The sequence below is a fragment of the Lactuca sativa genome, chromosome 1 (genome assembly GCF_002870075.4).
Source record: "Lactuca sativa cultivar Salinas chromosome 1, Lsat_Salinas_v11, whole genome shotgun sequence".
NCBI classification, from domain to species: domain Eukaryota; kingdom Viridiplantae; phylum Streptophyta; class Magnoliopsida; order Asterales; family Asteraceae; genus Lactuca; species Lactuca sativa.
Window position 1 is genome coordinate 95,768,879 of NC_056623.2, and position 72,089 is coordinate 95,840,967.

The following is a 72,089-nucleotide window of genomic DNA, read 5'->3' on the forward strand; positions in this document are numbered from 1 at the left end:
ACTTAGGATTAGTTTGCTCATGTATTTTATGGAGAAGTACTTGAATGTACACTAGCAAAGTTACATTCATACTTATTAGAACTTTGGGTTATAGTTGTCAAAAACTCGAAAATAGGGGGTGGAAAGTGTAAATTTGGAAATAAGAGGCTCACACTCTTCATTCCAGTAGGTGGAATCTATTTAGGGTTTAAAGGTTGTGGAGAAATGGCGATTTAAGCATAGAAGGCCATATACAATTCGATCCCAAGCTTTTCTAGTTCATTTAGAGCACACTATGAAGCAATCTAGTGGTCTAAGGTATAACTTCTTTCCACATTGGTGTGAAAGTCTGAAATTCAATTGTTTTTTGGGGTTGAATTCGATTTTCGTCTCATTTGAGGACTAGGGTTTGTGTTCTAATCAAACTAAAGTGATTATGTTAGCTTCTAGCTCAAATATACTTTCTTATGGTTGAATTTGGGTGAAATTGCTAAATATTTACAAATCCTAGATTTTCCAATGATAATTGTGATGTGACAGTCTAACCCTTATATGATTAAATGACTATTGAGAAATGATTTATTGCAAATCTCCATATAATAGCACAATTCAAGCAATGGTATAATCATTTACTTGTAATATGAAGTTTGGGGACAATTTTGGAATATGAACTTTAATGTTGATTGTAGGTGATATAAGGAGGATGTATTGTTCATAATCATAGTTCTATATTATGGATTAGGGATTAAAGGTCAACACGAAGAATCATCACATCCTAGTGTGGTTCTAGTGATTGATGGGACAAAAAGAGAAATATAGGAAACTATAGAATGAATTTTGGTACTTCCATAGTTGTACTAAGTGCCTTTAATCCTTAGAATGTGTTTTAGCATGATGTTATGTGCTTGGAACATTCATTTAGACATTGGATATTTTAAAATGATTCAATTGATGATTAGATCTAGCATTAATGGAATCCCAAATTCCATTCCAGTGATTTCAATGTTGAAGCTAGATATCTTAATGGTATGTTATTTGATGAATTTATATTTGGTTAATGAGTTAAATAAATATTTGGTGATTATATGATTATTTGAGGTCATTATGAAATTTAAATAAGTTATGATGCTCATATAAGTAATCTCAAAACTCATATGACATTTAGAATGTCTTAATGATTAAGTTATCATGATGATATGGCTTAATTGAGTATTTGAGAAGTTGATAACCTTTATTTAGTCCTCAATAACCACTTGGTAAAGTTTGGTGGCCATTGGAAGTCTAAGGAACAAGTTACAAAGCTTTTAGCAAAATTCTACACAAAATAATGACCTGTAGTCATGACACGGGGTGTGTTAAACGTTCTTTAAGTGTACTATTTTTCGTGGAAAAACCTAGTAAATGACCCTCCGATTGCCCTCAAATTTTATATATAAGCTAACAAGAAGTAAATAAGCTTATGGGGAAGATCTAAATGATAAAAATATTAGAGGTGTAATTTGGTCATTTTTAGTAATTTAGTATGATTTTATAGGTAATGGTTGAAAGAAGTTTACCATTGAAGAAGAAGTGATTGTAGGAAGCTAGAAGCTAAGGTGAGTTATCGGGAACATACATTCCCCTACTTACTCATTTTTATTTGATAAGTTTTACTTGATTTTCATCGCATGGTAATCTATGTACCCATTGATTGGTATGTGACCTAATTGTGCATTAATGAAATGTGATTTTTGAAATGTTTTGATAAGCCAAAGAGTTGAAATTTGAAAAAAAAAATGTTTTCATCATCCTATGTGTGCATATTCATACTAGGATGGGTGTGAGTTTGTGATTCCCTGATACCGAAATGGACATTTGTTATTTTTGTTGTTGTGAGTAGATTTCTAGATAATGCTCAGATGTAGAGGCTCGCTACTCTCATGTACGTTGGATGGCCCATAGTGCCTTGATTGTGGATGTAAGGGCAAATTTGACAATTTTGTCTGTTATATGTTCTTCACATCCGACCATCAACTTGTGAGTTGGACTTTGAGATTGACATCGGGTTGGGAATAGATGCATGTATAACATTGCATTTAGCATGAAAATATTATCCATCTTTTGTCATTGTTGGAATATAATAATTAGGCCCTTTTCAACTAAAATGTTAATTATAAATTTTTGGGAGGATTTATTTGAGTGTTGGGATTGTTATTCCTTACTCAAAATGAATTGATCCTCGGGTAACTTACTAAACATTTCATTGTCTTACTTATTTTGGATTTATGTTCAGATTGAAAGGCTTGGTGCTTAGAAGATATCATGGATTTTAGAAGACATTTGTTATGATACCTAATGAACAACCTCGCTTATTAAACTTTTATTTAAGTTTTGGGGGCCGTTGAACTTTTCTGCATCAATTTGAAACTTTTGAACTTAAAAGAGTTTACATTTTGTTTGAAAATGATTTTACAACTGGGCCTTAGCCATTTCCATTTGATGTTCCTCTAGATAAGGTTTAAGGTTTGTTGCTACCCTGGTTACCTGATAGCTTGATTTTTTATATATATTTTAGCATTCGTTTTCTTTTACTTTTAGCATTTTTAATATTCTTTTTGCATTAAATTGTTAGATTTATTATTTTGGATATTTTTATTTGTTTAAGCTCATTTTGTGTAGATTTGTACGAGCAAGATGATATTTTGGAGCATCGTTAAAGCGACATCGAATACCTTGCAACCGCAATTGAAGTCCCATAGCAAAATCCGTGAGCGAAGAAAAACAAAGCGATATAAATTAATATTTGGATTTTGACAGCATTACGCGACCTTTTTCAAGAGATCATACGGAGGGGCAAACGTTATCCGAATACGCTGAAATTATGCGGACATCTTCCTAACTCGTTAATCTTCGATTTCACCGAAAATGAATGGATTCCTACTAGTTTTGATGCAGACGTTTGGCCTGGTGAACAGCAATGCAGAATGCTGCCAGCTTGAATTTTGGCAGCCCATTTTTGGGATTTTTTTAATAGCCCATTTCATGTGATATGTTGCAGCCCAAAACGAAATGAATATCAAGCCCATCAGGTCGTATGTGGGCTGAGGAAAAACGCAACAAACGAGGGCACAAAAAAAAAGAAAAAGAAAGTAGCGATCGCATTTCATTTTTACGCCGGCTGAAGAGTGTGAGACCAATGTTCTTATATAAATAACTGCATTGAGCTTTGATGATGGAATACCAAGAAACAAAGAGAAGAAGTATGGATTTCACGAGAACTATTGTCACAATCTGCATGATGATACTAGTGGTGGTGGGACCTACTACAATGGCATCAAGGCCATTTCCACTTGATGTTCATCCAGATAAGGTTTGCTGCCCCCCCCCCGGTTCCCCCTGTTGTAATGTATCCTTTCCTCATGGACCTGAGGAAGATGATTTCAATGTGAACACTGTCGCACCTTCACCTTCACCTTCTATGGATCATGCTAAAATGGCACACCCTTGATATCTTGATGGAAGAGAAGGTGTTGAATAGTGGCTTGGTTTATGCAAGCAAACGTAATAAATATGGGTGTAATTTATATAAGTAAGATGAATCTTTGTGTCTATGCTTATAAAAAGTCTGAAATGTAATGCCAGTTGTTGGATTAAAAGTTAAAACAGGTTATTTAAGGTTGATTTTGACATGGGTTTGTTGCCAAATATGATAAATGTTTCACCCTTTCGGAGATATTATAGACAACTTTAAGGCATGCAACTTTTGTTTGATTATTAGTTCTTTGCATAGTGTCATTGATGAAGTGAGTTAAATTTCGTTTTTGTTGAGAAATGTAGAAAGTTTTCACTTAAATGTCTAAGAATCTAATTACAGCATGAGCAGCTTAAGGGTCATTTAAGAAAACTTCTATCCTTACGCCACACGGTGTGCTGGGGAAAGGAGTGAGGGAAATTAAGCTTCACCCACCTAGAACACCATAGCATGGGAGACGAAAAAGAGGTGGGGAAAAAATGAGGAGAGTCTATCCTTCACTGTATCTCCTCGTGTGATTGGTCAATGTTTTTTTTTCAGTTTTTTTAATATTTATTAAATTATATAGCACTTAAGAATTTATAAAAAATATATCAATATTCATGGTTTTAAATTCCCTACAAAAAGAATATAATATTTGTATAAAATACATTTAAAAAAATTAAAAAAAAATAAGTGAAAGATTCTTCCCACATACACTTTGACTTTTAGTGAGGGAAAGAAAATGGAAAAAAAAAGTGACGAGACAAAAAGTGATGGAAGCTTTCCACATACACCCTCGAGTCCAATGAGGAGTTTATTTAATCACTTATCTTTAAAATAATCCTCATAATAATTTTTTGAATGAAATGATTTCGATTAACTCTATTTTTCCAATGAAATGAGTTTTTTTTCAATCTTTTTAATATTTGATCTATTAAAAAAAATTAAAATACAAAAAATTTTGAAGAAAAATAATGCTAAATGATAATTTTATTAATTTTCAATAATTAAAAAAGTATATTTTTTATTTAATAAATCTGATCTATAATTTTCATAACATCTCGATGATGAGGTCTTTGGTCCAAACGCCAAGCGTTTGGCATAGAATGCTAGGCGTTGAAATGCCAGACATTCTATAATGGACACCATGCGTTTGCATGTAGAGACCAAACCCTAATTTTGAGAGTTTGCACCCTATTTAAGAATAGTATGGCCTTAAAACCCTTCACCACTCAAGCCTCCATCCTCATTTCAAAAACCCTAAGTGTGTATGAGAGTTTGAAGCCATGGTTCATCTTTTTGGTATCATCTAGTGTTCTTGATAAGAGAAGGAAGATCTTTGGAGTATTGTGGTTGCTCTCTAGCTTGTGGATCTGGACGCTTGACATTTTGGAGCATCATTTTGAGGTATAAAGTTCAGATCTTGATGTCTTATTTTGTTAGATCTTGATTTAGGGCTAGTTTATGTTCTTTTTGGTCCCAAAGACTTGATCTTTGTGAGTATGGAATGCTCCAGAGGTTTGGATTGTCCTTTCAAGTATAATAATGAGTCTAAAATCATAAAAATGCAATCTTGGGTCTTCATAATCTTCTATGCAAGAGTTTTAGAGCCTTATAGTTGATTTTGAGTTAGGATCTTGGTGTTGGGCTCATTGTAGCCATGCATGGTCATAAAGTTTGCAACTTTATCGCTTTACACGTTCCATTATGACTAGATCTGAAGTTTGGACATGAAATCTTAAGCCATTAAGACATTGGTTTGAAATTTGGTAATCAGCGAGCAAACACTGGGCGTTTGCATAGGAATGCCCAACATTCGGACGCCAGGCGTCATAGGGTGGAACGCCAAGCGTTCTCAGCAGAAGCCCAATGGATCGATTTTGGGCCTTGGTCCATTAAGGGTTTTGGTCTTAGTTTAGTTGGGCTTGTATATAAAGTGCAAAATGGTCTTTTGCCCTCATCATGATGGGGAATGGACAAGGCCATGGGTTTGGGTTAAACCCTAATTATTTATTGGGTTTGTTTCTGATTTTGGTTTTGCGTGAGGAGCAGTGTTTACTACGAATCGAGTGTTGTTTCAGTTATCATCAGTAGAGGTGAGTTTTCCACATTGTACTTACGGATCTAAGGTGATGGGTTTGAGCATAACAAACAAAAAACTATGTGTGTATGCAACCCTAATTTTCCGATCTATGTTTTCTCTAATTGAACATACAACATTTGAACATCAATTAAGAAACCCTAATACTAGTAGTATAATTTCAAAATCACTAATAGGGTTAAGAAAAACATACCATAATTTTTATATAGCAATAACAATGAAATCCTAGTTTTCTTGAACTTTGAGAGCAAGCGTCACAAGTATCACGCCTCTAATGGTTCACACCCAAACTAAGCAAGAGGACGAGAGAGGAGAGAGTAGTATTATGAATTTTGGCTATTCCCTTAGGGTTTCATCTGACCGTAATTGTGAAGGGCTAAGGCTCCTTATATAGGTAAGGTAGCTTAGAGCCAAAGCTAGGGTTTTATGAGGAAACCCTAATTCCTTAGCTTAAGGACCAAGCAGCCCATGAACTCCCATCCAAAAGGCCCTTGGACAAAATTCTAGGGAATTCCTAGAAATTTTCGTCCAACCCTTTCTGGGGAGGTTCTAGAGCCTCTTTCCTCAACTATCAATAAGTTGCCAAACAGCCCCTGCACTTTAAATTAATTCAATTAATCCCAAAATTAATTCCAACTAATTTCTGATTAACTATTAATTAAATAATACGATTTCTAATGAATATATTACTTTCATAATAAATTAATAAATCATTTATTTTAATTTATTAATCAAATAATAAATTCAACCTCTCTTTGCAAAAGTCATCTTGTCTAGTTGCTAGTTATGAGGACAACCGAAAAAGACTGTGTTACTATCAATTCAAGTATATACTAATTATAGTTATGGGCTTAGACACCTAATCCAAGAGTCTCCCACTTGGATAAGTCTAATAACTATAGTTGCCAATATAAATTCAAAAACTGATTAGCAAATTGTAGCTCTCAAAGCCGCAGTCGAACTCTGACCCAGTAAGTTACGTGTCCTAAGATAAGTGATCAAATATTTGTCCATTCTACAAGATATTGTACAGACACGAGACATGGATCATAATCAATCTCATTGTCCAATTTTTGTTTCCCGATTTCTGATATATGACGACTAAAAACAGACTACTAATTGAACACGTCAATTCAACCTAGGTTTGGCCAAGCACTTTAGATGTCAACATCAAATCATCGAGGGGCCCACATATATCGCTTTTCCTGTTAGGGCAAAAGGAACATATAAAGCTCGACTTATATGCTTGTACTATTCACTCATCAAATCACGCACAACAATACATTTTATAACATCAAGTTACTGATGCGTTTACGTATTATCAATGCACAACTAACTTGTAAATAACAACTCATATATCTCTATTTTAAGAATATAAGATATCATCGTCTCAAAATTATTCATGATAAAATCCAAGTAATTCTCTAAGCGTGAGTTTATCCAATACTTAAAATCCCCATTTCCATGTACTCATGAACATTACAGCAAAACTATTGCAATGTTTAAACCCTTAATTCAATCCATGACAGTCTTAATTCGCTACTTACTTCCAAAAGTACGAGCGACTGTGGATGTTTGAAACACAATAATTACCTAACTAACTATAGTCTCAAAACTATTAAATATAAATAAAAATCTTATTATCTAATCACCATATTAATTAGCCTTTATTCATTGTATAATGTTTTGAGTAATAAACTAAGCACTTGAATTAAACATCAGCCATGCCATATTATAAACATGCATACTATGTCTCTCTATGGTCCTTCCATTGTGAACGGATCGATTGGACACTATTCCAATGATACTTATTTCACAATACCAGATTCTTGTCACTACTAGAATGTGTTAGAGTTCAACCTTTAATGTAATGATATTTTATAATGTCGAGGCTTCAAAGTCACAGAGACTTTGCCAACAATATTACAAAATTTTCCATTGAAACTTTGTTACTTACAACAATATCATGGTAAGGAAGTCTCAAATTCAAGATACGCTCATTGAACAACTTCCTTGCATTAAAGTTCCTAACTCACATGTAGATTCTAATCATCAACTCCCATTATGGAAAGATTTCCATATTCCCATATGACTATTAATTCCTAACAAGAGTCACCTCCATTCAAAATTATGTCAATATTTTCTATCCAAATTAATACTATACTTCCAAATGTCCACAAGCAACCAATATTCAGTAAACCTCAAAGTGTTCTTGACAGTTTTTTCACAGCTTTAGTCATACCAAGTTCTAGTCCTTTTTCCTCTCAATGCACAAGGCATTTGGAAAAATCAGAACAAGTGAATATTATAGCACATGTAATTGATCATATATACAAAGCATATAGGACTCGATCCATTATGTCTAACATAAAGACCTGATATCTGCTTAGTCTCTTGCTATAATGTTTCCATATATTGAATTTCCTATGTTGAACCAATTCAACACGATATTCATATATGACTAAGACTAAGTTCCATTAAAATCTTTCAATCTAAAGTTATAGATTTGAAATGAAGTATGAATGTCCTCTCCCCTAAATCTTTCTGTAACGAAACAATTCCCAAACTTTGCAATTTGCAAATTTTGAAATATTTGTTCCCTAAAACTAATATTGCCACATTGTGACACTTAGCATAACACCTATGCTCCCACTAGCATAACAATTATGCTCCTAATAGCACAAAAATTATGCTCCCACTAGCTTTTACATGTATTCAGAAATCAACTAGACTTCTAGAAATCAATACTTTTGACTTTCTTACTAAAGTGCAGATTTCTGATACATGATGTGTCTTCATCTAGACTTCTCAAGCTTATACACCTTCGTTAGATAGCATATGTGTGTGTTTAAACCCTTCAGAACTTATAGCTATAAGTCCTGGGCTTTCAAACTATTTCTTGCCATTTCTCACAATTCAAACTATAAAAAGGGATGGCGTAATCATATTGCGAATTTGAGAACACAATTAACACAACCACTAACCAAAATGATATTTATCAATTCTTTAAAATCTACTAGAAAAAGTATTTCCTCGTAATCATTTCCATGAATTAGAGTGAAACCTTTTGTCACCTAGATTTTATGGTGTATGTGTTCCTATCCATATGAATCTATCATTACCAACCTACAATCATAAGATTGTTGGATTAGTGTCTAAGTCCATAACTATTTTGGTATGTACTTGACCCGATGGTGCATGGTCCTTTTGGGTTGCCTTCACCAAAGCAACTTGATAGGATGAATTATGGAGAGAAAGGATTAAATATGATTTATTAATATATTATGAGAATAATATATTAAAGGAGAAATCATATTGTTTAATTAATATTAGTCAATAATTAATTGGTAATTAGTTTTGTGACTAAAAGAGATTAATTAAACTTAAGGGACTGGAAATGTAATTATAAGATAATTGCAATTAGGGCCATGGATTGCCTTTTATTATAAGGTGGACGAATTGTATGGGGGAAGCCCATATGAAATCGTCCAAGGCTTTAAGAAAAGGGCTCCATGGGTTGCTTAGGGCTTAAGCAACCAAATTAGGGTTTCCTTGTTAAGATAACCCTAATAGCCTCACTATATAAAGACCCCTTATGCCTAAAAAACGTGGACAAGCAACCTTCTAGGGTTTTCACACGTTTTGGGCAGCCTCCATCCTCTCTCCTCTTCATCCTCTTGCTTATGGTGTTTGTGAACCATTAGAGGAGTGACACTTGTGACTCTAAGCCTTCCAAAGTCAATTCAAAGGAGGAATTGGGATTGTTATTGCTACATAACAATCAAGGTAATATCTTAAACCTAATTATATGTTAATATTGATTTCCATATGCTAAAATTAGGGTTTATAGTCTTGGATTCAAAGCATGTACAATAGAGAAACCTAGATCCAAGCATTAGGGTTTGTATGAGCACATAGGATGTCTTATGACCAAAACCCATCAAAGATAAGTTTGAGGACAAAACCAAAATCAAATTTAGTTTTCCTTATATGGACTAAAATTTGCTTATTCTTTATTTCTTGCCTTCTGGTAGCATAAGGGCCTACACGTGCTTCCAAGTTGTTAAGCAGTTCACCTATATTGATCAATGTACTTTTGCTGACCAACTTGCTCTGCCTTTTGCAGTCAAATGAGAACCAAAGAACTCATAAGCATTGTAAACTCAACTGGATGATGCACAGAAACACGAATGTGTTAACTTAACACGATATGTTATCAACCTCAGGTCGTGTGCCAGTGATAACTAAAAGGTTTATTCTTGATTGACTCCTGAAACTCTTCAAGATCAATAAAACTCCCACTAACTTCTTGACATATAAGTTTCTCTATCAAGGAACATTCCTTGATGAGCAAAAACAAATATTTAAAACTTAGTGTGGATTCTCGACAAGAAACACTTCATGGAATTGGCCTAAGTTCATCCTCTATTTTAACCAAAACATCACAACTTCCAATTCCAATGTGCTAGAGTAAGAAAATATTATTACTCCACATTTCATGAGGTGTTATAACCTTAATTAGTATGAAACAAGCTTCAAGATATGGTTTGTAATTACTAGAGTATGACTCTAAAATTTTATTGGAATATGAAATGTGACTCATCTCTTGATTGAACCATTTTAACAATTCCAATTCCTATACTTAGTCAAAAAATTGCACTAATATGCTCTTTGACGGTCAATTGTGATTTAGTTCCACAATCATTAAGATGATCACAAAACACAATATTAAAGTACTCTCCTTTCCTTTCAACTTGGAGAAACTTTTATCTTTCTGCCTAACATATTTTTCTTATTCATTCTACTACTCTTTGAGAACTTTTCAAAGTGTTAGAATTATGCTTAATCTTACAAACACAACCATATTTACCGAAACATCAATGAATCATGAAGAATAGAGTTATTGTACTTTTGTGGTGGATCTTAAAGAGTCCATAACTCTATGTTCAATATCCAATAGTCATTCACTTTGACTCACATAAACATGTGATCAATGAATTAATCATAATTCCAACGATCAAGATTCTCATACATCATGCAATTTAAATTGCATGACTCCAAGTTTCTATCCAATTGGAACTTGGGTGATGAGAATTCCTTTTCACTTGGTTATTTATGAAAATACTACAAGTGATATAACAAGAATCAAATCCATAATTAATATTGTTGATAATAGAAATGTAACCAACACTTTCATAAATGCCACTGCAAGGAAATATAAAGTAAACTAGATAAATCAAAATCACTTTTATTAATAATAAACAAAATTTTGGAACTTGTCCTTATAATGCAAAATTAAAACTATGTTTCTAAACATTTCCTAAGCAAACTATTATTATAACTCCTAAGTAGTAGTTTCAAAATCTTATCATCGAACCATGCAATCGAAATCTATATCTCACAATCAGATTCAACTCACTCTTCTTAAGCTTCCTTCTTTCTCTTAGGTCCTGCAAAACATCAAAATGTGATTATCACATCATGTATTAAGAATCTACGAATATTAACTTATTAAAATAATGGAGTTAGATAATGGATGTACCTAAAATGGAGTCATACGACTTCACTTTACCATCTCTAAGATCTTGCAGGTAGTCAGGGCAGCTTCGTAACCAGTTCCCCTCCAATTGGCAATAGAAACATATGGACCTTTTAGGATTTGGCACATGGAACTATCTCAGAACTAGCCTTTCTCTTTACCATATGGTCAAACGGTTTGACCTTGGCCATTCCCTTTCCAATGGGAAGAGAAACCTTTTCTAGACTCCCATTGTTTCCATTGTCAATGTCCATGGAAATTTTGGATATAGATCCTTCAAACACTTTTGCTTCTCTTGTGCTCTTAAGCATTTCTACTTCAGCAACGATCAACATATGTGTTAGATCAATTAGGGTCATGTTGTGGTCAGTCATATAGTAGTCTTTAATGAAATGACTATATGATTCGGGAAGCAAAAGTTGAACCAAGTAAATGGCTAGCTCCCTTGGGAAAACGACACCCAACATTCACAATCTGTCAATGTACGATTTCATATTCATAACATGTCTACACACAGACTTTCCATCTTGATGTTTGCATGCCAATAGATCTTGAGTGACTTCTTATTTTTCATCTTGAAGGAAACATGACGTAAGGAGAGTCACTTGAGGAGGAGACACTACAAGAAAAATAGCCTTTTACGACGTGCAAACCACGACACTCGGTGATTTATGTTACGCAAAGGAGAGTGACACTAAAAGAGTGTCGTCTATTCAAAAAATTTAAGGATTTAGGTCACGCATTATTGCGTGCCCTTAAATAGTGTCTCATGTAAAAAAATTAAAAACACGGAGGGCACTCGTGCGTCCTCTGTGAATGTCGTTTTATATTTTTTTAAGAAACGCGCGTCTCTAAGAGGGAAAATGAAATCCCCAAATTTTTTAAACACCTGCCTTCTTCTCCTACATTCATTTCCATATGACTCTCATATCTACCCTACATCGTCTCCACCTCTCACCCACATCCACTGCCTCACAAAATTTTCACAAGCTAACGATTCCATAGCCTACTAGCGATTGAGGGTTATTTTCACATCTGCTCTACTTCCCATCGTCCATCTACTTCTGCCCTAGTTCCGACGATTGAAGATTACAAATATGTGTAGGGTTTTATTTTATTTTAAGCTTCCAATTCTCCTGTTTCCGTGGTGATCGACCGGTGGTGAAACGATTCAGCGCCAAAAAAAGAAGCGGCTCTCCATTCTCTTCTCGAATGAGATTTCTAAGGATTTACATCGGTATCTCAAACGACTTCAACTCTTTTCACAGATTTCTTCCCATCTGATTTTATGATTTCAGATTTCTTATTGGCGACTCATTTCCTCTCCCATCGAGTTCGAAATTTTCACTCAAGGAAGTAATGGCAGCGGAAGATGATGAAGGGCCTTCAATGGTGCTTTGTTTATTACACTATGGTATCGGAGATGACGGTGTTGTTGATAGCCCTAAACAATAGTCATCTTAAAAGAAATTATCAAAGAGAAAGGTACGTATCAGTTCTAGAGTTCTTATATAAAATTAGGTCAGCTGTACCCTTCTTATATAAAATTAATGAAATTGATTTTAAAAGCAAGCCATAATATTGATTTAGAAATCGAGCCCCAGATTTCAGAATATAGCCCTGCCTGTTACCATTAAAATTTACCCCTGCTTCTGATTTTTTAGCTTCCTGGTCAGGCCGACTCATAGAACTATTCCCCACAAACCCTTTGACTTCCGAAACATCACCCCCATCCTTGTTCTTTCCCATAACCTTGTTACTTTTCCAACTTTGCCCCTGTTCAATCTTTGAATCATTAGACTTTCCTTTCATTGGCTGAATATTCCCATAATACCCCTGCCCATTTTTACCTCCTGTCTTCCCACCTCTATCAAAACTAAATTCCAAATTTTCCTGATTATTCCCATTATACCCTTGATAGCGAATTCCAACAGAAGCCCCAGAATTTCCAATTTTCGGATAATTCCCTTTTTGCCCCTGCTTGCGGTTTCCAGCAAAAACCCCTGAACCTTCATTTTTTGAGAAATTCCCTAGATGCCCCTGACTCGAAAACTGTTTTTCCCCCTCTGTAGCTTCTTTTGAAAAAAAATTTCCATTATTTCCTTTGGTTTTCTTCACCACATCAACAAACCCATCATTTTGTTCCTTAACTTCTTTAGTGCTGGCAATAAGCACTTGCATAAGATCCATAGTAGCTCCTTCTTTTCCTTTCTCTATTTTACTTCTCTCCTCTTCTTCTTTCATCTGAATAGCAGTAACATCAATCGAGATTAGTGGAAATTGGTTTTTATTTTTTATAGTTGATACTTGAGAAAACCTTATATGTTTTTTTTTTTATTTTGTGAAAATTAATTCCAGGTGAAAACAGAAAATGGTATGTTGTGTTAGAAAATGACAATCATACCCTTGGTCACAGTAGTCTCATATCATTATTTCCATTCTCACCTTCACTCCAATGCCCATTATTAGAAGAAATCAATGAGCTCCTTGCCAGCTGCTGCTGCTGGAAGTCGGTCTGATAATGAGATGAAAGATGATTGTTGCCAACCATCCTTGAAGGATTTGCAGCATAAAGTTTCTCTTGGTCATGCCATACACTGTTATATAGTTCATGGTTCTACATAAAGTGAAAACTTTTGCTTCTAGGTCATCTAAATGTACAATGTGATTTTTCTTAACATCAGGTACAAATGTAGATTTTTCATAACAGCAGTGAAAATCTTAATCAGTTGAATGTGTGTTTCATAACATCAGGTACAAATTTACAATGTGATTTTTTTATTCAATTACAGGGTAATCTTATTCCGGAAGGCCATAAAGTTCTTATCTTTTCCCAGAGTTGCATAATGCTTGATATTATTCAGGTTTGTTTCAATGCCTAACTAAATTGGCTATGTTTCTTGTTCTTTTTCTTAACCAAAGTTTATCAACTTTGTGAATATTATTCTGACTTGTTTTGATATTTATTTTTGATATTTTGTTCTTAATGTTGGTTCTAACTTCTTGTTTTTTCTTTTTTTTAAACAGTTACAAGGGACCTGAATAGGGGTTTTCTGAATTTGTAGTGATGGCTGCAGACACTGAAGATTTTGAAATGATTTCCCATATTCAATTCCTTACTAAATATAAGGTATATTTCCCATATCCCATATTCCATTCCTTACTAAATATAAGGTATGACACCTGAAATTGTACAAGGGAGGGGCCATGATAAGGCCGCTGATTGGTGGAGTGTTGGAATTTTACTTTTAATAAATCACTATTAAATTCCCATTACTTTTAGCGTGAGGGTAATAATGTAATTTTGTTCGACCTTGTATCTGTATTAGTTCTTAGTAGAACTTTTTTTTAACAATGGAGAAGGATGGATAAGCCAAAAAGGAATCACGGGTGGCTATGATTCTGTTTTCCATCAGATCTATAGTCATATTGTAAAAATCATACCTTGAGCTATAGAACTCAAACGGACCCCAAAACAGTTCCCAAAGTTCACAAATTGAGTTGGCTAACTTTCTTAAGCAGCCCAACTTCACTGGTAAGGATTTTATCTATGTGCAAGAATGGAATCTTTGCTGTTAGGTCTGATCCGGGTCTGTTCTGATATGTCATTTTGTTTTCATCATTTATAAGGCTTGGAAAAGGATCCAGAGTGATTCCAAGTTTCTATATGTTCCTGATATTATGAATTTAAGATCTGGAGCAGATGGGGTGTTATTTCCAATTATAAATTGGTTAGAATTGATCCAGACTCCAGATCAGTGGGCAGTCACCAGCTTTTACTAGTGTTGTGATTGTCCACAATGTGAATTTTATATCCGGAGCTTGGGAAATGCTTTTCATTCAATTCCAACTCTGAGACTTTCATTTGTATGTCCTTTACTTCTCTGAATTTTGGTATGGACGAATTCTACTCACAAGTTGGGTAGAATTGGCCAACCTCACTTGACTGTCTTGTTGGAGATAGAAGTGATACACCTTTTTGTAAAATTCATATTTAATTCATCCTTTGGAGTTAGAAGGAGTTCTTTATAGTTCTGGAATCCTGAACAATCATAGTTTTCTATAAAATTTAGTTAAAGCTATGTTTCTGTTTTAGATTTTGGAGTAAATCCGTTTTGAACAGCAGGTCTGTTTTAGAGACCTTGTTGTGATTACTCTTTTCTCAACTCATAGCTTCATTACTTCTCCTTTCTAACCTTTAGTCCTTCCAAGATGGATTTTAAAAGTTTAAAATTTTTGCAAGTGTGCTATTGAAAATGAAGATAAACCCAATTGTGCTACTGAAAATGAAGAGCTTGTTCAGGTATCTCAATTTCCAGACATACCCTTTTGGGTTTTTCACTTTCCTGAAATACCCTTTTTGATCTTTTACAATTTCCAAAAATACCCTTCTTGGTGCCTAGGAGTTACAGTGTTACCAGTTGCAGTTGTAATATATATATATATATATATATATATATATATATATATGTATATGTATATATATAGGTTGTAGGACAATGGTGAACAGTCAAGATTCGTATGCACAACCAGTTGCAGTTGCAGCCACACATGGTGTGGTGGATGTGTACCATGCATACGGTGGGGCTGCAAGCGGACAAACCCTTCCTGTTCAGGTTACTTATGCTGAAAACTATGGTACCCAGCAAGATCCCTACTCTTCTGCACACACATCATAATCAAAAAGTTTATAACATCAATTCCGATAATATACTATATTCACTATTGTTATTGTGGCCTTTCAGGTTTTGTTTAAGAATCTGAATGTTGATTTGAAGGAAGTAAGCCCATCATCCCTTCTTATGGACAAAGTGAGAGAAGTTGAAGGAAGCCCTGATTTTTCCAACAAGATGTCGGGTCAACTCAACAACCACCAATGGTTGGAGAAGTTAAAAAAACAAAGTATTATCTTATTGATTAGCGATTACTGGTGTTGAGCTTTAAGCAATTTTAGGCCCTCTATTTATTAATCTTTTATAAGCTAGATTGTTGTTTTCTTTCCTTTTTATAAGTTGAATTGTGGCTAGAAATTATAGTCATCTATTCAAAGAAGGTGTTGGAACGTGAGTTCAAATTGATGACCCTTTTACATATAAATTTGATTAACAGATTGTACAATGAAATGCAAAGAATAATTATGGGAAGGAGGTTAAGTATTAATCTCATGAATGCTGCAAACGTATTTGTTTCTCTCAATTCACCTTTTGAAGGACCTGGCACGTGTCTATATTACAGAACCTGTAAGTTTTTTTTTTTCCTTTCTTTTATGGGTAAACTACAGGAAATAACCTCCTACTTTATTACTCTGTATAGGATGTATATGTAACAATTCTTTACACATGATATCAAACAGGAAAATGAGGTAGCTAACTAAACTAACTACTTCAATTTTCATATACTTCAATAAAAAATTAAAATATATTATGTTTGTTAATGATTTTGTATTGCAGGTACCTTTTCAACACTTTGCTGAGAAAATTGGTGGCTATCTTTTGAATAGGAGGAGTTAGTAGGTATTTAGACATGCATACCAAAGATAACATTTTGTACAGAGAGTTCTTGGCACATAGGATGCTAGATAATGCAATTGTATATAAATGAGTTCATTTTTTTTATAACATTTACTCACTACTGGAATAGTTATTTGTATTTGACATATTAGTGAAATGAATTATCTTTGTTATTTATGGTATTTTATTTTGTATTATGAGACTTTTAATATATTATTTAATTTGAAAATTAGAAAAATCTATAAATAATATTTTTTTTAAACATTTAAAATTATGATACGCAAAGATGTGTGTCATCTTCATTTATGACATGGCCTTTCTTGACAGTGGCTTTCTTGATACGCATTGCGTGTCATTAACACGCGCGTCGTAAGGTTATGACACGTGAATGCGTATCGTCTTCCTTTATGACAGGGCCTTCCTTGATACGCATTGCGTGTCGTAAACGCGCGTCGTCTATAGACGACGCGCAAAAGCGCGTCGTCTTTCTTTATGACAGGGCCTTCCTTGACGCGCATTTGCGCGTCGTCTGAGCCTTTTACGACGCGCAATGAGCGTCGTAAAAGGCTGTTTTTCTAGTAGTGAGAAAGAAGAATTGAATAAGCATGACCTCCATTTTCACCGTTTCTAGAAGAAGGGAACACACTTTCACCTTGACCAGAATGTGGAAGGTCATCTTCAGAAGGTAGAGGAAAAACATTTCCAGAGGAACGAGGAAGACAATTGTTGTATGAACTTGACATCTATAATAGGATAAAATAGAATTCAAGTTAGTTGATTTTAATCATTAATTAATAACTCATAAATTTAAATTAAGGCTAGGATTCAAATTTTCGATTCGAACTTTGAAGAGGGATGCCGTAATCAAATTCGAATCTATTTTAGGTAGGTAAACCATTTAGCAATTTCAATCTCATGAAACTCCTATACCATTTGAGATTCATTGAATCTAATCAACGACATGTTTAATCTTGATTATGCTCTAACTTTTGTGACTGGGATGTCGAGGATCATAAACGAGATGTGAATAACCATGCAATTTAGCTTGGTACTCTTGATGTCATTTATCATCTCCTTTTAATGTGTCGGTTAACCATACATGCTCCATTAATCAACAATAATTTTCGAGACACTCATTACCACCCTTTATTAGTCTCATATTAGTGTATTGGTTAGCCACACACGCTCTACTAATGACTTATAGAGTATAAAGTGTAATGTGCAATTTCATGGATTAGCATCAAATTCACATTTTTCCTAAAGTAACTAAGAGTGGGATTTTAGCAAATAATTTAGTTACTTTTCATCATTATACTTATAATGAGGTTATGTCCTATAAAACCCGTTCGGCTAACGATCATCCACCAATCAAGGGAGCGCTGGGTAAGAGTGGATACCCAATAACGATCATTTTATAGGCCGCTTCCTTAAACTCCTCTTATAGATCAGCTTCGTGAATGAGGCGTACTAGTGGTTCAATTGACTTAGTCTTATACATATAGTAAATTTTAAACATTTAATCTTACATATAGTATAAGGTGTATTAAAACATTTTAAAATTCCAAGTGTTTAATCTTTTAATAAAATAAACTTTTAATTTAATAAAATTTAAACCATCTTATGGATTTATTGATTATCTTTTAATTAATCATTTAATTAAATTAATAGTAAGATCCATAAGGATGTATTTTAAACTTTTTAAAATACTAGGTTTAATTATTAAATTTCGAAAAATCAAACCCTTAATTTTGAATTTAAAATTAAACCACATTATTTAATAATTATCTTAATTAAACATTTAATTAATTTATTAAATCAGATGAGGATCCGGTAATTAAATTAATCAAGATAATTTAACCAAATCCACTCCCCTAATTTTCGAAAAAATATGGAAGGTATATAGCAAATTTTGCAATTATCCAGTTAATTAAATAAGGAGATTTTTTTTGAACCGACAAATAGATAGAGGTTAACCCGACCCGATGGATCAGGAATGCCTGGCAGACCACCAAGAGGGGCACCACTCACCACCAAAGGGAACGAAGAATCGAACTCACGCCAATCCAGGGAAAATCCCCCAAATGTGCTCAGCCAAGAGTAGAACTCTCGACCTCACCCACTGAGGCCTATAACCCAGGATGCATCACAACCAGCTAGGCTGGTGATCACTTGCAATTAAATAAGGAGATAATTAGCAAAAATAAGAAGATCCCGATCAAGATCCTAATTTTCGAAAATAGCAAATTTTAGGGAGGAATGCAAGGATTTCAATCCTTGCCATATTAAAAATCATGGAGGGTTAAGGAAACCCTAAATTTTGAAACTTATAGGGCAAAGGAAAGGGTTAAAACCTTTCCTAATTTTTGAAACCTTAGGGACTAAGAAACCCTAAATTTTGAAAATCCCTTAGGCCAAAAGGGTTTAATTGCCAGAAACCCTAATCGATCAAGTTCAAACAATTGTAACCAATTCAATAGAAAACAAGCCAAGGATCTGATATCACTGATGGGTTTTGAGCATAACAAGCAAAAAACTATGTGTGCATGCAACCCTATTTTTTCGATTTACGTTTTCTGTAATTGAACATACAACATTTGAACATCAATTGGAAAACCCTAATACTAGTAGTATAATTTCAAAATCACTAATAGGGTTAAGAAAAACATACCTTAATTGTTATATAACAATAACAATGAAATCCTAGTCTTCTTGAACTTTGAGAGCAAGCGTCACAAGTGTCACGCCTTTAATGGTTTACACCCAAACTAAGCAAGATGATGAGAGATGAGAGAGGACTATTAGGAATTTCGGCTATTCCCTTAGGGTTTCATGTGACCGAAATTGTGAAGGGCTAAGGCTCCTTATATAGGTGAGGTGGCTTAGAGCCAAAGCTAGGGTTTTAGTGGGAAAACCTAATTCCTTAGCTTAGGGACCAAGCAACCCATGCACTCTCATCCAAAAGGCCCTTGGACGAAAACTCTAGGGCCTTCCTAGAAGTTTTCGTCCAAAACTTTCTAGGGAGGTTCTGGAGAATCTTTACTCACCTATCAATAAATTGCCAACTAGCCCCTACACTTTTAATTAATTAAATTAATCCTAAAATTAATTTCAAGTAATTTATTATTAACTATTAATTAAATAATATGATTTCTAATTAATATATTACTTTCATAATACATTAATAAATCATTTATTTCAATTTATTAATCAAATAATAAATTCAACCTCTCTCTCCAAAAGTGATCATGTTTAGTTGCTAGTTATGAGGACAACCCAAAATGATTGTGCTACTATCAATTCAAGTATATACCAGTTATAGTTATGAGCTTAAACACCAAACCCAACAGAAGGCACCAATGCCGGCCCATTGGATTGATATCCTGGTATACATTGATATGCTGAGTATGGAATAAATCTGAATGATTATATGCTAGTTGCCAATATGCTTAGTCTGGTAGATCCGTTGGACTACCTATGATTCTGTATGCATGATTATCTTTATATGTTTGTTATCTGTTATATGTCAACATACTATGGTGGGTTAAGGTTGTACTGCTTTGTGATGTAGCCAACAAACCCTGGAGCATTCCAGATATAAGCTAAGGGCCGGGTAGGGCATGCCAAATTCATATTGAGGACTCACAAGCATTTTTGATACGAGTTGAGGACCGGTTGGTATGCTAGACTCGTACTGAGGGCTTGACTGTATTCCATCCCGAGGATGACAAGAACCATTTTATATTGGCATTCCAACTTGGGGTATTCCAACCCGATGGTTGACTAGACCCATAGGTTAATTGGGCCTGGGGTATTCCAGTCTGATGGTTGACTGGACCCATTATACATTGGCATTCCACCTGGGGTATTCCATCCCGAGGATGAATGGACCCGGAGAGTGACTGGGCCTGGGGTATTCCAACCCGATGGTTGATTGGACCCGGCATGCTGTTATTTTGTATATGTTATATGTTTGTATGTTGGTACTTTGGGGAAACTCACTAAGCTTCGTGCTTACAATTTCAGTTTATTGGTTCATGTGCCTTAGATGATTGTGGCAAGGCGAAGACATGACCACATACATCCTTGGTTTTACTACTGATTGGATCTTGGTAGACTCTGATTTTTAATCATGTTTTGGAAACAATGGTTTTGTAAACACTTTTATTAGTAAATGGGTTTTTTTTTGAAAAGTTTAAAATTTATTGAAATTTTTTGGGATGTTACAATTTTGGAATGTGTAACTTATATTCTATAATTATAAGAATCCATTAACTATATAAGATTTATTCTTATTGAATTATATTTTAAAGTTACTTTTATATCTTTATATATTGATTGGTGTAGAACTATGAATCATATCAATTAGGCCATAATGGGCATAATGGGCATCCCCATCCCGTTCTTAATTTCACACATATTAACTATCAAATCAATTAGGCCATAATGGGTATGATTGATGACGCGGGTGGCTGGTGGAGATGGAGGAGGAAGAAGATGTAGTTCAAATGGTGAAGGTGCAGGATAGAGGAGATGCAGTGGGGATTGAAGAGGATGAAGTCGATGTCGTTGCTGGTGAAGGCGATTTAGAAGGGACACACGTATGGTGGGGGAGATATGATTCATAGTTCTTCATCGATCTTTAGATGTAGGTTAATGAACTTGAAGAAGAAGATGGGTGGAGTGTTTTGGGTTAAGTGCTTATGAGAGAGAGAGAGAGAGAGAGAGAGAGAGAGAGAGAGAGAGAGAGAGAGACCTCTTAGTTTTTAATTATTAAAATAAATAAATAAGTATTAATTTTTTTTTTAAAAAAAGAGGATATATTTTTTTGTAGATGTAAAAATGGTCCCTTAGAAGTGAAAAGATAGATATACCCTCATGTAGGAGGCACATGAGGGGGTTAACAAGCAACAACTTAACGGAAGTTAAGTCGAGGGATCAATTCTACATACAAACTATGCCAAAAGGACCATGAATCCAAAAAAGTCAAGTTTTGGACTGAAATCCCAAAAAAATGCATATCATAGGGACCATTTTTGTAATTTTGTCATAAATATATTATGTTTATATGTCATGGACATAAAAGGAGATTGGGATGTATGTTTATATGTAATGGACATATTATGTTCAGCTTTTGGAAATTTGCGACGTACACACCGAATGATATGCATCATAGGCTATTGTAATATGTATTATGACATGTGCCTCTTAAAATTAAATAAACGATCGATATAATTTATATAATAGGATAGATAAGAACCACATACATACTAAAGGCCAGGGGCGGAGCTACTATGTAGCCCGAGATACTCCTCCAATTTTCCCGTCAAATGTAAATTTCGTGTCTTTTTTTTTCGAAAATCCGTCACAAATTCATTGGAAATCCGTCACAAATCCGTCAGCAATCCATCACAAACTCTGATAATTATAAATTTAGTGTAAATTCCCTGGTTTAGTGACGGAAATTTCCTTCGGTAACAAAAAATTTCTAATAGTGCAACCCCTGAAGAATTTATGCAACCCCTGATTTTTCTTTCTAGATCGTCACTGCTAAGGGCACCCTAAGATGATATTTCTTTTTTACTAAATGTGCTTAATGTGTAAATAAACTTAGTGGTTCAACTATATATGATTGTTTCATTTTTAATTGATGATAACAAAAATATCATAGTGGGTTAAGTTAGAAAATAGATATCTTTAATATTATGTCATGATTTTATATTTAGTTCTCTTGAATTATTTCTATTTTTTTTTCTAAAAAAGTTACATTTACATAAAAAATATGAGTAACGAAGTATATTTTTTGTGCTTATATATATTGAGTTACTCACTATGTAAATATCATCCAAATTCCAAGGTTCATTATATATGTTTTTTCCATTAAGCTGCTGTTTGAATATAACTTTATTATTTGAACTTATTTTAAAATTATGCTCAATTTAAGTTATCGATCATGTTATTTTCTTATTTTTATTTTTATTGTTAATGTAATAATATAGAACTTTAATTTATAACGTTTATTAAATGAGAGTTCATTTGTTATTTGTCAAATTTCAACATGAATGTGTAATAGTCATTTATTTAGATTCATAGAGTACATTGGGTCCAAAAAAATAAATAAACATATTGTTATATATTTAGGGCCTTTTTGGCGGGAAGTAGAAGAGGATGAAATATCTACATCTAAATGAAAACATTTTGTTTGGTTAGACATCTAAATAGATGTATTAAATGATAAAAGTGATCATATTACCTTTCTATCCAAACACATTATAAAATTGACAGTTTTTAAAATCTATTGATATAGACATTGTTTTGGCTAAATTGCAAGAATTCGTCAAATTACATTAAATCCTATTTACAAGTTAAATGAATTAACATTCAAATTACGTTGTTTCCACCAAATTGCGTACTTATGAGTTGCTTCAAAATGCTCTAGACCTAGAGTTCCATTGACCACTTCATTTCTCTTATGATTTTCCATGTTTGATATTATATTATTTGCAAATAGTTACGGCAAGGTGAAACAAAAATGGAGTTAATGCCACTGAAAAGTATGCTAACAATGAAAACAGAGTTAAGATTAAGCAAAATAGAGATTTTGCGTGGCATGAACATTGAACAACAACAAGCATACATCATGAAATTTACACTTTCCTTATTAAACTTCATGAAAACAAACAGATCTTAAAATAAAATATGATTTATTCTCCTTTATTTCAAACCAGTAGCAGTAGGCATCATGCAATCTATTTCTTAATGATCGGCAACAAGGGCAGTGTTAGAGGAAAAAATGAAAGTTATTTTTTTTCTTTTTTTTCCAACTGTTGTTTATATGACAGAATAAGAGCGTTATTTCAGATTTAGATGTAAAAATAAAAGCTAAATAATTAAGATATAAACAAAGCCTTAATATCATTTAATAAATGGGATAATGACTTGATAGGATAATGAACTTTTAATTTTCTTCATATTTAGTCACTAAACTTTTTTTGATACTTGATTTACCATTGAATTATTTGAAAGTGTTTGAACACTTTCAAATAATTCATAAGTAAATTAAACACGAAAAAAAATTCAGTGACTAAATATGAATAAAATTGAAAGTTCATTACCGTATCAAGTCATTATCCTTTTTTATAATTATCCATTAATTTATTTTACCTATTGGTAACAATTACTTAGATTAATAATTTTGATTTCCGTCACTACAATTTGTTTTGTATTGTGTTTGTAAGGAGTATTACGGAATAGAGTGGTACCCATAACCATGTTCTAGTTTATGGATTTAATCATATTCCATGAGATAAACGTTTAACTAGAGTTTCTTTATTCACTTATAAGTAAAGCACCAACCCACAAAGAAGAAATAATTAGTAGAGTTTTATAAAGGCAAAAAGATACATATATTAGCAGTAAAACGAAAAATAAGATCGAAAATCAAAAGAAGCACGGTGAGAAGGTACATATACAACCAACATAAAAATAGAAAATGTATATGCAAGTAATTCGAAAGAAAATATCGACAAAACAAGTTGAAAATAAATAAAAAAAAAAGTGAAAACTGAGCAAAATGCACAAACAATGTAAATGAAGCTAGCACTTAGACTACTCATGTACTAGTCCATGACAATGATCTTATGCATCCACACTCTATAATCAAAATTCATTTTCCTTGTAAAGAGAAAAACTTTATTCAAATCTAACATCATATTATCTTCACACTTCTTTATCATATGTTCTCTCTTCCTCACGCTATCTACAACGAACGTCTCTACCATCTTGAGTGAAAAACCGCCGCCTATGTCCTAAGTACATGTCTGAAACCACCACAATCTTTTTTTCCTTCGTTTTCTATGTGATTAAAGCTGCTTCTACTAAATTTGTAAGTGTTGTTTTTGGTAACATATACATATCACACGATTACTACAACAATAAAGGTATAACATCTAGAACCATTTACAGGATAATGGCTTGAAATGGTAACAAACTTTGAATTTTATTCATATTTATAAGTGTTGAACTTAAAATGGTAACAACCTGTCGTACAAGTAAAATATAAAGAATTTCAAATAATTCATGAATAAATCAAACACAAAAAAATTTAATGACTAAATATAAACAAAATTAAAAGTTAGTTGAATTCAAGTTGATATCCTTTGAGGTCATCTCCAATGGATTAAACTCTGAAGAGTTTATGGATTGCCAGGTAGGAAAGAGAATATAAACATTCACTTTAATTCTTAAAAAAGTCATAAATTTTCAATTACAATTTTATTACACCGTTCAATGATCATTCAATTCCAGACTCTCTCTCATCTATATTATTTTCATATTTATTCTATTAAACCCTTATACAACTATCATCCTTTATTATACTTCAAAAGAATATGCCCTATCAAGGATTAAATTAAACCGAACCTAAGTAGGCATTGCCCTGCTAAAACCGTAAAACGGACCACACAACACACCGACTCGGTCTTCTCTTTTATATTTCCTCATAGCGGGGTTTCTCTTCTGTCGCGGGCGTCGCCTTGTACCCCCATTCGATAAACATTCGAAGCTATCAATTTTACACCGGATCGCAGCTCCGATCAGAGTTTTAACGACACAGGTACGTGATTGATTTCCGGTTCTCCTCTAGGGTTATACGTATTGATTTCGAGTTGAATTTCTACTTATCTAGGTTTTTCAATCAAGCCATTAGACAACACTAACCCTAGATTTGAAAATCCGAGTGATTTCCGGTAAAGTGTGCTTTTTTGAATCGGTATTTTCTCTTGAAAGTTTTTGCAACTCATTTGGTGCCCTAATATTATGATTCTATGCATATTGCTCTTTTAATTGTTACTTCACTTAGGTTTTTTGCTTATCATCCACAGTTGCTCGTGGAGACTTAGATAAATTGTACTTTACGAATCTGTTTTGTGACGTGAGAATCTGTGTTATTGCTATCAAGTTTTAAATTTTTTCCATTTTCTTTTGTTGTTATTAGGCATCATGCAAGCCCCTGTAGCACCCAAGAACCGATTAGAGTTTCTCAACACCAGACCTCCACCAAATTATGTAGCTGGATTAGGTCGTGGAGCCACCGGTTTCACCACCCGATCCGATATCGGTCCCGCCCGTGCCGCCCCTGACCTCCCTGATAGGTCAGCAGCTGCTGTCGGTGCTGCAGGCCCTTCTGGTGTTGGGCGTGGGCGAGGTAAAGGTCCAGGTGAAGAAGAAGAAGAAGAGGAGGAAGCTGAAGACAAGGGATATGATGAAAATCAGAAATTCGATGAGTTTGAAGGTAATGATGTTGGATTGTTTGCTTCTGCTGAATATGATGAAGAAGATAAAGAAGCCGATGCTGTGTGGGATGAAATCGATAAGAGAATGGATTCAAGAAGAAAAGACAGAAGAGAAGCAAGGTTAAAGGAAGAAATCGAAAAGTATCGAGCTTCAAACCCTAAAATCACCGAACAATTTGCTGATCTCAAGAGAAAATTAGTCACACTTTCTGCTGCAGAATGGGATAGTATCCCTGAAATTGGTGATTATTCTTTAAGAAACAAAAAGAAAAGATTTGAAAGCTTTGTTCCTGTACCCGATACCTTACTTGAAAAAGCTAGACAAGAAAAGGAACACGTGACTGCATTAGATCCAAAAAGTCGAGCCGTGGGTGGAACCGAGACACCATGGTCTCAAACACCGGACTTGACCGCTGTTGGTGAGGGTCGAGGGACGGTTTTGTCATTAAAACTTGACAGACTTTCAGATTCTGTTTCGGGTTTGACCGTTGTTGACCCGAAAGGGTACTTAACCGATCTCAAAAGTATGAAGATCACAAGTGATGCTGAGATATCAGACATCAAGAAAGCTCGGTTGTTATTGAAATCCGTTATTCAAACCAATCCAAAACATCCACCTGGCTGGATTGCAGCTGCAAGATTAGAAGAAGTTGCAGGAAAGATCCAAACAGCAAGAGAGTTAATCAAAAAAGGATGTGAAGAATGCCCGAAAAATGAAGACGTATGGATCGAAGCATGTCGATTATCAAATCCCGATGAAGCAAAAGCCGTAATTGCTCGTGGAGTTAAAGCAATTCCGAACTCGGTCAAACTCTGGATGCAAGCTGCAAAGTTGGAACACGATGACGCGAGTAAAAGTCGGGTTTTAAGAAAAGGTCTTGAAAATATACCGGATTCTGTTCGATTATGGAAAGCGGTTGTTGAACTTGCTAATGAAGAAGACGCGAAACTTTTACTTCAACGCGCTGTCGAATGTTGCCCGTTACATGTTGAATTATGGCTTGCGTTAGCTCGATTAGAAACATATGACGCTGCTAAAAAAGTGTTGAATAAAGCGCGTGAAAAGCTTCCGAAAGAGCCCGCAATTTGGATAACCGCGGCTAAGTTAGAAGAAGCTAACGGTAACACAACCATGGTTGGGAAGATAATCGAAAGAGGTATACGCGCGTTGCAAAGAGAAGGTCTTGAAATCGATCGAGAAGCTTGGATGAAAGAAGCGGAAGCTTCCGAAAGAGCGGGGTCCGTAGTTACATGTAATGCGATTATAAGTAACACAATCGGAATCGGAGTTGAAGAGGAAGATAGAAAAACAACATGGGTTGCAGACGCAGAGGAATGTAAAAAACGGGGCTCCATCGAAACTGCACGCGCTATCTACGCGCACGCGTTAACCGTGTTTCTAACGAAAAAAAGTGTTTGGCTAAAAGCGGCTCAACTCGAGAAAGCTCATGGGACCCGTGAATCGCTCGACGCGTTACTTCGTAAAGCGGTTACTTACCGACCGCAAGCCGAAGTGTTATGGCTCATGGGCGCGAAAGAGAAGTGGCTCGCGGGCGATGTCCCTGCCGCTAGAGCGATTCTCCAAGAAGCGTACGCCGCAATCCCAAATTCAGAAGAAATTTGGCTCGCAGCGTTCAAACTGGAGTTCGAAAACAACGAGCCGGAGCGGGCGCGTATGCTTTTAGCAAAAGCGCGTGAACGCGGTGGGACCGAGCGCGTGTGGATGAAGTCCGCGATTGTCGAACGCGAATTGGGAAACGTTGATGAGGAACGAAAGTTGTTAGACGAAGGGTTGAGGCTATTTCCGTCTTTTTTCAAATTATGGTTGATGCTCGGGCAGCTCGAGGAGCGGCTCGAGCGGTCAACCGACGCGAGGACCGTATACGAGTCCGGGTTAAAACACTGCCCGAACTCAACCCCGCTTTGGTTATCCCTCGCCGGTCTCGAAGAGAGACTTTCAGGGTTAGGTAAAGTTCGGGCGGTTTTAACCACGGCGAGGAAGCGGAACCCGCAAAACCCGGAGTTATGGTTGGCGGCGGTGAGAGTGGAGTTGAGACACGGGTCGAAAAAGGAGGCGGATAATTTGATGGCGAAGGCGTTGCAAGAGTGTCCGAATAGCGGGATTTTATGGGCGGCTTCGATTGAAATGGCGCCGAGGCCACAACGGAAGACGAAAAGTTCGGACGCGTATAAGAAGTGTGAGCATGATCCGCATGTGATTGCGGCGATTGGGAAGTTGTTTTGGGGGGATAGGAAGGTGGATAAGGCGAGGACTTGGTTGAATAGAGCGGTTACTTTGGCACCGGATGTTGGGGATTTTTGGGGGTTGCTTTATAAATTTGAGTTGCAGCATGGAAGTGAGGAACAGCGGGAGGAGGTGTTGAGGAAATGTGTTTTGGCTGAACCGAAGCATGGGGAGAGGTGGCAGGTGATATCGAAGGCAGTTGAGAATTCGCATCAGTCGGTTGAGGCGATTTTGAAGAAGTTAGTTGTTGCTCTTGGGAAGGAAGAGAAAGCTGCTGAAGAGAATAAACATTAGTGACCTGTGTGTTTTGGCTTTTGATTTCCATTTTCATTAGCATTATATACGTTTCTATTTTTTGGTGTTGACTGTTATTTTGTTGGTTCATGTGAAAATTTGGTGATTTTACATGCGTATGAAGTGTTTGTTGAAATGTCTGAATGGGATTTTGTTGTGGATTGAGTGATTACAGGTGAGGTTGGAGTTTAGTGTTGATGCTGCTGATAATCTTTTCAAGAAGTTCATGTTAAGTCGACTTAACATGGTATTTATATCTTAGTTATAGTTTAAGTTTAACATGGTCATGAGCCGGAGTGATATGAATTTTGTAATCTGGAAGTGGCCAGAGCCAAGTCAGCTATCGGTTTTGGGTTAGGCTCATGGAACACTCAGGGCGTGTCAATTGTAATGTATGGTAATCTTTGCTTAGGTAAAGATCGAAAAAAACTGATCCTAAAAAAACCAAAAAAGACCTATCTAAAAAATCCCAAAAGCCAAGTTTATATACATATTATTTTTGTGTTAATTATATATTATGTAATTTCTTTCTTTTTTTAATTAAAATTTTAATATATCATTGTTAATAAATCTTAATATATCATTTTAGTGTTAATCTTACATTTGTTAATGAAAAAACTCGAAATTGAAACGAAATAATTAAAAAATATAATAAAACTGAACCAAAAAAGATGCACGCAAAGACTGCAAGACTGGTCCCAAGAAAACATGCCAAAAAAAAATCTAACAATTTTAAGACCGTTTAGAAACCGGTCAAAAAAACATGTCCAAAAAATCTAACAATTTTAAGACCGCTTAGAAACCGGTCTGAAACTGATAATTGATAATATGGATCTGTAGTTGTGAATGCAGTTCAATTGTGCCATTGAACTTATCAATACTTTTTTCTAAATAAACATGAAATAGGAAATAGTGATTATTTATAAAAATGTTTAATTTACGAAGTGGTGTTTTATCGTGAACAAATATGATTCAATGCATGTAAGAAGATGTTGGATGGGGTGGGTTTTGGATGTATATATATATATATATATATATATATATATATATATATATATATATATATATATATATATATATATATATATATATATATATATATATATATATATATATATATATATATATATATAGGGCTTAGGGAATATGTGGTTGTTATGTATCTAATATTAGGTATAGAACCATCAAAAACTACATAGTTTTAACAAAATGCAATCAAATCTCTCTACCATCTTTCTTCTATTCTCTATTAGACTAGATGATAGACATTGTACATATTTTTATGGAGTTTTAAATATTTAATTTTGCATCACAAACTATGTATAAAAATACATTATTAACTACCTATAAATGTTCATATTCAAATTTAATAAAGAAAATTATAGTGAAAGATTAAAATTGTTCATTAAAAACACAATAAACTTCTTCCCATAACACATCAAAAAGAACCATTCAAGTATATACATGGTAGGTGTCAAAGAAAGTTATGAGACCTACTATAGATCTAACATAAACAACACATTCGAAATACATAGATGTTTGAGATAAATTATGAAATAAACAATAATATGAGCACAAAAGCAATAGGAAGAAGCTAGCAATGAAAAAAATTGTGTTTTTTTAATCAAAATGAAGTCAATTTTGATGGTTCTATACCTAATATTACATACATGACAGCCACATATTCATTTTTCCCATATATATATATATATATATATATATATATATATATATATATATATATATATATATATATATATATATATATATATATATTAAAAAAATATAAGAATATGAATTAAAGAATATAATAGTTATTCCAGGAGGTTTGATAAAGATCGAATTTACAAAACTATGTTTTGTACCGGTGTTATAAGTTTGAAGGGTTTTGGACCACATAAGGATTAATTTTACAGCTTACTAAAAAGTAAATTAAAATTATATAATAGTCTATTTAAGTTTGGTAGAGAACAATTCTATAAAACCTTTTGTGTTTTTTGCATAAATGATACAAATAAATTTTTTTAACATTATCTACAGTTTTCAACAAATTTTAGGTAGTTTACTCAAGTTTTTAACTATAACCCTGACCTAACAATCTACTAAATTTAAATGAATTAACTTTAACTCAACCAAAATTTAAATTATTAAATTCCATTAATTTAATTTAAATTAATTTTTTATAAAAAATTGTTAAAACATTTTTTCACTAAACTACGGATGTTATATTTTTGATACATTCAAATCTCCCTATCTAATAAACAAAACTAATTTGCTAGGTGTCCATTCAAAAACACTCATTTCATTCAAAATAAAATACATATTTTAACCTTGCTTCCCAATACATTAAATCCGATGTTAATTGCCTTCCTAATTTTTCTGCCATAGTTGTTTCCTTATCAGGTCTTGATTTGTAGGATTCATTTAAATTTGAATTCCCCTTAACCGTTTTTTTTTTAAATCATGATGAGCAGTTATTAAGTCAAATCAATTTTCATATACGTATCTATTGTTCCGTGTCCGTGTCGATGATCTACCTCCATACGCTTTTAGATGCTCATTCATAAAAATAATAGTATATTTCTTTTGATCTTCTGTATCTCGAAAAATCATGGACAAATTTATTGATTACTTTCAAAAACCCTTTTTTCAATCAATGTAGATGCAAGAAATCAACATTAAATCTTCTTCAATTTTGAAGACGAAGTGGCTAAGGCTTAGATATGATGCATATATACTTCTAATAACACATTCTCCATGTATTTTCACCTCCATATACCCAAGACACAAGCTACCAGCCACAAGAAATCGCAAGTTTTTTTTTTTTTTTTTTTTTTTTTCCACAGCTTCCAACAGCCACGAAAAGAAAGAACCAAATATAAAAAGGAACACCAGGTTAGCATCTATAATTGTGTCTTCTTCCTAAATAGTGCTAAAAGGCTGAATTATTTTAGATTTTTTTTATTGATCTTCTCTATCAACATCTATGTGTATGTGTCTATATCTATGTAAATGTTGTTTTATGTTTAATTTTGATGTTCTTTATGTTTAGTTATGGCATTGGTAGGTATGAGATTCGATTAACCAAATTTGATCAATAGAAACTGCAAATGACATCAATTGGGTGGTATGAACTTATGGAACTGATATTGATCTATTAGAAACCTCATCTAAATTTTCTTGAAAGTTAATCTCATATACACTTTTAATTATTTGACGCAATTTTAGCTTTAACTGAAACGACAACAATAAATAGTGAATTGTTGATGGTTTCTTTTGTGTAATTGATAGATAAATCATTTTTTTTTTGAAGTTGTAACAATAACTTAATAATTTATTGTTTGTTTGATGCAGATGAATCTGAAAGCTCACTTGAAGTTGTTGAAAAATGGAATTGGTTCATGAGGCAAGCTATTATTATGATGTTTTATTAGAGCGTTGACAATTTCCTTTTAGATTTGCCCAATTTTTTTAAAAATTTAGAGAGCGCATAGATTTTGGTTCCATGACCTTAACCGGTATGTATGGGAATCTCATCCCAACTTAAAACTCCTTATTGTTTGTAAAATGTTGGAAATTTGTTTTTGATGATAACAAAAAAAGAGGATCTTGTGAACCTAAATTAATAACATAGTTTCTTTTTGGAGATGACAACCCAAAAACTTATCTTTGAACATGAGTTCTAAGAATTTTGTTGAATAACTAATAGTAAACATTATCAACTCTATTAGAATGAAAGAAGATTATATATATGCCTTCTGAGGTTCCCATTCTTGTCTTTTTCAATAATAAAGCAGTTAAATAGTCGCAAATAAAATATGGTTCTCACAATAATATGGTTGACGTTTTAGAAAATGAAGTTACTTTTGTGTTTGACTTAATTAAAGAATGAGATAGGAATACATTATTTTTATTAGCAACCTGTTAAAAGCCCATTAAATATAAAACTGAAAACTAAATAGAAATTCTGAAAAAAAAAATGACACATAGTACATAAACATTTTTATTTATTAGGTAGTATAGAAGTATAGATTTGATATAAAGAATTGTTAATAAACAAGGTTAATAATATTATATGATTTAAGTTTTAAATATTTATTAAAATAACTTATAAAAGTAACGTTAATAAATTTTATTTAGTTTCATTAAAATCTGAAACATAAATTCTGTAATTATATAACGCTGACTTTAAATATATAAAGATATCATTAGTTTAAAAAACATGTATATTCATATATTTGAAGGGTTTCATGTAGCTCAAAATCCATTATTGTAGAGCAAGATCAAATATTTTTTATTTTTCCATGACATTTTTTTTATTATTATAGAAAATTGAATTTATAAGTTTTATCTTTCTAAATTAATAAATTTTAAAAGTGGTTTGTAATAGGTTTGTAATTTTGAGAAAAATAGTAGATCAAAGTTAATAGGTTTGTATCCATGATTTTCTGATTTTTTTTTGTTTTGCAAACATGTTATTAAAGCGGTTATCACACCTGAATATATCCCAAGAATGTCTTTAACTTATTCTAAAAAAAATCTCTTCAAATTTTAAAGAATAAAATTTACATTGGTTGTATGTTTTGTATTGATAATTAATAAGAGTCAATGATAGTTGTTATCGAATGTTGGTTTGTATTTCAAAAATCCTGTTTTTTTACATGGACAATTGTATGTTGTCTTATTTAGAGTTTAAATAAAGAATGATTAAAATGTTAATTTTAGATAATGATGGTAGTTTTACAAAAAAAAAAAAAAAAAATTGATTTGTTGTGTATAAGAAAGCTTTTAGAAATTTATAAACAATTTGTAGTTTTTAATTTGTAATTTATCATGTTATATTTATTTATTTTTATTACATTTATGTTATATTTAATTTTTAGTATATCAATTTCATTTCCATGATTGATTGTCTTTTTGGATAACGGATATTAGCTATTCAAATATATATATATATATATATATATATATATATATATATATATATATATATATATATATATATATATATTAGTTTCAAATAATCAATATAAAAGTCTAAATAAAAATTATATCTTATTAATTTAATAAAATTTTATAAATTTTTTTACCCGTGGTTTCCACGGGTTGTAACCTGGTTAAATATATAGATAACAAAATCCTTAGGAAATTTCAAAACATGGATCAAATTTGCAAAAAGAAATATAGTTTAGGATCAAACTATAAAAATCAGTATAGGGACCAAAAATGTAATTTACTCTAAAAGTTAACTTCGTTAGTGTTTTATCCATGGATTCTAGCATTCAACCAGAGGGTTGGATCGGGTATTTTCTACAAGTGGAGTCTCGTCTTTGAAGTCAAATTATTCATTCAACAGGTGTGGAGTTTAGAGAATCGATCGATTGTTCATAATGTGGAAGCTAATTTACGCAGTAATCTTGCTGTTCGTATGTTCAAGAGCAGAAAAGCTGAGTTCCAAAGAGTGTGAGGATCTAGGGTTTACAGGTCTCGCCCTCTGTTCCGATTGTAATGCGCTCGCCGAATATGTCAAGGATCAAGGTCTTCTTCTTCTTCTTCTTCTTCTCTCTCTCTCTCTCTCTCTCTCTCTCTCTCTCTCTCTTGTTCTTTGTTGATTCGTGTGATTATATGATCATGTTGTGCGCATGAAGCAGATTATAGGTAGTTATGCGTATTTTTTGACATATTGGATTCGATTGAGTTGATTTCGTATTTTGATCGGAGGTTTTTGTGATCCTACTCTCTAATTACCACTCTCTTCCTTTTCCGTAAGAAAAACTTCAATCTGTCTCTCAGTTCTTTAGACTAAACAATTGATTATGGATGCTCAGTTTTCTTTAAAAGGTATTTCCTACTGTATTGAAGCTTATAGTTATACAAGTACAGATTTTTTTGTTCTAAAATTGCAATAACATTAGTAGAATTATGCATTCCTATGATACTTATACTGAACTACTTACACTTGTTTGATTAATTGCAGAACTACTCTCTGATTGCAAAAAGTGCTGTGCTGAAGATTCTGACGACTCCATTAGCAAGGTCTCAAAGCTATACTTTCTCTTATACAATCCAGACTTTCTTCTATATCATCTAACCTTCATGGATTACAGATAATCTACTCTGGTGCTGTTCTTGAGGTATGCATGAGGAAGCTCGTGTTCTATCCAGAAGTTGTCAGTTTCATTGAAGATGAGAAGGAAAAGTTCCCTTCTGTTAAAATTCAATATCTATTTAACGCTCCACCAAAGTTGATAATGTTGGATGATGCTGGACAACATAAAGAAATCATAAGGTATGGTTTTTTCTTAGTTTCATATGCTTGTTATCAACAAAATGCTGAAACCCTAAATGGTTTGATATTGTCATTAATGATTAATCATGTTTAATGTAGAATTGACAACTGGAAACGTGAACACATGCTGGAATTCTTGAGGGCAAAGCTGAAGCCAATAGCAGCAATTTGATTGGTCAGTTTGCTTATGGCTTATGCAGTATCTCATTTTGAACAATTTACTAAACTATTTTTTCAACTTATAGAACAATGATTTCTTCCTTTTATCATCTGTTATATTCTACACTAGTTCATAGATATGCAAGATTTTATGCATGATTAATCATTGCTTCCTACCCGAGATTATTATAACTGTGAAGTAATTTGAAAGTGCTATGCCTTAATAAGAAGAAAATTAAAGTACAATGTTATAACTTATAATAAAAAAATAGAAAATACATTACTATATCTTACATTTAGCCCATCATATCTTAAACGTGTAACAAAATAAAAGTACAATGTTATGATATTTTCCATTTTTGTTTTGTAGCATTGTGATATCATTTCTTATTACAACATTCTACTTTCAAAATATTTTTTATTGTAGCATTATAATTTGAAAAATCCAGTAACTGTTTAAAAGGTAACAAGTTAACCATTGCTATAATTGTATAGATTTTTCAATGTACAATGCCATAATAAAAATAATTTGAAAGTACAATGTTTTTATAGTTGTGCTAGAACCAAATGAAACCACTCAAATATACACAATATAGAAGGGTAAAGTGGTCAAAAATGGCTATAGAGCCTTTACCTAAAAAAACAATTAAAAAGGGGATCGGATAATCACAAAAATGACCAATTCTTATAAATGTATACAACATGTAAATCTTCTACTAGTTCATGTAGTTATCCATTTAAAGTTTCTTTTACTTTACTAAAACACGAAGAACATGTTTGAAAATTTAAAACCTACATGTAAGGATATATTGGTTGGAATTTTGTTTTAGCATCTTTTGTAGTGTAGAAATGTGTATAAAATGTACATACATAGTTCATTGACTTTCTATAAAAGCTGACATGTTCGAAGCTCATCATGTGAAACTCTATATTTTTTTATTGATTTTTCTCTTTATCTAGAAAGGAAGAACAGGTTTGAAACCAATGAACATGATAGAAAACTTTTAGATGTCAGAAACTCAATAACATATTATGAATTGCTTTTGTTTTTAATTGTTGTGGTTTTATTATAACGTCATCGCTTTTACGATGCCAATTTGATTTTAAAAGGCTAGTGATTCGTGCACAACATTTTTTTCCATACACAACAATTTATGCTTTATAGAATTGTACAATACAACAATTTAAAACACAAATGTTGTGTATGGAGAAAATTTGTTGTATACAAATTAGTTTGCATTTTAAAATTTATATGTATTATGAAGGAAACATTTTTTTTTCCTTTCATCATATTCATTTGAAACCCTTTGACCCTTTAACTTTCCATCTTATATATTGGATTTATTAATTTAAGTATGTTATTATATATAGAATATTACCATATTAATTGTAAACTTTTTGAATTATCAATATAATATATTTAATTTGTTAATTTAAATATGATATTAAATCCAAAATCTAAATCAAAATATCAAATAAAATTAAAAATAGACGGATTATTTTTAAAATAGCTAAAAAATGCTTAAATGTTTAAATATCAATATGAATTGATATTTATTTGAAACTCCACAAATTTACAAACATTGTTAATATTTCAAATAATCATCATGATCAAAATAAAAAAAAATAAGTAGATAAGTAAATTTTAAATTAATTGATCATAAGAATAGTTAAAAGTAACACAAATCAATATTTAATTTTAGTTTTATTAACATGCAAGCTTTTAATAGATGTTATTGAATATTGTAATAATCAATTTAGTGTAACAATTACTATTTTATAGCTAATGTTAATAACATAACTATTTTCAACATAATATATTTTATAACTTAACATGCGTAATGCATGGATATACCCCTAGTGTAGTAATAAACCTAGAAAGGCGATAAAGGATAAGTTTAGTCTCATACTTGGATATGTTTAAGGCAACATGCATTGGCTCTTAACCCGTTCTTCCTGACTAAGGACCACTTCTTGTTTATTATGAGGTCCAAAATAATCCATCATTGGCCACCATCGATTTCACTTACGGCTAAAGATCATGAACTAACATATAAGTTGTGTTTAATTGAGAGATTGAGATTTACCATTATTTGGGTTTAAACGATTAAAAACAATTAAAGAATCACAATACATCAAAATATAATGGTTTAAATTTTTATTAACCCAAAAGTTGGATTCAATTAGACATTGAATAACCCACCAAGAACATCAACCATATGATGTTTAGTATGCATGCCTTTCTATGTAGGGATCATGTATATATGAGACAATAATAACCATTGTTTATCGATAGATATCGGTATCCATGCGAGTTGCGAGTTGATATCGAATGATGTTAGACACCAATAAATCAAACTCGTTCTTCCACATTATACTTTGCTTTAGTTCGTTGAGCAAGGGAAGGATTAGGGTTTAAATGATTCATAAATAGTTAAAGAATCACAACACAACGAAAAAAAAATTTCAACCCCAAAAGCTGGATCCAATTAGACATCAAATAACCCACCAAGAACATCACCATATGATGTTTAATATGCATACCTTTCTATGTAGAGACCATTTGATATAAAAGGCGATAACCATGATTGATTATCGTTATTGGATCCATGTAATACATAATGATGCTAGACGCCAACATATCAAAGTTATTCTTCTACCTGATATTTTGCTTGACTTCGTTGACCAAGGGAATGGAAAGATAGGGTAGGTGCCAATTTTAGGCAAGGGGATGCAATATTTAACTTGTTTAACTCCCGAAAATCAATGCAAGGTGGATGTTGTAGCATAAGTCTTCCCAGTGTCTTGTTTTCTCCCTAATGAGTGTCTTGATTTCCTGTTTGAATCATATTCAATTTTCCTCTTGTCGTCCACATGATAGTGTTGGTTTTGGTTGTGGTTATGGGCGATCTTTAGTAGTTCTTCCATGTGACATGGTTTTCTTCCTAATATAAATGTTAATGAGAGTATATGTCATATGCAAAATATTGTTGTCATAAGTACGTATGTATAATTGATAACATAAGTTACAATGTTTGCATAAGTTTTTCCGTAATCCTAAAGATCCCTAAGTTGAAATAATCACCATACCCATATTTATCACACAATATTCATAATCATTTTTCATTTTCATAATTGTATTCATTATAATCGTATGCATTATAAATATATATATTACATTCACCACCACTAACCAACATAAGTCATAACATGCTGTAAAAGCCCAAAAAGATCCATATGGTATTACAGATACAAAAACCCTATACATAATTTTAAAAAAAGATACAAAAAACAAACAAAGATACATAATCTTGTATACACAAGCTTTTCCTCATATCCATAATACTAGCACTAAGGCACAACGCGCCCATAATAGGTCTACGGGAATCCAAAAAGAGAAAACAATATATCTACCAACTCAGTCATCGAGTCTGCGGTGTGGTCAGAAATCCTAATGATTTCTAATGTTGAGGGTACCGACGTTCCTCTGAGTAGCCTTAGTCGGTGGTGTACCGTGTGTAAAGCCTGGTCGTCTAAGTAGCGACCCTCCTCGATACTCGACGCACGTCCAGCTAGGGCTCTAGCAGTTTCGAGCTCTAGTAGTCTCCTTTATTGTCTCCATGATATCATCAACTAATTTGAGTTGGTGACTTGACCACCAGAAAGGGCACGATGCTCTCCATTGGCTCACTGGTGAGAAAGGTGGGTTGGGGAGTCTATGATGACTCACCCACCTCGTATATAAAGAGTATTCATGCCTCATCCCTTAATTATTATAAAATATATGTAAACCATTCCAAACATCAAGTTGATGGTCGGGTCCTCTTCAGTGTTGATGTGGATGATGGCACTGTTGTAATAGGTGAAAGTGGTCTTTTTTGAAGAAGACGTCGTTTGGTATGCTTCCTGGGTGTGTTCATGCGAAGCACACCTCTAGGAGTGGATCAATATGATCAATGGGAAGGTGGGGGTAATGTAGTAGTAGGTATGGGCTCCTCGACCTTGCAGGCTCGATTGTAGGCATGATTGGCAAGGTCGAGATCTCCTCTTTAGAAGGCTCCACATCCTTAGAAAGCTCATCCTCCTCAAAAGGCTCTTACTCGTCATATGTCGATATGAGGCTTGGTGATGAAACAATTGGTGGGGTGGGGGAATGAGGTGTTGAATACGGAACCGTATGCTCCTCAGAAAAATGTGCATATGTCTCACCATAATTAAACATATGTGCGCAATCTATGTTTACTTGTGGTTCGACCAATGTACTAAGCTTAGTTAAAGTAGGCTCACAAACTCAATAATTTAGGTCACCTACTTTAATTCTTGAGTTTAAGAATAGTTTTGTCGTTCAGGACACTAGTTACTTAGCTATGATGCACTACTTATGTTCGATAAGATACTTATAAATGCCTAAACAATACGTGCATTGCGGATCATCATAAGTTACAGATACACATAAACGTTTATCGACACCATCTGATGTTCAACTGGTCTGGTTATTATCACAGAGATGTATTCACCACCACCACTTATGATGATCATATCTTACCCTAGCGAGGAGCAGGTTGTCCCACATTCTCATTAGGAGCAAGTGGTTCCACATTCACCACCTCATTACCCCACCCCATTGATTGTTTCATCACCCACCCACATATCGACAAATGACGAGGAAGAGCCTTCTGAGGAGGAGATCTTGACCTTGCCAATCATGCCCACAATCGAGCATGTAGAGGCCGAGGAGCCCATACCTACTACTACACTACCCCCACATTCCCATTAACCATACATATCTACTCCTGGAAGAGTGTTTCGCATGAACACACATAGGAAACAGAAACAGACCATACGAGCTCTTTTTCAGAAAAGCACCAAAGAGGACCCAACCATCATCTCAATGTTTGGACTGGTTTACAAATATTCTACAATAGTAGAGGGCTGAAGAGGGAATACTTTCTATATACGAGGCGTGTGAGTTATCCTAGGCTCCGTGACCCATCTCTCTCAATGGTGAGTAGACGAAGAGCATCGTGTCTCTTCTGGTGGCACGTAGCGCTCGTCTTAGCCACCAACTCAGACTAGTTGATGATAACATCGAGACGATCGAGGAGACTGCTAGAGCCCTAGATGGACGAGTATTGAGTATCAAGGAGGGTCGCTACTTAAACGGTCTGACTTTACACATGGTACACCACCGACAAGGGGTTACTCAAAGGAACACTACACTGGTACCCTTAACATAAGGATTTCTAAGCTAGAGTATATGACCCAGATTTCAGAACAATGAATGGCAACATCAGAGCTGCGGGCAGACCTAGCAAAGCAGGAGATGATTTTAGTACATGATCAGTTTCCTGAGTTGGTGGATATATTGCTTTCTTTTTTTGGATTCCAATAGACCTATTATGCGTGGGTTGTGCCCTAATGTTGGTATTATAGTTATGAGGAAAAGCTTGTATATACAAGATTATGTATCCTTGCTTGATTTTGGTATCTTTTTTTGAAACTATGTATAAGGCCTTTTCATTTGTAATACCATATGGATTTTTTTCGCTTTTGCGGCATGTTATGACTTCTGTTGGTAAGTGGTAGCGGATGTAATATACACACACACACGATTATGAAAATGAGAAACTTTTGTGAACGTTGTGATAAATATGGTTACAGTGATTATTTCAACATAGTGATCTTTAGGATTACGGAAAAACTTATACGGACATCATAAGTTATGTTATCAGTTATAATTATGTACTTATGACAACAATATTTTGCATATGGCTTATATTCTCTTTAACATTTATTAGAACGGAAATCATGTCACGTAGAAGAACTACTCAAGGTCGCCTAGAACCAACACCACCACCAAACTCGACAACAATCGACATACTGATTGCACAACATGTTGCCAATGCCTTGGCCATTTACAAGGCTAGCATGACAAATACATCCGGACAAAGTGAGGGTGGAGGTAGAAGCGGTATCCATGGTGAAAATAGCGGCGGTCCGAGGGTGTGCACTTATAAGGACTTCCTAAACTACATATCTAGATCCTTCTATGGCAGTGAATGAGTTGTCGGCCTGTCTTGTTGGATCGAAAAGATGGAATCAGTTTTCCATATCAGCCTATGTGCTGAGATTGCCGTGTCAAATTGCCACTTGCACCTTCTTTGACGTTGTAGCCTACACGTCATGATTCAATGATCTTTGAACTCTGTGTCCGGGTTTAGTAACTCTAGAATGTAAAAAGATTTAGGGCATGTTCGGCAAAACTAGCGCGTAGCGGATATCGTTTGATTTTGGAGCGTTTTGTTGAAAGCTACTCCATGTAGCTTTTGATTTTGGAGCGTTTTGTTTAGGTTAAAAGCTAAACGTTCCTATTGCCGAACAAGGCTTTTTCCTTTTTACTAGCGTTTTCTTAAAAGCTAGAAGTCAGAAGCTCCCAAACGAACACGCCCTTAGAGATACATATGATCTTTCAAACTGGAACACTTCTCATTTTGGACCTGGATTTCCCACAATCATGTGAAGTTTTCCCTAAACCTTGTGAATTTTCCCTTAAGCCGTGTGAATTTTTCCACAAAGTGTATTTTTTGCCAAGCCATGTGAATTTCCCCTCGCCATGTGAAAATTTTCCCCAAGCTGTATGTTTTCTTTTGTTAATTATACATTAGTTTTTGATAGCTTGGGTTTGACTTATTTGTTTGATCCCAAAATTTTTCTATTGTTCTTATATTATAACTGGATTATGTAAGTTATAATAAGTTAAGTTTTGTAGGGTTATTAATATCTTATTGTGTCACTTAAATGACAAGTGTATTTATTTATCATGTTTTACTGGGAACAAATTTCCGCAATTTTTTTATTAAAAGAGGTACTCTGATTTTTATAAAGCATAAACAAAATCGGTCTTTTTCTGGCCGTGAAAGTGGGGATGTCACAGTTGGTATCAGAGCATTAGTTTAAGCGAACTAGGAATATGTATTTATTTCTAGAGTTAAACTTAGAATGCTAAGCGAGGATTGTGAGGAGTGTGTCTAATAGAATTTAGGCAAAACACCTGAATAGACACAAGCACTAGCTAATTTAGGGAAAATGCCTAACATGCTTTTATATGCTAAACGATTTATGATATGCATTGTATGATCGGATCTATGGTCTGTTGCCGACTGGATCTGGAAACTTTATGTGTTCAAATTTCTAAACGTTTAATTACGGTATTAGAACTGACATATAACTTTTCGGAGAAATAGGGAGAATTACACGTTGATCGTAAATAAAATCTTTCCTATCTTAATTCTTGTCATTGCACATCGAACGTCTGATTTGATATATAGATCGAAATGGCTAGTCTCCATACCAGCCTCCATTGATACTAAAACCCTAAAATTGATCCCTAAGTCTCTTGGTGGTGTTTTGAGCTAGTAAGAAGCTTTTGGTGCTCATTTTTAGACTTTGTGAAGGAAGAGGAGATCTTGAAGTTGACTTGCTTGGTGGATTGGCTTTGGATTTAGAATCATCATCTTGTGGGAAAACTTTCTGAGGTATCAAGTTTGCATATTGGATTTTAGATGTCTAGATCTCTTCATTTTGTGCCTTGTGCTTTTGATCCCTTTTTGGGTTAGTGAGAGTGTGAAGTCGCTTAAGGGCTTGTTATTCTTGATCTGAGTTTTTTTGGTCCCTTTGAGCATAAAGGTGCAAACTTTATGAGATTTATGGTGTCATGTGTCACAACCGGCGAAAATTAGATTAAGATGTGAATTCCTAAACAATGTAATCTCCTTGTATAAGCCCAAAACTCTATCCAATATGCCAAGCCCAATCATTTTTGGGCTTTAACCTATAAATTCTCAAACTAAAACCCTTATTGGACCAAGACTTCCTTATTGGGCCCTATTGGGCCGATAACTCCTTCAATTGGTCTTTTTGGGCCGAAAACATTATTTAGGCCTTATATTGGGCCGATAACCTCTTCACTTAACCTTATTGGGTTGAAAACCTTCATGAGTCCTATTAGGCCGAGAACACTTCTTTTGGGCCTTCCTTTGGGCCAAAAACCTTATAAGCTTTGGCTAGGATTTGTGTAAAGGAAAAAAAGGGAAGAAATGGGGAAAATGAGTGCCACCTCATTTTTGCCCAACATACATCCATGTTTATATCCAACAAGTTTCCATAAACTTCTTATCACTCTCTTCATAAGTCAAACCCTCCATCCTCCCTCCTCCCTCCTTTAAATTTGGCCAAGCTCCCCCAAAACCTCACCAAAAGATCATTTTTCACTCCATTATACTCTCAAGCATTTTCCTCCTTATCCTCTCAAGCATTTTCCTCCTTATCCTCTCAAGCAATTTCGAGTTTTTCATTATCAAGGAGGGATTTCTAAGATCCTAGGTAAGTCTATGATTAACTCCATTGTTTTGTTTCAAGTTTTTACAAAGATCCTTCCTCTTACAACCCCATTTTTCGTGATTATGCTCTTAGAACACCAACACAACCCAAATCTTATCAACAACTCAATCTAGGTTCAAAGATTCTTCTTCTTCATCTACATCTCAAAGACCCCAAAGTGAGCTTCATACCCCCTTGTTTTCGGTTTTATAATGTTTTTGGGGGAGAATACAAGTGCTTTTGTGTTAGATCTATGTATATATGCATGTTTATGTGTTTAACTTTTAGATCTTTACTTGAAAATGAAGTTTATCACTTGGATCTTCATATAAACCTTGAGAAAAGTATGTGTCCTCACATATAATACTTGTAAACTTGTAGATCTGGGATTTATCCACTTAAAATAGCAAAAACAAGTGTTGTAAACAAACTTAGATAACTTAAACTCAAAAATCAGCCCTTGACAGAAAAGTTTAAGTCCAATCTCGAACTGTTTTGACCTCCTTAATGGTAATATTTTTCAAAATTGTTTTACATGCAAAACGTTCAGGTTATTACCTTTAAAATGACTACTCTCACGTTTTCATATGATTTTTCTACTATTTTTGGCGAATTTTACAAAACTGCCTATCAGATTTGAAATAATTTCGGACCAACCTGTGAAGGTGAGCAATTTCGTACTTGTTAGAGGCCAATAAAAATTATGAGAAAAATTGTGAACAAAGTAGACAAAATTTCCAAACTTACAGAATTTACGGATCCAAATTTCGACTTATGATGATTTTTCTACAAATTTTCCAACAACTAGGTCAGAAAAGCTAAAAACCAGAAAAAATGTGTATTTCACAAAAATCAAGCCAAAAATGATATTTTTGACAAAAATTGGTTTAAAATGTTATTTTTACCACAAACTAGTCAAAAACACAAGTTTTGAACAAAAATGGGGGCTAAAGTGTTATTTTTTACTATAATTGGGCCTTAATTGAAAACTTTGTGGCTTATTGGGCCAAGAACGTCATTTTTACAAAAAGTGGGCTTTTATATTAATTTTGTAAATAATCAAGCTAAAATAAACAAAACAATAATAAACGGGTTAAAAACGATATTCTTATCCTGGGTCTGGAAATAATATACATGTTTAGTGGGCCTTAGTGTCCCTTTTACAGGTATATTGGGCTCAGGGTAGACATTCACATTCCTTTTGTGCCTGGAAATAATAGATATGTATAGTGGGCCTTAGTTGTCCACTTACATGTTTATTGGGCCTAGGAATGAGTTTTATATGTGTTCTTTCTTTTCCGTGTAAATTTTCGATTAAGGATCTAGTGAGACCTGTTGGTTGACACCTTTGAGTGTACAATCGTAGCCTGTAGTTACAACCAGAGTTTCTTGGAGGGAAAGCGGGAATTTGTGTATAGATCTATACGGGGGTGACACCCCACACCTGAGCTGTTCGTTACAGTTAGACTAGGCCAGTCTAGGCTGACAAAAAACTTATTCTATTTCGGCGGCGTCCCAAAGACGCAAAGACAGGCGAAATTGTCATTATTATGTATGGTTATAGCGACTCACTTAGAGGAATTAACGTTATAAGATTTACGGGAAACTATTATATTTTCTTTTTGGGATAAAACATGAAACCATTCTATTTTCTTTTTGGAATAAAACGGAAAATATTCTTTTTGATAAAACGACAATCTATAAGCATCGGTACTCAACCACCGGGGTTGAGATTTCAACATTATCTATTGCAGACAACATCGGGTTGTCTGGAAATCATTCTCTTTCTATTTTTGTAAACATTAACACACATGCATTAATATAAGATCAAACACAAATATTTCAAACCATTTCTTTTAGAAAATATCGGATTTTTGAAAGCGCTATGAAAACTATTCTAAACAAGTACAAAAACCATTTTTATACAAAACTGCTTATGAACTCACCAACTTTTTAGTTGACGCTTTTTCAAAACGACTTGTATTCTCAGGAATTCAGTAATAGGTAATAAGTTCGACTAGGAGATCAAGTGGTGCAACTTCAAGAAATTTTACTTTCTTACTTTTGTGTAACTGATGAACAAGTTCAATATGTAAACTATGTAAGTGTGTATTTCTAATGTATGATGTTTTGTTGCTATGCTTCATTTATATTCAATTGTTATGATACTGTACACGAAGTGATCTGCCCCCGGATGTTTCCGCCGTCCAGGTTCGGGGGTGTGACATCATGCATGCATTAAGTCAATTATTAAGTCTCTTTTAAGATTAAGAGCTTCATTTAGACATGCATAAACGTAAAGTTGGCAACTTTACGTGGTTTTCCAGCTCAAGGAAGTAAGATATATGTTTTGGGGCTGTCTTTGTGGATAAAGTACTTATTGGTTAAGGCCTTGCTATCAAGCCTTTTTGGTTGGGTTTGGACCCTTTTTGGTAGTCCCTATGGGTAAAGATGGAAACTTTACCCTTCTAAGTCTCATTTTGGTCTAGATCTGAGCTTTGGAGCTCTTGGAATCGGAGAATGTAGCTTAATGTATCAAGTTGAGGAAACGCAGGCAAACACGACGTGTTGGCTGGAGTTTTCCAGATTATCTGGATAATGGAAGACCACAGCGTGTTTGTAAGTCAACATAGCGTGTTTGGTCAACATGGATTATTAACTTTGACTTTGACTAGAAGTTTGACCAAGGTGACCATGGGTTATTTTTAGGCCTTAGGTGTTTATGTGGAGATTGGACCTTTGGATTGTTGAATGGGGCCTTGGTTTTGGGCCAAGTTATGAAAAGGGTAAAAATGTCTTTTACTCTGGTTTGAACATTTTATATGAGTCGGATCCGATAATTGATGGATGGTTAACTTGTGATTGATAGCTTGGGGATTCTTACGGGTCAGCAACCAAAGATTCTTTCTGTGAGATTCGACAGTGCCAGGTGAGTTTCCTCACTGTATTTAGTGGGTCGAAGGCACTAATGCCGGCTCATGGTTTGTTATGCTTAGTGTGCTTGTTGTCTGTATGACTCTTGCATGTGTTATGTGTTTATGTTTACCGAGCGGGGCTCAATGTTGGACGGGGCCTGATGAGTATATTGTATGCTAGTTACTTGTATATGTTCTTATGATTACCAGGTACAACCTGATGCTGGGTGGGTCCTGATGACCATTTTGTTTGTTATGTATCTTCGTGATTATTGTACTGATGTGTTTATATTTTTATATGTTCATATGTTTTATATGTATGCTGGGCACAGACCAACGACATACAATATACCGAGCGGGGCCCATTATGTGTTTATTCGTGTATGTATGGTATGTGGTAGTTTGGGGAACTCACTAAGCTTTGTACTTACGGTTTTCAGTTTATGTTTCAGGTACTTCGATTTTCAAATGGGAGAGCTCGGAATGATTGCAGAGCACACACCACATGTTTCCGTATTCTGTGATTTACTCTGATTTGATGATGTTTTGATAAATCTTGACTACCTTGACTTTATGAGAATGATATGTATTAACGATTTATTAATCTAAAAATGAAAATTTTATGTCATTATTTTTGGGACGTTTCATATAGAAGGGTACTTACCAATTTTAACATCAATAGAACACGTGGATTCAGATGTAATCACCCTAGACCATCTACAGCGCACCTGTTAATTTCCATAATATAAACATTTCTACATACAAACACAACCTAGAAACTAAACTAAAGTATAATTACATTTTTGGTCCCTATGTATAGCTATTTTTTCAATTTTGTTCTCAAAAACTTTTCTCTTGCAATTTGGTTTATATTTAAGGTTTTTTGTTACATTTTTTGTCAAAAACTGTTCCAAGTAAAATGACATTTTTGGACCAAAAATAGTATATTACTTGAAACTGAGACCACGTATGTTACAACTTACAAGAACCTCAAATGAGGACAAAAATTGTAAGATAACTTTTTTGGACTAAAATTGTGAAATTTAGCTATACTCAAGGACTAAAATTGTAAAAACATACCTTTTATTTATTTATTTAGTTTGAGGTTCTTAATGGAATCTAATGTTGCTTTATGGGTGTGTTTTATCAAGGATTTGTATGGTAAGAATGATGGGTTTGGTTCAGGAGAGGTAACCACAAACACAATTAGATCCTCTTATCAACTCCATGATAAAGGCTTTCACTTGGAGGATTTTTGATAGGATGATGCTTTCACTAGTTTTAGGATGATGTTTGACATGACAATATGACTTTTAAAACTACGTGTCTTAGAGTTTATACTTTGGAAACAAACAGATCATCTACTATCAAAGATGATATGGCATAAGGGTGTGGTCGAATTGCTTGTGTAGGAACACTATAGGTGGAGCTTAAAATTTGCAATGAGAAGATGTGATCATGTGGAAGATGTGGTAACACATTGACCAATGTTGTAGTGACTTGGTAAGACATGTAAAAGATATGGTGAGTAACTCATTAACCCATGTTCAAATCATAAAACTATTCAGTCCATATGGCCATGGAGGTTCATATGTAGCGGCTCCAGGTCATGAGGCATAACCTTATGTCCACAACGAGCGATTAGTCGGTATACAAAAGCTAACTCAAAACCCCTTGTTTGGAACGTTTCATTGCAAAAAAAACTGAAATTGAAGGAGTTAAGCTGATTCTTGATTTTATTATTTTTCTGATAAAAAAACACAAATGAGAATGGGTGTTTATTGGTGCTCACGATTCTACCAATGTTTAGTCCATGTTAAAATGAATAATATTGGATTGGCGGATTCACTTAGATAGGTGCTTCCTCTAGATAATCTTCACAAGAGAGGTATCAACGTTGGTTCCATCCTTTGTCCTTTATGTGTAGAAAAATTGAAAACAAGTCACTTCATTGTAGTGGGGCCTTAACTTTCACCAATATCCAAACTATCAATAACGTGTTCTCATTTATATCAATGTTGTCGCATCCCAATAGCAAAGGGCTAGATGTCATTGTTCTTACTACTTTGTGAATTCTTCATAGATATCACAATACCACTTTATTCCAGCCCAACAAACCGAAGAAAGCTTTTAACTTTGAAAATCATATTTTTTTGATTTACAATAAAAGTATGAAATTAAAGTTGAATATGGTTGGATGACTTCAAAATCCATTTTGTAATGTTTAATTCTTAACTTATTAATATGTTCAATTATCCTTTATACCTAATAATCCAAATATCTAAACAAAAAAAACTTAGTAAAAAAACAAGTAAAAAGGGTCGAAAGTTTTAAGTATATTGAAATACTTGTAATCTTCTATATCGTTTTCTTGCTAAAAAGTTAACTTATTATCTTAACAACACAAGTTTTCGATGGTTATGCATTTTCGATAGTTGAAACAGAAGAAACAACACTCGCAATCTCATTAATAACTGTGTTGGAGCTAAAACATGAACGCGCCACTTCTAGCATCAATTCCACCTCTTTCTTATACTGCAAAAATTCACAATTATCTAGATTAATTCAAATTCTTATAATTAAGTTTCTAGAGCTATTTTTAATGACGTGGCATCTTTTACACACACATGAGATTAAGAACAAGTCTCAACCCCCACCTTCTTAGGTAGGACAGAAAAAATAATTTTTTTGTCTTATTGACATCAGTCTCAATCTGAGTCCACTGTACACCATGTTTTGTTATGTCATGTCCTGTGTAAGGTTAGGGTTGTACCTCACTGATAGCACCCGACTTTATCTTAGATTGCATTACGCACCATTTCTTAAAATGCACACCTGTTTATTCAACCAAAAGCGAAAGCATAAGGGTATAATTGGTATTTAATAATTTAAATGACCGTTTTCTTTCATGATTGTAGAAGGGTACTTACCAACTTTAACATCAATAGAGCACGTGGATTCGGATGTAGTCACCATAGTCCATCTACAGTGCACCTGTTAATTTCAATAATATAAACATTTCTCCATACAAACACAACCTAAATACTAAAATAGAGTATAATTACATTTTTGATCCCTATGTAAAGCTATTTTTTCAATTTTGGTCTGAAAAACATTTCTCTTGCAATTTTCTTCCTTATTTGAGGTTTTTGTAATGTTTTTTTATCCCTGTTCCAAGTAAAATGACAATTTTTCGGACCAAAATTGCAAAAAAAAAGCTATACTCATGGGCCAAAAGTAGTCATTTTTACTTGGAACAGGGACCAAAACCGTTACGAAATCTCAAATAAGGACCAAAATTGCAAGAGAACTTTTTGGGACCAAAAGTGGTCATTTTACTTGGAATAGGTACCAAAGACATAACAAGAACCTCAAATAAGGACCAAACTTGCAAGAGAAAACTTTTTGGGTCCAAAATTGTAAAATTCAGCTATACTCAAGGACCAAAAACGTAATTTTCTCTTAAAATTTAAATCATCATGACAAATAATGTCAAAAACATACCTCAAAATAAGATCCAAATGGAACATCATGTGCCTGTTGCACAGTTTCAAACACCTATAAACAACAAAGTTAAAAAAAGCAATCAACACAAAATGTGAATATATAATATAAAAAAAAAAAAAAAAAAAAAAAAAAAAAAAAAAAAACTCACCAGAGATTTTCTATCAGGGGACAGCAAGGCGTGTTGCCACTCTGTCATGGATGTGTCTGGCGGACACATAGGACTATTACAGAGGCACCTAAACGTAATTTCTCTCACTTGACCATCATATTCATCAGCAGAATGCCACTGGCCAATCTACATAACCAAATAAAAAAATAATAAATAATAACATAAAAACTATAAATTAATAATTAAAAAAATGTGATGCTTACATTAAGATTTGTATCCTTACGCGCTGCACGATATTCACTTGTGAAATTTGAACCATCACTCAATAACAGGTCAAGAAATTGTTCAGCGGTACTTGGAAAAACATCCTGAGTAATTAAAATTTAAATATTAAAAGTTACAAATAAATTTAATAAAAAGTACACAATAATAATAATAATAAATAGTTATTTCCATACAGTATATATGCCAGTGAGAACATCCTCTTGAACAAAAGGCTGGTGTTTGTTTGGCACGCTTTCTTCTAGAACCTTCACTGTTTTTTTACGATTTAAAGAGCTACTACTTGCTCGTAATTCTGACTGTTGTTGCTCCTGTATATCGTGGATTCATGTCAATTACATTGGGAAAAATGATTGATAACTGAACACAAGAATATACATGGAAACTCCAAAACCAGAGATATGATAAATTGTTACAATCACATATACCGAACACAAGAATATATGTGGAAACTCCAAAACTAGAGAAAAAATTATTCGCTATATGATAAATCGTTACAATCACATATACCGAACACAAGAATATATGTGGAAACTCCAAAACCAGAGAAAAAATTATTCACTATATGATAAATTGTTACAATCACATATACAGATCACAGATCTCAATAAATTAAACTATATTTACTATGGAACAAAAATGGAGTATAATGAATTATAAAGGGATACCTTCTTCTCAGCTTCTACCATTGCATGGTAATTCTTTGCTGTACGTTGTAAAATTTTTATCGCGTGATTTCTATTCCAAAATGATGCAAACATATATCTAACTCTACCTGTAAATTTGAAAAATAAAATATATTGAGTGATGGAAATGACGGAAATACCCTTGTATGTGGTTTGTTAAAAGTTAAAACTGACCATCTGGACTTCGCAAAGGAGGGACGCCATGTCCACCTGCACCCATGCGAAGAACTATTGTTACCGCTGGATTAATGACTGCATGTTGACTCCTTCGTATCTGCAACAAAGGGCATTTTCGTCATTTTCGTCACAAGCTTCAATAACAATTGAACGACAAAAGACAAAAGAGACTACAAACCTCATCTATATCTCCAAAAGGAATAATGACCTGTGAAAGGGCAAAAAGGTAAAGTCAATGCATCTTTTCATTGGTCAACCTCTTTGGTAATGATGTTTTAATAATTAATTAATTAACCTTCATTTGTTTGGAGAAAACATTAGAGTGGAAGCAGATATGCCAAGCGGAAACATACATACGACCATGATACAAGAATGATCTTTCCATTGCACATGAATAGCTGTGTTGAACAATCTGAAACATAAATTCTATTTTTATATCAGAATCAGATTATTTTATAAGTTAAATTAATATTAAATGTTAAAAAGAACTTTGCCTCATCTGGTAGAAGATCAAATATCGTCTGTAAGGGTCCAGGCTTTTGATGTACAACTATTGGCCCTTGTTTATATACCGAAACTCGTCTTCTAGGGTTAGCTCCAGCATATCCCTTCAAACCCCTAAAAAACAGTTTAATTAGGACTAAATTACCATTTTACCCTTAGCTGTCATCAAAAATATTTACGAGTTGTCTCTTTTTTTACTCATTAAGTTATATATGATAAAATCATGCATGCATAAGGTCTGTTTCTTTTCTAGACTGAATAAACCGTCTGAATGAAACTAAATGACCATTTTACCCTTACATTAAGTGCTTAACCCATTAAGACAAAAAAACAGCTCCTTAGTGTAAAAAAAGTGAAGCAAAATGGTACCTGGAACTGCCCGAGGAGTGTTTAATTGTTCTAATATGGAGACAAACCTGATAAAAAAACAATGTTTTTTAACAGTTTTGGTTAATTATTTTAAAAGGTTGACCAATGAAAAGATGAATTGACCAAAATAGAAGAGGAAATAAGACAAAATTACAAACCTGCCCTGGAGAACTACTCAAAGGGTGCCATACTGCACCAGTATGCCCTTCCTTTTCAACAGGAATAGTTACAGAACCAAGAACAGTACTTTTCCAAATTATATCCCAATCATATATTGACACATTGATCTGTCACAAAATGAGTAATAGTTAAAATTTAATAACAAAAAAACTATTTATGTAAATTGTTGTACCTTTACAGGAAGTTCATCCACAGAAAAATTGAATTCTTCTCCCCACATTGGATTTCTTGAACCAGGAACCATTGAGCTGCAGATTAACATGAGTAAAAATCACCATATCTATCAGACAGAAGCAACCAATAAGATTCTTTATGGAAATTAACTAAATCTTGCTATAATTTTTACCTAAATCGCTTTTCTGTACCACATGTGATGATTGCATAAGGATCTGACATGCCATTCAGGTTAGCACCAATAAGATTCTTAGCTGCTAACAGTTCCACCTTCAAAACATAAAAAAATATGATGCTACAAATCAGCAAGAACAACTTGAAGAAAAAGGGATTTAGATGTATATATATATACCTTGATCATATAAGCAGAGCTGCCATTAGAGTCGCCCTTCTGTTGATCTATCTACAAAAATAAGTGTAGAAGTGCTTGTCATACAAATGAACAAAAGTAAAGTAAAATTGAACAAACCTATCAGTTGTTAACTTCGAATTTGATATTGATTTTGTTAAAAATGTAAGCAACGAACTTGAAAGTTGTCATACATTTTAGTGAAGCTCTAGAAATCGATTCAATTACATAGATAACATCGTGTTGAAGTATCGGTTATTCTTGGAAAAGAAGTATCATTATCATTCAGGTTATAAATCCTCGAAAAAAAGATTTAAACAGCAGAATACAAGGGTTACTCACGAACTTGATGCAAATTAGGGTAACTATCGCAAATGATGACATTAGAAATTACATAAAGTCAGAGGATATAATCGCGATAATCGTTAGGAACTAAGATCAGTCACCTTTTCTTTGTCATCTACGACATCACCGGAAGCAAGAGAGGAGTTATCAAACTGGGACCGATCACCCGCGCCGGTGAAACCGCCGTCGGTGAAGAACCAATATGCTGCAATTACAAAGCACGCGGCGGCGACGGTTACTTGGACCTCCCACCATGAAGGGAGCAAAAACTCTATTGCCGTTTCCGTGTTCATTTAGAGAGAGATGTATCGTGTATCATGTATATGTATATGTATCTAGATTACTGAAGGTAATTGAGATCATGGTACGAGAATTTTACAGAGGATCACTGTCGACTGATTTTCCTTTGGACATATGGAGCACATTAAATTGAAAGGGATAGATGAAGAAGACGGGTAAATTGTGATTTTGGTTCTTGATTCGTTATTTTGGAAGTGTCGGAAGTAAAACACGAAAATGAGGGGAGAAAATATCGGTTACATCCGATTTGGTTTTTAGTTTTTACCAAGTAAGAAATATATATTTTTTTTAAACCAAAGTGAAATCTTTAGAAAAGTTTGTAGAAATTTTTTTGACAAAATTATAAAAATGGTGACGGTGCATTGATGGTCTAATTTCGAATACCTTGTGTGGTTTTGGTCTACAAAGTATCATTTTTGTGTGATTTTTGTCCATAGCCTACATGAAATGATGCATATACCCTTAAGTAATTTTTTTTTAATTTTTTTTTATTATCCTTTTACTTAAAAAATCGGGTTTTTTCCATAAAAAACCTTATATTTTGTTTTTTTTTTTTTTTAGACCTAAAACTTTTAGTTTTTCCGAAAAGACCCAAAGTTTACCGTAAACTTGTTATTTCGGATCCTAACAAGTCATCAACAAGTAAACTAATTGATTTTTTTTTCATAAAAGACTACATTTTGTATTTTTTTTTTCTGGTTTAGACCTAAAATGTGTGTGTGTGTGTGTGTTTTTTCAAATTTATCTCAAATACTATAGTTTTTGCTTTATCAAGTTGTCTCCATGAAATGTTATGTGCTCATTAAAAGCCGTATTTCATTGGATTTGGATGATCATTTCGATCCTCTGTTGGAGTTATGTCATTTGTCTAAAAATTTTATGGTTTAAAGAATCAAGAATTCGAACCCTCCTCGGTATGGTCCTAAGTAACATCTATGAACTAGATTTGTACATTTCTCATTAACTAGACATATTGGGGATTAAGACTCAATAATAAAAGATTTAAAAATGCATTATTTATAGCAACTTTCTAGAAAACATTTATCGATGTAGTAGTGTCGTTGTTAATGTAATATAATTTAATTAAAACTTCATTTTAAAATAAATTAGATGAGGTAAGAATAGAAATTAAAGAATAGAGAGAGTACCCTTTCAGAAACATCATGATATGATCAAAACAGGTAAATCACTTACACTCTTCGAGCGAGTGCCGACAGAAGAAAGAGAGAAGATAATGACTTAATTTTCCAAAACCTTTATTAACAAAATTATCTACCTCTCTAATAAAAGATTCATTTATAGCCACATGTCACTTTTCTAAATCCATTAAATGCCACATGTCATTCTCATATGACCCCTCGATTTTTATTTTCGGCTCATATTCATCATCTCAATCTCAATTTGGATACAAGTTATATCCCAAAAAATCAGCGAACAAATTTGAATTTCATTTATATTAGTTATTCAAAAAACGTAGAATCCTAATTTCAAATTTAAACAAAGTTAGAGTAATTTAGAACTCTCTCTATTCATATCATGATGTTTCTGAAAGGGTACTCTCTCTATTCTTACCTCATCTAATTTATTTTAAAATGAAGTTTTAATTATATTATATTACATTAACAATGTCACTACTTCATCGATAAATATTTTCTAGAAAGTTGTTATAAATGATGCGTTTTTAAATCTTTTATTATTGAGTCTTAATTCATAATATGTCTAGTTAATAAGAAATGTACAAATCTAGTTCATAGATGCTACTTAGGAGTTAGGACCATAGCGAGGAGGGTTCGAATTCTTGATTCTTTGAACCGTAAAAAATTTAGACAAATGGCATAACTCCAACAGAGAATCGAAATGATCATCCAAATCCAATGAAATACGGCTTGTAATGAGCACATAACATTTCATGGAGACAACTTGATAAAGCAAAAACAATAGTATTTGAGATTCATTTGAAAAAAAAAACATTTTAGGTCTAAACTGGAAAAAAATACAAAATGTAGGGTCTTTTATGAAAAAAAAATCAGTTAGTTTACCTGTTAGGGTCCAAAATAACAAGTTTCCGGTAAACTTTAGGTTTTTTTCGGAAAAACTAAAAGTTTTAGGTCTAAAAAGAAAAAAAACAAAATATAAGGTTTTTAATGGAAAAACCCTAAAAAATCAAAAAGAAAATCCACTAATCTCTCTCTCTCTCTCTCTCTCTCTCTCTCATCTTGAACTAAATCTTCATCCGGGTTCTCTAACTTCATCTTCTTTAACACACACATACATACAAAATTAAGAGATAAATATATCAAAAATCAAGAACCTAGAAATCGCCCCTATGATTGGCATCCTCTATCTTTCTTCGTCTTCTTTCTCTTCTCCCTTTCCCTTTGTCTTTTATTTAAAAAAAAAACAGATTATAGGAATGAACACAAAACCTTCATCTCCTTTACATGTTTGCTCTGATCTACTCTGCTACCCGACGAATCATCACTACATCACTCTCCCTTGTTGTCCTCTATCATCGTCGTCGTTGTCGTATGTCGAAGCCTCTATCGGAGGTAGGGTTTGCAAAACCACATCAGTTATCCCACCACACCAACTGTGAATCGGATTTCAAGATCATACATGTTTTTCTTCGCGAGGGCATATCTTCTTTTGTTTGATACATGATTGAGAGGAGAGGGGGTAATCGATTTAGAAGGAGTCGAAAAGAACCTGAAATGTTTCATCAAAAGTACAGAGATATGAAAAATCTTCCAGCTAACTAGATAGAGTAGAAATCAAACCTCATATAAGATCTTTAAAGGCTTGTCAACTGCGAGAGTTTTAGAAAGAAAAACACTAACACCCCGTTCCCGAGTTGAACTTAACGAGAGAAAGGAAAGGAAATGGGTGGAAATGAGAAGAAAATGAAAAAAATTGGTGTTCCCGAGTTTCATTAAAGGAAGGAAGTGGAAGGAAGTGGAGAGAAATGGAATGATCACTTTCCCTCCTATCTTTCCTTCTGATTTGGGAGGATTTGGAAGGAAAGAAGAAAATGATTAATTTTCCTTCCACTTCTCTACAACTCGGGAACACAAAAGAAAATTTTGTTTTCCTTTCCTTTCTCTTCTTTTCTCTCGTGACTTTCTTTTCTCTTCTTTTCTTTTCTTTTGATAAACTCGGGAACGAGGCGTAAACTTGTTTCTATCGGATTTTGGATTTTGGTCAGGGTCAAACAATCGAACCTCATATAACATCTGAATTCTAGAATTTATGCTCCTTGATAAGGGTCAAGCAATTTTGTTTTGCTTAGATGTATATGATCTTACCCCTCTTGGTGAAAATCGAAAACCCCTAAGATGATCCTATCTGATTTAGGTTTTTTTGTTCTTTGACATGGGTTTTCTTGTAAGGTATTGGATGTGTGTAAGGTAGCTGAAGATACTTTCTTTATACTAATTAATAAAATTTTATTGTGTCGATGTGTGTGTTTGATTAACAGGGGAAGATAATGATCCTCTTTGATCTGGGTTTTCTTTTTCATTTGATTGCAGGTTAAAAGTGAAGAGAAAGAGAGAGAGGCATTTTTTAATTTTTAATTACTTAAAATTATTAACATGAATATAAAAAATAAAAAAAACAAATATGAGGGGTATAACCGTCTTTTTAAGTGGACAGGGACCAAAACTAATAGAAATATCCAATTTTGGACTATTTGTGCACCACCAAAACTTTTTGGATCAAAACCACATAATTTTGCCAAACATAGGGACCATTTTTGCAATTTTTTCAAAAATTTTAAAAGTCCTTATATTGTAGACAAATTTGCAAAAACAGTCCTTATGTTTGTCAAAATTCTGCGATTTTGGTCCCAAAAAGTTTAGTGGTGCATCAGTTGTCCAATTTTGGATACTTCGTGTGCTTTGGATCCCTATAGTTGACATTTTTGTGTGGTTTTGGTCCATAACCTACCTAAAATGACAAAAATACCCTTAAACGATTCGTTTTTAATTTCTTTTAATTATATTCTTATTATATAATTTAAAATAAATAAATAATAAAATTTCATCACTCTTAAAGACATTAACTCTCTCTCTCTCTCTCTCTCTATATATATATATATATATATATATATATATATATATATATATATATATATATATATATATATATATATATATATATATATATATTTATATCTTCATTGTGTCGGAGACCGCCTGACGGACCACCATTATAATCGAACCATCACCACCATTACTTATGCAAATGACCATGTACCCCTGACGGAAAACGAAATCTATAATGGAAGTCAGAAAAATGGGATATGATGTCGTGGTAGAAGAAGGTGGAGCTCGACGGAGCTTTTGGGTTTTCAGTCGTCGTTCTTCGTCTTTCAGTGATGAGGGTTTTCTGCCGTCATCACTACCTTCGTCAACTTTTGTAGATCTCCTTGCGCCGTCACCGTTCTCATTTTCCGAAACCCTAACGTCATCGCCCTTCTCTTCAGGATAAGCGTTTTGGTTCGACCTTTGGTTAGGGTTCTCCGTAGGGATGTATGTATGTCATGATTTTCGAAACCATAAATCATGACATAAAACACGAGGAGGTGCATGATCAAGCCTTCGCCTTCCCGCAATCATCTGAAGTACCTGAAACAAAATCCACAACTATAAGACAAAGCTTAGTGAGTTCCCCCAAAATACCGATGTATACAAATAAAACACATAATAACAACATGTAATGGGTCCACAACTCTACAGACTAGATTAACCCTGAGCCCAAAGTATGAGTCTGGTATGCCCTCCCATATCTGGCTTGCTCTCGAGCCCACAGCATAAGTCTGGCTTTCCCTCGAGCCCACAACTTATGTTCGGCTTGCTCCCTCAGTCCTCAAACTGGAATACAAATGATTAGCCCTCAGTACGAATCTGGCATGCCCTGTCCGGCCCTCAGCTCATATCTGGAATTCTTATGAGTCCTCGGTATGAGTCTGGCATGCCCTCCCTGGCCCTCAGCTCATATCTGGCATACTCCAGGGTTTGTTGGCTACCGCACGGAACAGTACAACCTTAACCCAACTCACACAACATGTCAACATGTAATAGATAAATACGCACACAGATAATCAGACAGTATCACAGGTAGTCCTACAGATCTACCAGTCTAGCATATCGAACTAGCATGCATATCTAATTCATACTCAACATATCAATAACTACTGGGATATCAATCTAATGGGTCGGCCTTGGTGCCTTCGACCCAAAATTATAGTGAGGAAGACTTGCCTCACAAGTAGTGCTGAACTGACAAGATCCAACTCTCATTACAAGAAAATACCCTTTTACGATGCGCAAACCACGACACTCATTGATTTATGTTACGCAAAAGAGAGTGACATTAAAAATGTCATCTCTTCAAAAAATTTAAGGATTTAGGTCACGCACTATTGTGTGCCCTTAAATTAGTGTCATAAGAAAAAAATTAAAAACACAGATGGCGCTGTATCTTAAATGTGTGTCCTCTATAAGTGTCGCTTTATAATTTTAATGAACACGCGTTTAGTAGATACAGGGGAAAATGAAATCCCCAAAAATTTGAAAACCCGCCTTGTTCTTTTCTACCTTCTTTCTATCTTTCATATTCGCAATCGATTCTCCCCTCTCCATCCTCTCTGGTCTGCTTCTCCGCTACTCCTTACCTTACTTGTTAATCGTCTCATCGGATCTCTACTCTTGTGTCACTCTGAAGATCAAGAAATTTCAAACCCTAGTCTCCTTCTGAGACAGAGACAAAAAGAGAAGAAACATGAAGAATGCACCTATCATTGTTACGACTTATGATGCTTCTCAAATTCTCTCGATTCTCTCTAGCCTCTGCAACTATCGACAATATCACCTTGCTTCGTATGGCCTTGCCAGCCACCTCAGGTCCGACGACCTTAACCTTACTTATCACTCGGCGACCCTACTCACCTAAGCCTCACTTCTCTTTATCGGCTCATTTTTTCTGCTCCACCTTCATTTCTTTTCATCTTCTTCTTCACAAAAATCAAGTTTTTCCCCCTATTGTCTCTCTATTTTGTTATTGCATATCTCCTCTTACATACATCCCTCCGTCTCCGCCCCTCACCCACCTGCACTCAACTCTCTCGTATCCCCTTCATCTATAAATATATCTCGGAACAACGCCATATACATCAAAGCAATCCCTAGTTCCTTTTGGATTGTTGTTTGACAAACGCCAATCCACTACTTCCCTCTCTATCCACCGTTCTAATATGTTGGTAAGGTGTATGCGTCAAATCTGAATCTATTGATGTCTCTTCAAGCCTTGTGCTCCAACCCAGAAGGCATCTATGATATCCTTATCCTAAGTTTCAACCAGGTAATTAAATCTCTTTGACCTCCAATCAATAATTCCAAAGGTTTACTATTTTGCAGTAATTTTCTACGATTAGGGTTTTCAGTCTCATTGTGGTGGTTGATTGGCAAAAACTCACCAGTTCCTCAGACAACGAAGAGGTTGTATACGATTCTCAATAAATTTTCATAATCAGACGGCTACAGAAATCCCAAAATACTTCTGATACTGCTACGATTTTACTATCTGTCTGTCTCTCCGAGTTCTGAAAACTTCAATTTCATTCAGGTTTGATTCACTCCCCGAATGGAAAATGGGTTTCTTTGTAATAGGCTAATTGAACAGAATCGTATTGAAGCACAAATGTTCATGATGATCTTTCCTTTGACTTCTGAGAAGATACAACAAATTCATCTCACCCTTCCCTATCATACCTTGTTACATAGTTGGTGCTATTCACCAATGGAATATTGCTGCTGTTAAGGACATTATTCTTCCTTTGAGTTATTATTGCAAAATTGGGCAACTTCACGAGATCTTAAGGTTTGAGATTGTGAATAGCTATCTGTTCCATTTTATTATATTGTATGACATCATTAAAATCACACAACTTAGAACTGAAAAGTGAAATAATTGGGAAGCTATTAATGTCATGTAATATTGCTTGATTTAATGACAAATTCTGCTAATATTGCTTCTGTTGTAGGTTTGGACATCTGTTGTAGAAGCATTGGGTCAGTTGGTTAGGCTTGTTACAAGAACATTATTGAAGGCAACTTTACCAAAATTTGTTCCAACTATATTGGAATTGTAAGATAGATGATCATTATTGATAGTGATTTTTTATTGAAGTTCAAAATCTTCGTCATTTATGCAGGTATAAGAGGGATCAAGATGTTGCCTTTTGGCTACATGTACTCTTCACAATCTATTGAATGCTTAACTCCCTCAAAACGGTTCTCATTGACTTGTTTTTGAGGTTAGTAAGAGTGTAAGATCATAATCTTTTGATAGTTTGTTCTCGAACAAATTTAGGGTTCTAATGAACTAATCCAATTTCCCTTTTGTGATTGTAAAAACATTGTTGAATGCTAATTGTTCAATGAAAAATGTTATATGTTAAATTTATTCAGGATCTTATGGTTGTATTATCAACATTTTACCAGTTGTTTGTAGTTATACTGACATCATACAACGTTCAAAGTTTTGAGTTGGCCTCAAGGTGCTTTTTTTTTCTCAATGACTATACAAATTCAAATATCTGAATTTTCATATATTGCTTTGTAACTGTTTTTACTTCTTTTGTTGCAGACATATAATGAAGTTCAACATTGATTTCTCACTGTTAGATTGGTGTATCCTATAGATCTATTTGTTTTTCTTCTAAGCGTTAGTCCCATAGTTTCTTTCTCATATCATAATTACAAAATCAAGTTTCTTGATAAAAATTAACATGTGTCTTTTTTATACAAAAATCCAAGTTGAAAGAAGACCAAATGACATTTGGTTCTCTATGTGTCCTAAAGCACCTTTTTCCAAGGTTAACTGAAGCTTGGCATAATAAAAGGCCAACATTAATAGAAGCCATTACAGCTTTATTAGAAGAGCAAAATTTGGGTGTTCGTAAAGCACTTGCAGAAGTATGTTTTTCTTTCAACTTTTACAATATTGTGAGTTTAAATTTTAAAATTTAGAACTTTTAACTTTAATTCCTCCTCTTTTTTTTTTTTCCAGAAGTATGTTTTTCTTTCAAGACATTGATTGGGTCATTTCTCTTGGAATTGCTTTTGCAAAGCAATATGAGCTTTATATATCTGATGATGAGCATTTTGCACTATTTCACAGGTATGAACTCGTTATCATTATCATTACTTTTTTTTAATTAAATTATCTTATTGAGAGTATATATTCTTCTCCTACAAATGTCTTGGTATACTTCTTCAGAAAGTTGATAACAAGACTTATGTTCGTGATAAAATCGACTGGATGTACAAACAAGCAAATATCACCATTCCTGAAAATTGACTTGGTTTGGCTAAAGCGATGGGATTGTTATGTATGGAATTACCAAATTACCCCTATGAAATAAATTAAGTCCATGTCAATTCCTTTTCAGGTTGCAGCATCCTACTTGGATACTGTGTTAGAAAAACTTAAAGACATTCTTGACAACATTGGAAAAAGTGTTCTCCAAAGGTATATACTTATATTATATAATTTTTATTTAATGTTTATGCTTATTTTATGTTTAGTCTTCTTGACAACAAAAGACTCTTTGAAATGTAGATTTCTATCCTTCTTCTCAGATAAAACTAAGATTAAATATTCTGATGACATTCATGCTACATTAGCTCTCATGTATGGATATGCTGCAAGATATGCTCCTTCAACTGTAATTGAAGCCAGAAGATGGAAGAAGTCGTGCAAAGCAACTGTTACATATCTTGAAACAAATCGATCACATTATTTCTATACAAGTAACAAAGATCCGTATTTCCAAAATAGTTTGTGTTTTATGTTTTTTGTTATTTGGATTAGGAAGATTTGTTTTTATAGTTTGACTCATGTTAATAAAATAACAATTAAATGTGATTTATTTTGAATATTAGTATAATTATTTCACGAAATTGATTTTTTTGTTATATAAGTATTTTATTTTACATTATGAGACTTTTGAATGTGTTATTTAATTTGATATTTAGTAAATCTATCAAAAATATATATTTTTAAGACCTTTAAAATTATGACACGCAAAAATGTGTGTCATTTTTCTTTATGACAGGAGCTTTAATGACACGCAATGTGAGTCGTAAAAGCGCATCATAAGGTTACGACACGCAAATGCATGTCGTGTTTTTTATGACACAGCCTTCCTTGACACGCATTGTGTGTCGTAAGCGCGCGTCGTAAATGCACGTCGTAAATAGACGACACGCAAAAGCGTGTCGTCTTCATTTATGTCAGGGCCTTCCTTGACATGCATTTGTGCATCGTCTGAGCGTTTTACAACACGCATTGCATATTGTAAAAGGTTGTTTTCTAGTAGTGTCTCAAATCACAGCTCCGAACTCAACAACCTACAACCACCATGAGACTAATTCCATCAAAATCCTAAAATTCCCAAAATACCCTCAAGGTCAAACTTGGTCAAAGTCAAAGTCAACAGTCAAGGTCAACAGCCAAGGTCAACAGTCCATGTTGACCCAACTCATCAAGTGCATCTATCGACTCGTCGAGTTCCTTCAGTACTCAGAAAACGAGAAAGACCCAATCCAACTCGCTTAGTTGTTAGAACAACTCGCAGAGTATCTACAATATCCAGAAAACGGGAAAAACCCGATTCAACTCGCCGAATTGGCTAGGCAATTCGTCGAGTTCTCTTAGTGTTAAAGCATTCAATCAAGTTCCAAGCGAATCTAGTGCCACAAACCATAAATCTAGTCCCTTAAAACTGAAATACCACGTAAAGTTGTTAACTTTACGTCCATGCATGGCATTAAGAGGCTAAAACACTAAAACAAAGCTTACTAAGGGACTTAGGGGATGAAGGAGGGCCAAGACTTGATAAAGTTTGCGACTTTAAGTCCATGGAGGCCATGAGATGTCCATATCTGAATTCATAGCTTCATAACATGCTCAAATCCCTAAATGGTCCCAAAATAAGCTACTAATGGCCATAAAATTTCAAATGAAGATCTAGCAAAGGGATGATCAAAATATCGACTTTATAACTCAAAATAATATTAACAATAATGAAAATCCCGGATCTAAAGCCTTCCTCTGAATCACTCCACTTCAAGCTTCAAGTTCCGTCCAAAAGAGCACCAAAAATCATACTCCAAGCTCACACACACCAAAATGAGAGATGAGGCACGAACTAGGGTTTCTCTGGACCGGGGGGATGATAAAGGAGGCCAACAATGAGTCATAAGGTCTTTAAATAGGGTGCAAAACCCTAAAATTTAGGGTTTCTCATCCAGCCGCCAACTCGTCGACTTCTTCCTTACCAACTCGTTGAGTTGGTACAAGAAAATTTGCGGCCTAAAAGCTCTCTACACGTCGAGTTGAGGCCATCAACTCGACGAGTTCCAAGGGGATTTTACCTTTCAAGAACAAATCATATACCTGGAATTTGGGATGTTACAACTCTCCCCTACTTGAAATAGGCTTCGTCCTCGAAGCCTGCTGTGGTGAACAAATTCGGATAATGCTCTCGCATCTCAGCCTCCGGCTCCCAGGTCCATTCGGATCTTTTCCGATGTTGCCATCGTACCTTCACCAAAGGTACTTCCTTTTTCCTTACAACCTTCACCTTTCTCTCTAAAATATCTACGGGCCTCTCAACGTAATTCAGGCGCTCATCCACTTGAATGTCCTCTAGCGATACAACTGCATCCTCAACCAATACGCACTTCTGCAACTGTGAAACGTGGAAAGTGCTATGGATCTGACTGAGTTCCTATGGAATATCCAATCTATACGCCACCTTGACAACCCAAGAAATAATCCAAAATGGACCAATGTGCCGGGGACCCATCTTTCCCCTCTTCCTGAAGTGGATCGCACCCTTCCAGGTTGAGACCTTCGGTAACACCATGTCACAGACCTGAAACTCCAACTCAGATCGGCGCTGGTCGGCATAACTCTTTTGCCGACTCTGAGCAGTCTACAATCACTGCCTGATCTGCTGAATCATCTTTGTAGTCTGCAAAACCACCTCGGTCCGACCCATGACCCGGTGACCAACCCCACGCCAACAGACTGGGGTATGACACCTACGCCCATACAACAGCTCAAAAGGTGGAGCACCAATGTTGGAATGAAATATGTTTTTGTAGGAGAACTCTGCAAGGGGTAGGTAGGAGTCCCAGCTCCCACCAAAATCAATGACGCGGGCCCACACCATATCCTCAAGGGTCGGAGTGGTCCGCTTGCTTTGGCCGTCGGTTTGCGGATAATATGTTGTACTCAAATGCAGTCTTGTGCCCAGTTCCTCATGGAACTTCTTCCAGAAACGGGAGGTGAACCGAACATCACGGTCTGAAACAATCGAGACTGGAACCCCATGGCGATCAACGATCTCGCAGATATACACATCGGCTAACTTCTCGGCCGATGAGCTCTCCCGAATTGCCAGAAAATGGGTACTCTTGGTCAATCGATCCACGATGACCCATATTGCATCAAAACCCCTTGTCGTCTTTGGCAACTTAGTGATAAAATCCATCAAAATCTGCTCCCATTTCCACATGGGAACCTCCAGAGGCTGCAGTTGGCCATGCGGCTACTAGATTAGGTGTCTAAGCCCATAACTATTATTGATATTTACTTGACCTGAGAGTAGCATGGTCTATTTGGGTTGCATATCACCAGGACAATTTGATAGGATGGACTTTTGAGAACAGGTTATTTATGATTTGTTAATATATTATAAGTTCTAATATATTAATATGAAATCATATTATTTAATTAGTATTGATCAAGAAGTAATTTGGAATTAATTTTGTGATCAAAAGAGATTAATTAAATATAAGGGTTGGATTGGTAAATCATTCATTCTTATGGTGTGGGCCAATGATCCATGATTTCTTAGGTTGGGCTAAACCCATGTGACAACCCATGGATGATCCATGGAGGTTTAAACCCATGGATCCTAAGGAATATGGAAGGTCATGGCCATTAAGGCTTACATGGTGTAACCCTAATCTTGCCACACTATATAAAAAGCCCTCTAGCATCCAAAATGGTACACTAGTATTCTTGGAGAATCATTGGGCCGATTTGGTGTTAAGATATTCTCTCAAAAGTCATATTTTGTCCAAAGGTGTGTTGTGATTCCATTTGAGGCATTCATACTATTAGTGCTAAGTTCTTAAAGGTCCAAGGTTTCCAACTACAACAAAAGGTATTTCATCTAACTAGAATTTTGTAGTAAAGATACTCTATTGTATGCTAGTTAGGATGATGCTTTGGAAAAACAAAGTTTGCATGTATATTAGTGAAAACATAGATCCAAAGCATCTAGGGTTGCATGTGCACCATAAGAGTGTTAGAATGCTCAAAAACCTTCAGTGGTATCAGAGGCTAGGGTTGTTTTCCAATATACTTGATGCTACTTGCTTTCAAATGCTTAAAAATCGATTTTCTACTTTCTGGACAGTGGACTCGCTGAGTCTATTGGGGGACTCGCCGAGTCACCTCACAAATCTGACCAACTCGCCGAGTTAGTTCATGCACTCGACGAGTTGGTGCTCCAGAATACAGATTTTCGAGTTCTAAGGCTGGAATTGGATTAGGATCGTTACTCCAAATTGTTTTTGAACTTATAAACCTGTTTTGATGTGGTAATGATCATGCTTATCCAATTTAAAAGATAATTGTCAAAGTTTCATGTTTTGTATTAATTTATTTGGTTAGGCTAATTACATGAAATTTGTTTGATATTAATTGTCTTGTTCTTATGAGTTTAATTTAGATCATAGACAAATTGTTTGATTTTGTAAGTTACAATAGTTGATCTAAATATTTTTTTGATGAATTCCATAACTTGTCCTCAAGTTATGGAAAGTGAAGAGTCTCATTTTTAAATGTCATCATAAAATGGTTTTAGGTCTTCCATAACTTATCCCCAAGTATGGAATTTGAAAGGTCTTACATCAATGTTTTTATGAACTCCATAACCTGTCCTCAAGTTATGGTATATCAAGAGTCTTTTCATTAAATCCTATATTAAACTCATAAATTATGGATTCCAAAAAGTTTTTGAATAGTTCAAAACTTGCCCTCAAGTTGTGGAATTTGTAAATGTAAAAGTCTAACTTTTGAATCATTTAATTCCAAACCCTAGAATTTTAAAGATTAAAATTCGATCCTTATACTATTATAATATTATAGGTTTAATATTTATATATATGTATAAGAACAAAGTCAGTCTTATCGTTAGTAGGCCTGATTCATGAAGCTGGTCTATAAGGAGGTATAAAGTTACTGCCTATAAAATGACAGTTTAATGGGTGTCCACTCTCACCCACCGCTTCCTTGACTGGTGGAGGGTCGTTAGCCGAACGGGTAGGATAGGACATTAATTATCATTATAAGTATAATGATAATTATAAAGTAACTAAACTTTTATTAAATTCCCAATCTTAGTTACTTTAGGAAAAATGTGAATTTGGTGCTAACCCATGAAATTGCACTTTGCACCTTGTTAAGTCATTAGTGGAGTGTGTGTGGTTAACCGACACACTAATCTGGGACTGACAGTGCGTGGCAAAGGGTAGCTTGATGTTAATCATAGATCAATGGAGCGTGTGTGGTTAACCGACACATTGATTATGTGGTTGTAACATTGGGTGTACCAAGCTAATTTTCATGGTTATTCACACCTTGTTTGTGATCCTCGGCATCCCAGTCACAAACTTGAAGGGCGCAATCGAGATTTAAACATACCGTTGAAAAGTTCAATGAATCTCAAAGGATCTAGGAGTTTCAATTCACTTAAAACCTAAAATTCTTTTTTCGTTTTTCATGGTGGAAATTAGTAAATCATCATTTACCTACCTTCAAATCTGTTGCAGTTGGATTACGGCATCCCTCTTCCATATTGTAAAATATTGTGTTGGGTCCTAGCCTTAATATTTCATTTGGGTGTTATATTGAGGACTTAAATCAACTAACTTGAATTTCTCCCATTGTAGATGTCTAGATCAGACAACTAATCTCTTGGAACAAGCTTTCCTCTTAAAGATGATGTTCCACAATATCATTCTTTGCTTCCTCCACCTCCTCTAATTATTCTCCCTAACCCACAAGTTCAAAGACTTGAAAAGTTCAAGGTTAATCAAGCCCTACTTGCAATGAAACATCAAGATGGAAGGCATGTGTGTACTCACTTCTTGGAGATGAAGTCACATATTGACAGGCTGAGAGTATTGGGTGTCGTTGTCTCGAGGAAGTTGGCTGTTGATTGGGTTTTTCAATCACTTCATGAGTCATATAGTGAGTTCATTAAGGACTACTATGTGACAGACCATGGCATGACTTCATGTTGCTGCTGAATCAGCAATGATTTGGCGCAATGGTAAAGCAAACTTGATTGGAAGATCTGTTCCCCAAACTTCCATGGACATTGACAATGGAAACAATGGAAGACCAGAAAAGATTTTCTTTCCAAGGGAAAGGGAAAGGCTAAGTCTGAGATTTTCCCATGTACCATTCCCAAAGAGTCCATATGTTTCTATTGCCAAGAGAAGGGGCATTGGTTGCAAAGCTACCATGTCTACCTGAAGGACCACAAGGATGGTAAAGTAAAAAAAAACTTGACTATACTTTAGGTTAGTCTATCATCTAACTCTATTAAGTTCGTGGGGGTTGATTCTTAATACATGATGTGACAGGGTTGCATTTTGATGTTTGTAGGATCATGCAAAAGGAAGGAAGCTTAAAAGAAGAGTATGTTGAATCTGGTCGCGAAGATGAGTTTCAATCGCATGGTTCGATGATCAGATTTTTGAGCTACTGCTTAAGAGTTATAATAGATTGCTAGGAAATATGTAATAACATAGTTTTCATTTGTAATTGCATTGTAAGGAAAAGTTTTTTCCGCATTTTAATAAATGAATAAGATTTTTTTTGTTGATTTTATCTTATCTTATATCTCCTTACAATGGCATTTATGAAAAATTGGTGTTTGTATATTTCTAGCAATATTAGCAATATGAATTTGATTCTTTCGTTTGTGGTAGTGTCGAGATATAAGATAAGATAAAATTAAGACTAATTGTTGGTAAATTCATATATCTCCTTAAGGAAAGATTTTCATCACCCAAGTTTCAGTTGGATAGAAACTTGGAATCATGCAACTTGTAGTGTGTGATGAATGAGAACATTCATTGTTGGTAAATTAAGACTAATTCCTTGTTCACATGTACATGTGAGTCAAGTAAAGGACTAGGAGACCGGGTACACTGGGTGTGCGTTGATCAGGTTCACCTCAAAGAAAGATAAGACCATTCATCATGATTTACTAAAGTTTAGTAAATATGGTTATGCTTACAAGTTTAAGTATAATTCTGAAAAATTGGAAAAGCTTCAATGTATGATAGAACGAATGAGAAGAATCAAAGTCGGCAGAAAGATAAAAATTTCTCCAATCTAAAAAGATAGGAGAGTACTTTAGTATCGTGTTTTATGATCATCTTAATAATTATTCAAACCATATCACAGTTGATCCTCTAAGGTCATCTTAGTGCATTTCTATGACTAAGAAGAGGAATCGTGAATCTATGGAATGGATAAATCAAAAAGGTGAATCATACTTCGTTCCAAATAAAGACTTAGAGTCATACTCCAAGATTGAGCCTTGAGTGACATAATCTTAAGGAAGGTTTTAAAACACTCATCAAATGTAGAGTAAAATGTTTCTTACTCTTGTACATTTGAAATTGGTAAGTTGTGATGTCTTGGTAGGATAAATACCAATTAAAACCAATTGTGTGAAGTGTTAGTCTTGATTAGAATCCGCACTAACTCTTGGATATCTTTTTGTCAAGTAATGTTCCTTGACAAAGTGAATCTTATATGTCAAGAGGTCAGTGGGAGTCTTAAAGATCTTGACAAGATTCAAGAACTAATCAAGAATAAATCTATTGTTAATCACTAGCATACAACTTGAGGTTTGTAACCTATCATGTTGACGTATTCTTATTTATGTGCCCATTCCAATTAAAGTTGACTATGCATGTGAGCTCTATGAGTTCTTAATTGTTTGCATAACAACTTGGAAGCAATGGTAAGCCCTTGTGCGGCCAGGTGGCAAGAAATTAAGATTGAACAAGTTCAATTCATATGAGTTTAGATTTGTTACAAACCTTGTCTTATGATTATGTTTTGACAAATTTACATGGATAGGAACACATACACCATATAATCTAAGTGTCATAAAGTTTCTCTCCACTTCATGAAAATGATTGTGAGGAAACGCTTTCTCAAGTAGATTTTAAGGAGATAGCGGTTGTGATATTTGCATTCTCAAAATTCAATTATGATTACGGCATCCCTTTTCATAATTTAAATTGTGAGAAATAACAAAAGGGTCTAAACATTTGGAACTTATTGTCGTAAGTTCTGAATAGTTAAGACGCACATCTAAGCTATCTAAGGAAAGGTGTATGAGTTTGAAAAGCCTAGATAAAGTCTTATCGAAGCAACTCGTATCAGAAATTTGAACTTTGGTAAAAAAGTCAACAAATATTGATTTCTAGAAGTCCAACTGATTTCTAAATACATGTCAAAGCTAGTGGAGCATAAGTGTGATACTAGTAAGATAATAATTATTATGCTAGTGGGAGCATAATTATTATGGTAAGTGTTGCAAGTTATAAATGTTAATTATAGCATAACAAAAGGTTTCAAATCACAAAGTTGTAGGGTTTGAAAAGTTGTTTTGCTATAATTAAGGGAGAGGAAATTATACTTCATTTCAAAATCTAAAATCTTAGATTGAGTTTTTAATCAAATTTAGTCAAATATATATAAATGTTATGTTGGAATGGTTCAACATAAGTAAATTCTATATATGGAAATGTTAATTGCGTTCTCAAAATTTGATTATGATTATGGCATCCCTCTTCATAATTCGAATTATGAGAGGAAAATAGAAATATTATAGCAAAATATTGATAAAGTATCATGTCTTTATGTTACACATTATGAATCGTGTCCCATATGCTTCGGGTATAGGATCGATTGCATATGCTATAATATTCTTGTGCTCTAATTTTCCAAATGCCTAGGGCATTTAGAGGGAAAAAAGAATAGAACCGGATATGACTAAAGTGGTTAAACAACTGTTAACGACAATCTAATTGCGTTCTCAAAATTTGATTATGATTACGGCATCCCTCTTCATAATTCGAATTATGAGAACATGGAAAATAGAAATATTATAGCAAAATATTGATAAAGTATCATGTCTTTATGTTAGACATTATGAATCGTGTCCCATATGTTTCGGGTATAGGATCGATTGCATATGCTATAATATTCTTGTGTTCTAATTTTCCAAATGCCTAGGGCATTTAGAGGGAAAAAGGAATAGAATCGGATATGACTAAAGTGGTTAAACAACTGTTAAGGACAATCTAAGGTTCGCCAAGGATTGGTCGTTTAAGGATAGTTGGAAGTATAGTAATGGACGGACCATATTGACATTATTATGAATAGACAGGAGTCTATTAATAATGAGTTATCGTATGGCAAATATGGAATGTTTCCATATTGGTAGTTGAAGAATAGATGAGAAAGTTAGAAACTTTTATGCAAGAAGGATGTTAAAAGGAATGTACTTTGAATTTGAGACTTCATTTCCATGGAATTGTCCTATAACAATCTCCAAAGGAATATTTTGTAATATCATTGGTCAAGTCTCCGTGACTCTTGGTACCTCGAAATTACAAAAATCGTTGCATAATAGTTTAGAAATCTAACACTTTCTAGCAGTGACAAGAATTTGGAATTCTTACACCTGCAATAAGGGTTTGGCATGGTGAAATGAGCGTCATTGAAATGTTTTTCAATTGATCTATTTCACAAAGGACCATAGACAAACACAGTGTGCATGCTTGGAGCATGGGATAACTATTGTTTAGACAAACATAGTGTGCATGCTTGGAGCATAGAATAACTATTGTTTTAATTTAAGTATTAAGTTGATTATTCAAAACGTTATACAATGAATAATGAGAAATCAATATGGGACTCAAAAGTTTTGGGCCATATAGGATTAGTATTATTCTTATGTTTCACTTTGCATGTTTGACTTCCCGAATAACTAGGTTATTCAAACAATAAATAGTCGATCATACTTTAGAAGTAGGTATTGAGGCAAGATTGTCATAAATGGGTATGTAGAGGTGTTTTAGGCATATCACAAGTTTGCTACAGTGTTCATGGGTGCTCCTGGAATAAGATTCGAGTATTGCATTCAACCCACGCTCATCTGAATCACTTAATGGATTTTATCACTAATGATTGTGAGACGATAATATCTTATATTCTTGAAATGGAGACATGTGAGTTGTAGTTGCGAGTCGGTTGCACATTGACATATGGAAAAAGACCGGTAACTTGGTGTTATAAAACATATTGTTGTGTGTGATTTGATGAGTAAGTACAAGCAAGCATTTGAGTCAAAGTTTTATCCATTCCTTTTATCCTTAGAGGGATAAAAGCGATATATGTGGGTCCCTCGATGATTTAGTGATGACACCCCTAAGTGCTTGGCCAAGCCTGGACTGATTTGATTTGTTTAATTGGTCGGTCGTCATAAATCGGAAATCGGGAAACAACAGATGGACAGAGGGAATGATTATAATCCATGTCCCAGTCCATATGATATCTATAATGGAGGAATATATGATCCCTTATCTAATGGACACGTCAGTGACTAAGTCAGAGTTTGACAATGGCTTTTAAGAGTTATGATTGCTAGTCGGGTTGGAGTTATGCTTGCAATGATAGTTATTAGACTTATCCAAGTGGGAGACTGTTAGATTAGGTGTCTAAGCCCATAACTATTA

At 34.2% G+C, this 72,089-nt stretch overlaps 3 protein-coding genes across 8 annotated transcripts; 2 read left to right on the top strand and 1 right to left on the bottom strand.

Moving 5' to 3' along the window:
* Window positions 1-25,068: 25,068 nt before the first annotated feature.
* LOC111885946 (protein STABILIZED1) lies at window positions 25,069-28,595 on the top strand. 2 transcript variants are annotated; one of them, XM_042901974.2, is made up of 3 exons: window positions 25,069-25,233; window positions 25,306-25,366; window positions 25,615-28,595. In XM_042901974.2, exon 3 carries the CDS (start codon window positions 25,620-25,622, stop codon window positions 28,449-28,451), a length of 2,832 nt encoding a protein of 943 aa, XP_042757908.1. In that variant the 5' UTR covers window positions 25,069-25,233; window positions 25,306-25,366; window positions 25,615-25,619; the 3' UTR covers window positions 28,452-28,595. The 2 variants fall into 2 exon arrangements, with proteins under 2 accessions (XP_042757908.1, XP_023737956.1); XM_023882188.3 differs by lacking the exon at window positions 25,306-25,366 and having other exon boundaries at window positions 25,070-25,233.
* A 5,137-nt stretch (window positions 28,596-33,732) lies between these two features.
* LOC111885932 (uncharacterized) lies at window positions 33,733-46,821 on the top strand. 5 transcript variants are annotated; one of them, XR_006191695.2, is made up of 7 exons: window positions 33,733-33,989; window positions 34,429-34,487; window positions 34,559-34,740; window positions 34,840-34,915; window positions 45,269-46,064; window positions 46,148-46,207; window positions 46,646-46,821. XR_006191695.2 is itself a non-coding variant. In XM_023882169.3 (5 exons), exons 1-4 carry the CDS (start codon window positions 33,842-33,844, stop codon window positions 34,910-34,912), a joined length of 462 nt encoding a protein of 153 aa, XP_023737937.1. In that variant the 5' UTR covers window positions 33,733-33,841; the 3' UTR covers window positions 34,913-34,915; window positions 46,646-46,821. The 5 variants fall into 5 exon arrangements, 1 of the variants encoding a protein (XP_023737937.1); XR_006191697.2 differs by having other exon boundaries at window positions 45,269-45,379; XR_002848273.3 differs by lacking the exon at window positions 45,269-46,064.
* Window positions 46,822-48,512: 1,691 nt separating this feature from the next.
* LOC111885933 (BAG-associated GRAM protein 1) lies at window positions 48,513-53,372 on the bottom strand. The gene is made up of 18 exons (XM_023882171.2): window positions 52,977-53,372; window positions 52,534-52,584; window positions 52,354-52,451; window positions 52,180-52,255; window positions 51,986-52,114; window positions 51,828-51,874; window positions 51,449-51,572; window positions 51,250-51,366; window positions 51,133-51,162; window positions 50,952-51,051; window positions 50,760-50,866; window positions 50,268-50,402; window positions 50,073-50,177; window positions 49,849-49,995; window positions 49,698-49,751; window positions 49,124-49,187; window positions 48,967-49,028; window positions 48,513-48,728 (listed from the first exon to the last, which is right to left on the bottom strand). The coding sequence occupies exons 1-18, from the start codon at window positions 53,166-53,168 to the stop codon at window positions 48,612-48,614; spliced, it is 1,755 nt and encodes a 584-aa protein (XP_023737939.1). The 5' UTR covers window positions 53,169-53,372; the 3' UTR covers window positions 48,513-48,611.
* Window positions 53,373-72,089: the final 18,717 nt, after the last annotated feature.

What these genes read in the sequence shown, in the direction of transcription:
- LOC111885946 (XM_042901974.2), top strand. Translation starts at nt 25,620, where the DNA reads ATGCAAGCCCCTGTAGCACCCAAGAACCGATTAGAGTTTCTCAACACC.
- LOC111885932 (XM_023882169.3), top strand. Translation starts at nt 33,842, where the DNA reads ATGTGGAAGCTAATTTACGCAGTAATCTTGCTGTTCGTATGTTCAAGA. An exon ending in CGAATATGTCAAGGATCAAG is followed by an intron (nt 33,990 to 34,428) that starts GTCTTCTTCTTC and finishes GATTAATTGCAG; the next exon opens with AACTACTCTCTGATTGCAAA. An exon ending in CAACATAAAGAAATCATAAG is followed by an intron (nt 34,741 to 34,839) that starts GTATGGTTTTTT and finishes TGTTTAATGTAG; the next exon opens with AATTGACAACTGGAAACGTG.
- LOC111885933 (XM_023882171.2), bottom strand. Translation starts at nt 53,168, where the DNA reads ATGAACACGGAAACGGCAATAGAGTTTTTGCTCCCTTCATGGTGGGAG. An exon ending in CTTTTGGAGATATAGATGAG is followed by an intron (nt 51,052 to 51,132) that starts GTTTGTAGTCTC and finishes CCTTTGTTGCAG; the next exon opens with ATACGAAGGAGTCAACATGC. An exon ending in AGTCGGGTGCTATCAGTGAG is followed by an intron (nt 48,729 to 48,966) that starts GTACAACCCTAA and finishes GAATTTTTGCAG; the next exon opens with TATAAGAAAGAGGTGGAATT.